The sequence below is a fragment of the Notothenia rossii genome, assembly GCF_949606895.1.
Source record: "Notothenia rossii genome assembly, chromosome: 6".
Taxonomy (NCBI): domain Eukaryota; kingdom Metazoa; phylum Chordata; class Actinopteri; order Perciformes; family Nototheniidae; genus Notothenia; species Notothenia rossii.
In genome coordinates, this window is record NC_136909.1 from 49085050 (window position 1) to 49157138 (window position 72089).

Consider the following 72089-nt stretch of genomic DNA (forward strand, 5'->3'; position numbering starts at 1 on the left):
TACTCTAAATTTACGCAGGGGTGCATGTCTATCAATGATCTCCATAAAACCAAGATAAAAATAAGACCTTACAAATTATTAAAAAAATTCTGGGGGGTGACTTCAACTGCACAGAGAACCCTGTGCTGGATAGGAACCACCAGGAACCGCATGCTGCCTCGAAGAGTGCCTTCATAAGACTAACAGAAAGCTTTGAGCTGTGTGATGTTTGGGTGCACTCTAGGAATAACCTGTTCTCTCTAGCTAGGCTGGATCATGTTTTTATCATATTAATGTGAGCAGAAGCTGCTCCATCAGTCCAGTGGGAATCTCTGACCATTCCCTCGTACAAGTCTCAGTTTTTATTAATCATGTTAAATGTAATAGTGCGTATTGGCACTTTAATGCTTCTCTGTTGGCTGACAACCATTTAAAAAAAAAAAATGATGTAGGTAAAGTGAAAATCAAGCAGCTTTGCCTACGTTACACTCTGAATGTCACAAAGGACATGGCTAGATCTCTGAGAGCTCTGGAGAGAGAAGTGGTGGAGCTGCAGGGATTTCTCCACAGGAGAGCGAGAACATGTTGAAGTTTTCAAAAGTAAAAACTCAGCTGTCTGACCTGCTGGGGTTTTCATCTCAGGGTGCTCTGGTCAGATCCCGGTTTCAGAACATCGTGAAAATGGATGCTTCCTCTTAATTTGTCTTTGGTCTGGAGCGTAAGAATGGTCAGAGGAGGCTGATGCACTCGATCCAATGCTGGGCAGCTGCTTCGTGAGTCCGCCAACATTCGTCAGTGTGCTGTGGAGTTCTACAAAGAGCTCTACAGAACAGAGTTCCAGGCAGAGCCAGAGGTGGCGCAGTCGTTCTATGAGGGCCTTCCTAACGTCCCTGAGGAGGACCATTCAGAGCTGGAGGAGGAACTCTCTGCCCAGGAGCTGCAGGAGGCCCTGCAGAGCATGCCGAGTGGAAAGGCTCCTGGCATAGACGGCCTGCCTGCAGACTTCTATAAGGCTCTCTGGTCGGTTATAGGTGACGACCTGCTGAGTGTGCTCAGAGACAGTCTAAGTAACGGGAGGTTGCCTCTGAGTTGCAGTAGAGCTGTGCTCACTCTGCTCGCTAAGAAAAGGGAACTGCAGGAGATTAAGAACTGGCGTCCTGTGTCTCTACTCTGTACCGACTACAAGCTGCTTTCCAAAGTGTTAGCGACAAGGCTGAGGAAAGTGATGGAGCATGTCATTCACGTAGACCAGACATACTGTGTACCCAGCAGGTTGATAACTGACAATGTGACTCTGATTCCAGATGTTTTGGAACTCTCCGGTTCATTGGGCTGTGAGCTTGGTCTGTTTTCTCTAGACCAAAAAAAGGCTTTTGACCGAGTTGAACACCAGTACTTGTGGCAGACGCTGGAAGCTTTTGGGTTCAGCTCTGGTCTCATAGCCAAGATCCAGGTCTTGTACAGGGACATTGAGAGTGTACTGAAGATAAACGGTAGTTTGTGTGCTCCTTTTGAAGCTTAGAGAGGAGTCGACAGGGCTGCTCTTTGTCCGGGATGCTCTACTCCCTGGCCATAGAGCCCTTTTTACACCGGTTAAGGTCAAAGTTACAGGGTTTCTCTTTTCCTGGCTGTAGGGATGTTTTTAAATTGTCTGCGTGTGCGGATGACATAATGGTCTTTGTGAAAAAACAAGATGACATAAATGTTTTAACTGAAACTGTAACACAATTTTTGCAAAATCTCATCTGCTAGAGTCAACTGGGGGGAAAGTGAGGCCTTAGCAGTAGGAGAGGTTAGTATTGACAGCTTGTTGTTACCTGGGGGCCTTGGTTGGAAAAGGGCAGGGTTAAAGTACCTGGCAGTGGCTTAATTATCGACGGTGCAGCCGGTGCATTGCACCGGGGCCCACAGCCGTCCAGGGGCCCATGCAAAAAAAAAATATATATTTATATATATTATTATTTATTTATTTTTTTCATTTTTTTTATATATATTTATTTCTTTGGGGCCCCAATGATATTTTTTGGGGCTCCAATGGCATTGACTGGTTCACGCAGTCTTCAATGTAACCTAGCAACCTAAATTAATTTGTAATTTGTCTGTCCAATGACCTTGCTCCCTTTCATGTCATCTGATACCTTGCGTGACGAGCGAACCGTTAAATCAACATCAAAAGTTATATGTACTATATAGCTATAGCAGCAGCAAGATCGGCAGAATTATGACAAATTGAATAGCTAGCATTTATAATGTACAGCAAACCAAAACACAAGAGCGGCGCTCAAAAGAGAAAAGACAAGAGAGAACAAGGTAACAAAGTAAAGGCTAAACTGACAAAATTAGACCGCTTTTTTTGTCATACATCGTCCTCGAAATCGAAAGCTAACATTGGTAATGTTGACGTGCAGCGGCAGCCGGAGCCGGAGGCTAACGATAGCTCACCTGCCTCACCATCATATAGCTCCACAAGTGAAGCTGTATCCGTGGCTGTGCGGCCTTCTTCTCCATGAGCCAGGAGGAGAGGATGGATTTGGCTGTGCCCGGCGGTAGTCCTACAGTTCCCGCAAGGGCCCCTTCCCCAACCGATAGGGGACTCTATGGCGCTATTGAGACCCCCGAGCCAAGATCAAAGGCTATATTATAGCAACCATGTAGGCCTACCGGCCCATTCCCCAGACACACACATCAAGGAAACAGGTGTTTCTCTGAGATCTATCAGAGCAGGTATCAAACTGCCACGGACATGGCTGTGTTACTCCCCCACCCTGGACTGTGCCTATTGTGAGCCGTGCTGGCTGTTCGCAGACCGAGGTGCACCGTTTTAGTGATGCATGGGTCAAAGAAGTTTGTGACTGGCAAAATTTGTCTGCGAGGATTGACTCACATGCAGAATCTCAGGTCCAAGTCGGAGCGTGTGTCAACTGTGTCATATATGAACAGTGGAAGAGCAAGTGCAAGTGTCGGGGCCAGGGATACGATGGCGCGGCGAACATGAGTGGGGTCTATTCAGGTGTGCAGGCCAGGATCATGGAGATGGAATCGCTTGCCAAATATGTACACTGTGCTGCACACAATTTAAATCTGACACTGAATGACTCCGTAAAGAATATAGCGGAGCTGCGCAATTTTTATGATATTGTTGAGACTCTTTATACTTTTTTCAGCCAGAGTATTAAGGTCATTCCTTTCCGGTATCACGTCATCAGAACTCTCAGAGCATGGTAAAGTTACCATGAAGCGCCTCTGCCCAACCAGGTGGTGTTCAAGACATGATGCAATTGCTGCCCTTAAATACCGGTATGTAGATATCATGAAAGCTCTAACTAAAATCGCTCTGGTCAGCGAAAAGAGGGAGGAACGGGACGAGGCTACAGCCCTAAAAAATCATATGGAAAAATTCTGCTTTATTTTTCTTGTAGTACAACAGACAAAAATACTGGAAAACATGAATGCAGTGTCAAAGATGTTGCAGGCAAAGGATGTAGACATCCACAAAGCAGTTGGTCTCCTCAAAAATACAATTCAGGCCCTATCTGCATACCGAGATGACTTTGACCAGGTCAAACGCACCGCTCAAAATCTTGCTGAGAGATGGGGAGCGCAGAGCGAGTTCACGGAACTTCGCAAAAGAAGGATGAAACGCCACTTCGATGAACTCAGTCAAGACGATAGGCTTAGTGATGGCGAGAGCCGTCTCAGAATGAATGTGTTTAACGCCAGCCTGGACATCATTAACAGCCAGTTGTCACAGAGGTTCACTTCTACGAACTGTTCCAGGCTATCCACCCCGGGACATTGAACCGTGCGCAGGATAATGCCCTTTACCAGCACGTGCAGCGCCTCGCGGACCACTACAGCAGGGATTTATCCCAGAGTTTCCCCGTCCAACTCCTTGCATTCAGAGCCTGCTTTAAGACTGAAATAGCTAAAGAACGATCTGTGAAGGATATGACCAAGATGCTTATTGTGGACCACAGCTCAATGGCAGCCACATTTAGCGAAGTGTGCACTGCATTGCTGTTATATCTCACCATACCTGTCACTGTTGCGACCGCAGAACGCTCATTCTAAAAGCTCAAATTGATTAAGACGTATTTAAGAAGCAGCATGGGACAAGAACGACTAAGTGGATTGGCAACACTCTCGATAGAGAACAGCAGGGCCCGGAAGTTAGACTTGAGCAGCGTTGTTGACGACTTTGCTGAGCGCAAGGACCGCAAGATTAACTTCTAATGGTGATGAATAGCTTTTCTCTTGTTATGGAGAGGGATCGGATATTTAAATCTGTAGCAATGTAATTGTGACCTCTCTTATATTGGAAAATGTGCATGGTGCGTACCTAACCTGTGTCTGTGATAACGTTGGCCGCTGTGCCATGACGAAGAATGATTCATTCTGTGATTAGTTTGCTGTGCCGTTGTTTTTTGAAGCATGATTTTTTTTGAATAGTCTAATGCAGGGGTTCCCAAACTTTTTCAGCATGAGACCCAAAACAGAAATGTTGTGGTCCTAAGGGACCCAAGCTAAAAAAATGTCAAGATTTTCCATAATATCTACATTTATAAACAAAGAATGCAACACACCATGAATTTAAAATGTAAATGAAAATGTTTATTTAATTATAAAAGTGCTTCGCAGCAATTAGGTTTCTCACCATAAAAACCTTCCCTTTGAGCTTGCCCAGAAAAGATAAGGATCAAAGCAAAAAGACGAAACATGGGAAGTGGAGTCAAGTATATACAGTACAAATCAAATGTAAATGATACAATTAACAAAAGTGGAATATTAAGTTTGTCACTAGCTCAAAAACTATGTACACACCATTTTAAAGTATTTTAAATGAACAAAGAACAAACATGTTGTAAACAGAAAGGGACAAAACACTAACTATAGGAAGTGCAGTATACAGTACATCACAGGTGAAACCACATTTAAATGATCAAAAGTGCAACATTAAGTTTGTCACTAGATCAAAAACTATGTACACACACTTTTAAATGAACAAAGGTGTTGTAAAACACTCTGAGAGACAAAGAAACTCCAACACTTGGCAACTGATTAACTTTACTGACTTATTTACAATATGTTCTCATCTGACATGCTAGAAGGGGTATTATATCATATATTGATACATGATATAATATAATAACAATTACATCTAATGAGAGGTATGTGGCTGGTTGAAGTTTTCAACCAGCAGATCTATTCTGGGCTGGGTTTTTGACAGTGCCAATCTGAGATCATGCTCAGGATTTAGCCTGTTTCTGTATTTGTTTTTCAGGTATGCTAAAGTAGAAAACCCAAGTTCACACAATTATGAGGTGCCAAACTGTATCAATACTTCTACAGCTATCTTAGCCAAGCAGGAGAACTCAGCCTGCTGGAAATGAGCAACCCAAAACTGTGCCAAAGTGGTTGTTTCAAACAGCATCTTACTGCCCCTGTTGACCTGCAGTGTGACCAGTGCCTCTAACTCTGCCTGACTGAGACCCAGGTCTTGTGATGGCACAACTTGGAAGGGAAACTTCACCCACTGAAGGTTTTGAGCTCTCTGTGAGTCAGGGAAGTACAGCTTGAAGTTCTCCTGTAGTTGAGACAAGTGCTCAACTATATTCAGAGAGACACACATCTTTAAGACAAGGCTTGATCAGCTGCTCCCCAATGGAATGGGGCTTCTTTGCTTTGGCAATGTGGAGGCTGATTTGATAGGATGCCCTCAGTGCCCCTCTGTTCCCTTTGAATGCCTGAAAATAACAGAGAAGATATGATCATTAACATTGCTGGGTTATTGGGTGATTTTTAACACCAGCCGGCGTACGCTGTATACCTAATGTGGACCTGGCAACCGCATTTATAGCGCATTACATTACATGTTACTTGTTAGACGCTTTTATCCAAAGCGACTTACATACTCAATACTGTGAATTAGGACCCGCTAGCCGGTACTAGGCCAAGTGGAAACGAAACCAAAAACGGGCCCCGCACGGCTCGGCACGCTTAAAGCGAGCTACCCGCTGCAGTGGAAACGCGCCATAAGTGCAAGCAGGCATTATTTGAGTGTGAGGACAGGGTTTGAGGGAAAGCAATACATATTCTGAACCTGAAATCAATAAAGTATGCTCTCAAATTTAAAGACCACGCTCTTGAATAAAGATAGGGAATAACCCCCATATGTATTGTGCATCACACTGCAGCAGTCACGTCCGTGCGGCTGCAGTGAAAAAAAGCTTTCTCTCGCTTTCCTTCTCATACTACCTGTCAATTTCCCTCTAATCTTCCTGTGGTTATTGTTTCTCTGTTTTTCTCCCGGCCGTTATAAAAACATTTTAGGCTAGTAAAAGTTGAAACATCGTTCTGTGCCGCTGCAGAATGTAGTGGACTCGCGGGAGCGGGTAGAGGACACGCGAGAGCGCGCAGCTGGCGGTCCGCTCCGGGGCTCAGTCTGCATTTCATCCAACTTTGCATTAACGAAACAATTTCACAACAGACCCTCACAAACTCACAAACACACAAATCAAATGATTAAAATGAGTGACTTACTTTTCCGCCGTCAAAACACTGCTTCTTGAACGACTGTTCTTTGCAGAGGAAAAAATCCTTTGATTTGTCCTGATGCAGAGAATGTTTTGTTTGGAGATGCCGGTCCAATTTGTTCATTTTCAAGCTTTCGTTACTGAGCACCTCTCCACATAAAACACACTGAGGCCGCTCCTCTCCATTTCTAACAGCTTTTGTGAAGCCAACGTTTAAAAACTCCTCTTTATATTACCTTTTTGCCATCATATACGATCGGGATTAATCAACAGACAATAAACAATAAACAGACGGCGCAAAAACTTTCGCGGGTGACGCGTCAGAGCTGATACAAATACAATCTTTTATTTTTAGTTTATTTGTATTTAGAAAATTAAATAATTAAATATACAATGCTATATTACATAATTTCATTTTCAAAATAAAAAATAAAATACAAAAATTATAAAAAAATTGTATTTGCAACGCAGCCATCAGCTCTGACGCTCTGTGTGTGTAGCAATGCATTTAGCATGGCGACCCAATCAAAACGGGTCCGCGACCCATTTTGGGTCGCGACCCTGAGTTTGGGAAAGGCTGGTCTAATGAATATAAAATAACTGCCAGTGTTATCAGTTGCAAGTGTGTATTTGTTGTAATAATGACGACTTGATTTGAAGCCTGTGTTTTTGAGTGAGAGAGTGAGAGAAAGAGAGATAGAGCGCGCGCTCCAGGAATAATGCCGCATAGGCCTAATCAGAATCATTTCAAGTCCAGATTCAATGTTGTTTGCAGTGGCGGCCGGCCCATAGGGGCGCCGCCCCCCCCCTCTTCCCACATGTTTGATTGTCAATAAAAATAAAAAATAAATAAATAAAAAAATATATTTAAAAAAAATATTTTATTTTTAATGAACAAGGTAAATATTATATAGTTGGTATCAGTAAAATGTATAATCTACAATAAAATCTCTTTTAAAATTATTTTACGACGTCTAAAGTTACTGATAAGTCACATGTTTCCTGCCTGGCCGCAGCGTGTATCATTACCCTCTCTTGTCCGGGCGGTTAGAAAGAGCCCTCAGCCAGAGCAGCAGCAGCCAATAAGCTGACTGTTGCTATCTGTAAACTATGCCGCCGAAACATTATTTCAGCCAATCAGCGTCGTCAGATCTGATGCTCAAAGGGCGCCCTGTCAGCGCCCTGGCCTGTGTGTCTGGGAGTTGTTTAGACTCGTATCCAGGGTGACGCTACAGTAGTTGTCGAGGATGGCTGTGTCTGCAGGTGGAGACTCCGGTGCTAGTGGACCGCCGGAGCTGTTGATTATCATTTACATGCTTATTGTAGTTGTAAGGGCAATGCCTGTGGCACCATGGAGCATATGTGTGGGCTGGACCTGTATTTTACAGGAAAGGAGTGAGCAGAGGGTCGAGTTGTCGATTCTTGTTCAGTTTTCATCTTCCTCACCTTCTCAGACTTTGAGTTGCGCGCACTGCTAAAGAGACGCGCTACAATGGAAACCAAACAATGGTGTAGCTGTAATAAAGTCTGAGTGGAAACAGTCGTGAGTAAATCTGATTTTGTCAGAAATCGGGAGAAATATGACCCCGGGATGAAACCGGGAGAGGGCAATGAAATCGGGAGTTTCCCGCGAAAATCAGGAGGGTTGGCAAGTAACACACACACACACGCACGCACGCACGCACACACTCGGTTCCTGACTGGACCTGCTGACCTGGTCTGGAGACCCGTAGCTCGGGCCTTATTGGAGCGCTGTGGTGGGCTAGGTCTGGCTGAGTCGCTGTTCCTAATGGACCTGAAACGATTAAGCCTAGGGGTGTAACGGTATACGTACCCGTACTGAAATTATTCGGTACGGGCACTTCGGTTCGGTACACATGTGTACCGAACGAATATAACGTTAAACGTACAAAATTGAGAACGTGAACAACTTTTTGGAAGTAATCTCAGGTGCTGCGTCGCAGCATTCAGAGTAATTTGCTCACATTGGGTTCAACGCGTCAAAGAGCGACCAAGTCATTTAATTGGACGAGAGGCATACTATGAGAGCTGGTTAGAGGGATGCATTTAAATTTAGTCAGTAATTTGAGGAACTGTCGAAATGGCGAACGCAGATATAGTTGAGCTCGAAAATCCTCCAGCATCATTGAAGTCTCCGGTGTGGGCACACCTTGGTTTCGCAGTTACGTACAAGGATGACGGACAAAGACAGGTGGAATGAACCAAAGCTGTTTGTCGGCATTATTCAACACAAATTGGTTACGCGGCTAGCAATACTTGTCGGCATTATTCAACACAAATTGGTTACGCGGCTAGCAATACATCAAACTTGCACACTCATTTGAAAAGGCATCACCCGAACGTGAATATCACCGGTACCAAAAGAAAAAAGACTGAAGTGCAAACCCAACTCCCACTAGCATTTAAGCCTCCACCACTTGCAAAAAGTTCAGACCGAGCCAAAGCTATTACAAACGCCAAATATCCTTATGTTGCCATGTTAGCAAAGCGCTACCTGGCTGTATCTGCTACCTCTGTCCCTAGAGAGGGTTTTCTCCACAGCAGGAGACATTGTTAGTGCCAGCAGATCTGCCCTTTCGGCAAGCAATGTGGACAAGTTCATTTTTCTTTCAAAAAACATGAAAATACAATGACAAGCAAGTCATAGTGTCAAACTGGCTGCTTAGGTACTAGTACAGTACAGTTCAAATACAGATTATTTCAGTTCATCGAAATGCTGCACCTTAATGTTTATTTTATTATATTTGGTATTTATTTGAGTGAATACATTATTCACAGTTTAATAATAATAAAAAACATATATATATATTTTATGTTTTGTGATAATGTTTTCTGCTGTACCGAAAAAACGTACCGAACCGTGACCTAAAAACCAAGGTACGTACCAAACCGAAATGTTTGTGAACCGTTACACCCCTAATTACGCCTGAACAATCTCTCGGGTTTCTATGGAGATCTCTTCAAGGTGTGTGGGGACTACTCAGAAAAGAGAGACCAGAGTGCTGTGGCTCACTGTTCTGGCTCCTCAGAGAGCCGGTGATCTGTGGATCTCGGTTTGTGTGTGGAGTAAGGCCTTCTCTACAACAGAGACTCTGTGAGGAAAGGATCCTCACGCTGGGCCAGGTGGTGGAGGTGTGTGGTCCCCGCCTGGACAACCCTGCAGGCCTGGCCTCACGTCTGAGCCTCAGGTCAGTCGGGGTGGTCAGCCTCCTGCTGCAGAGCTGGAAACAGCAGCTCAGCCAGTCAGAGCTGGCGCTGCTCACTGTAACGGACTGAAGTTCACAAATGACAATGACTCTTTTCCAGAGATGCAATGTTTTCCTGATCTCAGTTGTGAGGTTTTTTTGTTAAAGTTGAACAATGTTACTGATTTTAAGTTTAGCACCATGTCCAACAAAACCTTTTATTATTTGGTGAAAAGGTGGTGAATCAGAGCAGACTCCAGGAGCGAGTGGACACCCGGTGGAGAGACCACCTGGGCCTGACGGAGGCTCAGGGGCCTGAGTGGAGAACGCTCTACAAGCCTCCGCTGACTAAGAGGGGTGGGGACCTCCAGTAGAGGGTTCTCCACGCTGCGTTAGCTGTTGATGCGTTCGTTGTGTGTGTCTGACGCCTGTCCTTTTTGTGAACAGAGGGAAACCATTTTTCATTGTTTTACAGAATGTGGTCAACTCCTTTGTCTTTTTCAGTTACTGACTCAGATGTTGATTTTGTTTAATGTGGTTTTTTCTAAGTCAATGTTCATTTTGGGTTGTAGGTACAGCCAGAAGCAGAAGTGCAAAAGTCAGCTTTTGAATGTTTTGTTGGGGCAGGCTAAAATGGCCATCTACCTCAGCAGGGGGAATAAAGTTGCGGACTCATTGGACACCGATGCAGTTTTGATTTTCAAGCGGATGGTAAAAGCAAGACTGAAAACGGACTAAATTTACTTTTGCTTAACCAAAAATGTGGGAGAATGCGAGGCCATGTGGTGCCTTAAAAATGCTTTGTGTTCTGTGGAAAATTAGGATCTTATTTTCAGTCGTTTTCTGAAATGACAATGTGTTTGTGTTGTTTTTTGCTTTGTGAATAAAAGTGGTTTGAAAAATCTAAACACTTGTGTGTACAGGTTTGTTTAACTACTGACAGAAATCAGAGTTCCTGTTAGAATATTTATTCGCAACATGTCCGTTAAAGTTTCAATCTTCCGGACAAAATTAGAAAAGTGCCGGTCAAAGGCCTTCTTTGTTATTTATTGTGCTTTAAAAAATGTTGATATGTTTCGATATTAAACAAACTAATTATAGTAGATTAACTATTCAAAAGTGTACAGTAATTTATAATAACACGGGAATAATAAACGGAGCGCTCTCTCCCTCTGACAGCCCGTCAGTATCATGCAGCTCGCGGATCAGTAATGACTGACCCGACCGGAAAACTAAACATATCTATAACTAGTTACGGTAGTTTGAGAGGTAATTAAAATAACTAATTGTGATATTCCAACCTGAAGTGTGTGTTTTGTTCCGCTCACCGCTGCAGGTGATTATGCAGAGCTGCGTGTCGACTCGTCAGCAGCAGCTGATCTCTCTCTCCCGTCAGATCATAGCCGCGGGAAGTAGGGGTGCTGCAGCACGCCCTGTTGGCGAGTAGTGTACATTTTAAAAACTGAGTGACCACCTAAATAAAAATGATTAAACTACATAAAATAGTTATGATTTTACTTAAAATAAAATTAGTTGTATACAGTAGCATATAATAGTCATAGTATATATTTGTATCAGTCAGGTGGCTTGAATTTCTTTTCCAAATAAATAAAATCCGAGTCATCTAGGTCGTAGGTCGTGGGATAGTGACGTAATTGACGCGAAACACACACTGCAGAGTGACAACTTTTTAGAATTGCGCAAAAAAGGATTTTGGATTTTTTTCCCCAATAAAAAGAGTGGACCACCAGCTACTCCAACTAGAGCAGAGGTGCCCAGTACGTCGACCGCGGTCGACCGGTCGACCGCGGGGGCAATGCTGGTAGATCGCGAGTCATTCATAAAAAAAAAAAATCCAGCTCCGTTAAAATAGACAAAACAGCTTTTGATTCCTCCTCCCTTGGCCTCCCTGCCACTTAATTCAGGAGTTTACTTGATTGACAGAAAAAGCGACCTATTGCTTTCCAGTCTGTTAACCCAGAATGCAAAGTGATACAAAATCAGTCAAGTGCCGGGAGAGACAAACAACAAAATGAGTGCGGGAACGAGCAAAAAGCTAAAGACATACCACTTCCACACAGAATAGGAGGGAGAATCTTTTTTTGTGATGTCACATTCAAAGGTTATTTGCCTTATTTGTAAAGCAAGCGTCGCTCTGCCAAAGAAAGGTAACGTGGAGAGGCATTATCGGAGTGTTCACAAGGCATATGACAGCGACTTCCCTCCGAGTAGCGAGTTGAGAAAGAGAAAGGTCATGTATTATTGCTAAACAAACATTATCTCTTAGTCTTAGTGTCGCCAACTCGTTTCTAACATGCAAAAAGACAAACAAATGCGTCTATGGTCGGTGTATTTTCTATCTTTCCAATCCAGAAGAGATCTCTCTCTCCCCCGTCTGTTTGCAAGGGGGCGGGGCAGTTTACACACACGCAGCTGCTACATGCAGCAACACACGGAGGAGATGGTGGAGAGAAGCGCTCCAAGGTGTGGTTACATGTTACCCGTCTTGAGGTGGACAATGCTCGTCACCAAAAGTGTTTAGCATGTAAGGGCGGTAACACGAGCAATTTGTCTAAACATTTAGCAAAAGTGCACCACATTCAGACGGAGGAATGCACCGGGTTCGACTGACTTTCTCGTAGCTCTGTAGCCCCATCCACGAGTAACGTTTCCACGTCAGGTGTTATGTATGCTAGCAGCAACACACGGGGTTAACTACATTATACAAACATGGGTTAATGATTAGAGGTAACTGAGTTATTTATTTTGTTAAAGTTTCAGCTATTCTGTTTCCAGTTCTGTCATCAGATTATTTAATAAGATTTGTTAAAACATTGTTGTTTCTTTTGATGTGAAATATTATTTATTTAATTCCAATAAAAAGCAATGTTAATTTTGTTCACAATTTGTTAAGTTAATTTAATAATATATGTATTTTTGAATCAAGTATTCATCTTTATTGTCTTCATTGTTAGTTTCCACATGCCTAAAACAACCTCAAACTAAATCTAAAAGTTGACGGCTAAATAAGAGCGTTTGAGAAATTGTGCAAGGCACACAGTAGTAGTCCGAATATTCGATTAATCGTTTCATTAATCTATAGATTAATCGATAATCAAATTAGTCGTTTGTTGCAGCCCTATTGTAGTTATCCCATGTAAAAATAAAACGTGTTATTCAGCAACCCTTGCAATTTGGGATTTTATTTTTGGTTGGTAGACCTCGGTTAGCTGGTCATTTCAAAAGTAGCTCACCAGCCAAAAAAGTGTGGGCACCCCTGAACTAGAGTAATATGACACAGAAGAGACTGACACATCTGACTTTGATGCATGTCCATAGTAACATTTTGATCAATGTGGATGTATCTGCTCTAATGAGGGTCTTCATTAGTGCCACCCCAGAGAGGAAGGCTACATTTGGGGTTTTGTGAAGCCCCAACACATACGCAAGGTAAGACGATATTTTCCTTTAATGCTGCTGCCGCTGTGCAGTGTTTTGCCTTGTCAATCAGTTAAAATAAATTCGTAGTTTTATTAATATTGTAAATAATATTTTCTGACTATTTGTAATGTTATGTAGGTTTGTAAGACCCATAGTTAGCGTGTGGGCATGTGCAGCTGTTGCTTAGTGATGTAGGTCTATAATGGTTTATTAAGCATAACAGTTAAGGCGAGACACCCCAGGTGAATAGGGTAAAAGATATCAGCTAGACATTTCTCCAGTTAATTACCTACAATAAGGCAATTGTTTCTTGTATTACAAGTTTTCTGAATATGCAAATGATCCATTATCTCATTAAAAATGGGCATATTTTTAACACATTTCAGGAACCGAAGTCTGAACTTTGGATAAAGCCAGGTTCAAAATTATTGTTTCATTTTGTATTCATATTAGCATCCAAGGCTTTTACAGAAGGGATTTTGGATATCTTGTGTAGATTATAGATTGTGCAGGAGAGACGGAGCTTTCCAACGATATCTCTGATGACATGGTGCAAACAGCGGTTGCGGTACTTTATGTTACGTTAGAATGCTAACTTTTGGTGAATTTAGGAGAAATATACAGACGCAAATTGACAAACTATAGTAAAATAAACACTTAAGTGTGTATTTTGTACGTTTTCTTTCCAAAAGCCTGAAAGAAAACATGTTATGGAATCAAAATAGCACAACATCTCAAAATGTACCAGTGCATGAAAAACTATGTTTTTGCCTGCCGTGTCTCGCCTTTAACAAACAATTTATGCTGCTCGTATCGCTGACAGCCGGGCCGGCCCGGCCCCGCCTTTTTTCTTCTTGTTTTTAAGCGACCTCCCTCCTCACTTTAGGCAGCACCCCCTGAGCAAAATGACTTCCCGCAGCTATGCGTCAGATTAGATTTTACTCGCGTTTATGTCCATATTGATCAGATCTAGCTAGTTCTAGCTAATGATAGGACTACCAGCTTATTAAAAGACACCTAAACAATAAGCGTCGCTATGCAACCGGTTGAGGGCGCAAAGTATAGCGCAGCGTTATGCATTTGTTTACATGCCCACCGGAACCCCGAGGCATTACCAACAGATCAACGCACAATCAACCCATACAGATCTCTTTCTCCACATTAAGTGTTAGACATTAGAATTGACTATTCTTGTCTGTCACATAAGTGGTGCAAGTTGTGCAACTGATGCGGTATTGCGCTAAACGGAAATTATTTTGAACGGACACTTTGACCGGAGAGATTTAGATTTGCCGGTCTTCAGCATATTTTACCGGTCGTAGTCCGGTAATTACCGGCTAACGGGAACTCTGACACAAATCCAATACAAAACAGTTATGATATTACACAATTCCATTTTACTTATCATAATATTGGAGGTGGGGGGGGGAAATCTGGTGATCTGGGGGAAAGATCTGGGCCCAGGAGTTCAAAACTTTGAATCCCTATCTGATCAGATCAGATTTGGATTTTGGGGAGTTCAAAACCAAAAAAACAGGATTAGGATCACTTTGATATCCGACCAGATCAGGAAATCCAATCCAAGCTTTAATCTGGATCAAATCTTCAAAACGGGTAGTTCAAAACGACAACACAGGATTGGAATCAGTTTGATCCCAAAAAACTGGATTATCCTGATCCCACCAGAGGGGTGGATTTCCAGTGGATTACCAGAGCAAAATGTACTGTACCATTTATTTAAAAATATGTTTCAATATAAATAAGATGGCAAAGTTTGTTAAAGTTCAACTTCCAGGTTAAAGACACCTGTGAATAAATGAGTAGGAAAATGATGAATACACTAGATTTTCAAAAACATATACAGAAATATACACTACAGTGACATCTGGCGTTTTTGTAAGAAATGTTCACTTCCGCATAAAAAAGCCTCGGCACGTGACCTCCCGCGTGTGACGTAACACAGGGGACACAAGGGGGAGAGCGGCCGGTGTAACGTATTAATAAACATGGATCCCAATGCTAGTTTCGACACAGAAGACACAGAAGAAGTTGAACATGAATATTCGAATGCATATGATGGACCACAACCTTATAATTATGAGCCTGCTAGGCGTCCAAGAGACCAGGAGCAGGGGGGGGGGGGGGAGAGAGAAGTAATACGGTTTCCTGATAAAGCTGTGGAGAGTATGTGCTGCAGGGAGGTGGATGCACAACGCACCCAGGATCGAACGCTAGCTCCGGTCCTTTTTACTGTGGACTCGATGTCCTGACAGGCTGGTATTTGTGCAACCTGCACAAACACAATACTGCACCATGATTACAAATGGTGAAATACAATGTAAGACTACCGAAAAATACCAGCCCCTTAAAACACAACCGCTCTACTCAACGCAACTCCACCATACCCGCGGTCAGAGAGCGGAGATGTGTCCCGTGTGATGTAATATGAGTCGTTTGACATATGACTTTAAAAAAAAGCTGTTTTTAAGAGCAGAGCTCAACATTGCTCCTTTCCCTCTGAATTCCTGCCCTTATGTCTCGTAAAACATATCAAATCCTGCATTCACTTTTTTAATTGTAATTTTCAAGCAAGTTTAAGCATAAATGTAGAAAAAATAAAAACCTGCAAGACGCTCTTTAACTGAAATGATACACAATTTTTAGCCTTCATGGCAAATCAATTTTATTTTTCATTTTTTGGTCACGTTTGTGGTGGCCTATTTTGTTTTCAACCAAATGTTGATGACATAATTGTTTATGCTCATGAAAGTATCACAAAAAAGATTGTCAATCACAAATGTAATTTAGATTAAAGAAAAAATACCTTCAACAAAATAAAAAGTCCATCTGTCATCACCTTTCAAAAGTAATTGCGGACAATAGATGTCTGCAATGTGGTCTCTTGTCTTCCTTGTATTATTTTTCATGTCCACTAGATGGCGATCGGTAGGATTAAAGCACTGATACTCAGGATCGAGTCATCTTGAAAAATCGTAATCTGGATTAGGCTGATCCTATCCTGAATTGCTTTGAACTCCAGGGACAAAATCTACAACACAGACATAACAGTGATGTACAAATGTACCTTATGTTCAGGGAGCATGAAGGAAACAAATGCGTTCAGTCCTAACCAGAACCTGGAGGAGAGGGCCACTTCAGCCTCTGTGCGGGACATTAGCGTTACACCAACATTTCCAGAAAAAAATATTTTACACCCATTTCATAGATAAAAATAAAACATTTAGAAATGTAGAAAATGTTTTTCTTCTTATGTATCAAACACAGGAGCGCAAAACAACTTTGATCACCCTATTTATTTTTGCCACTTGGTTTCCTTGAAGAGTACAACATTTTGAACAGCTTTGAAGAAATACACAGGGCTGCTTCCCTACACTGTCAACATCTAAAGAAAATCCACAGCACAAACCAAAACGTATCATCCAGTCTTTTGAATATTTGTGAGCCAACTGGTGGCTGTAGTTCCAGTCCGTGACTCTGCGGGGGCTCAGAGGGGCATGATGGGGGTGGAGGCCGTGGTGGGGACCGTCACCGGGTGGAGTCCCAGGTCCAGGGACGGAGCTTCATCTGCAGGCGGGGGGCTCTTCTTCTGGGCGTCCAGCTTTTCCGTCAGCTGGGTGTAGAGCTCCTTCACTGGCTCGCTGCACTGTGGTTAACAAGGCAGGGCGTCACACACACAGTCAGTGTATGTATGTATGTATGTATGTATGTATGTATGTATGTATGTATGTATGTATGTATGTATGTATGTATGTATGTATGTATGTATGTATGTATGTATGTATGTATGTATGTATGTATGTATGTATGTATGTATGTATGTATGTATGTATGTATGTATGTATCTCTCTCTCTCTCTCTCTCTCTCTCTCTCTCTCTCTCTCTCTCTCTCTCTCTCTCTCTCTCTCTCTCTCTCTCTCTCTCTCTCTCTCTCTCTCTCTCTCTCTCTCTCTCTCTCTCTCTCTCTCTCTCTCTCTCTCTCTCTCTCTCTCTCTCTCTCTCTCTCTCTCTCTCTCTCTCTCTCTCTCTCTCTCTCTCTCTCGAAAAAAAAAAACCTTGGAGCTGGGCGTGTCTGAGAGCGTGGGGATTTTTTTTATATACATATACACACACACACAGTATGTAAACTCCCCAAACAGGCGAAAACCTACCAGTTTCACCCACTGTCTCTGCCACCTCCCTCCATGCCTGGTTCCTCCGGTTTGTATCCCGGTAAATAGTTCTGGTCGTAAAGAACCGGGTGATTTGCTACCGTAATTTCTCGTTTGGAATACGAAGAAACGAACTGCAGTCTGGCTCTTCCAGCTTGCACGCGGTTTGATTGGCTAGCGCTTGTACTGTCAGATTTGCATAAACGGGATTTGATTGGCTGACGCTTCCAGCTCAGCTTCAAAAGTTGAACATTGCTCAACTTTTGAATCCTGAAAATCTTCGCTTTGCTTCCCCACAATGCAGTTTGGCAAAAAGCGAGGCAAAGTGACGTCATCCCCATTCAAAGTCAATGGGCAGAGAAGCGTTGGAAGATTTTTTTAAAGCTGCTGTGTGGACGTACCGTAAGACTTGGGTAGAATCAGGAAGAGGTAGATCCACCAATCAGTACAACTCCAGTCCATGTCAAAGCACAAGCTGAATGTAGAAATGAAGCCAACCTGTTTTGGAGGTTCGAGGGTTTTCATCAAGGTTTCCACGTGTGATGGCAGCACTTTGTGGTGAAGATGCAGCAACATCCGGAGGGTGTGTCTGTGCACGTTCTCTTTACTGAAAAACATCCAGACAAAACAAAGATCCTTTAGAAACATGGCGGAGAAGTTTCAGCCAAACTGAAAAATTGTTATGTTGAAGGTCAGGCAGTTATATTAGAGGCTATGCTATCCGCCCACCTGGAGAAAGTAGTAAGAAGGAAGCCGTCGTAAACAACCGAGCAAAAGTCTTCTGATCCAAACTCATCGGAGAGCAGGGTGAGGTGTCCCGTCAGCAGGTGGAGGAAGATGTCTCCAAAGGCCATGTCATTGTACGTCTCCACTGTGGGAAGATCCAGCTTTTATTAAGTCATATGGTTCCTGCTGTCAATCCTTTTTACAACTGAACCTACTGAGTAATTACTGCCTGCTCAAAGATTAATACCGACTCCCCATGCAGTGACAGTGCCTCTATACACATTGAATAAAATGTAAATCAAAACAAAAACATTTAAAATCGGAACCTAGATACATACTATACTATATATAAAATAAGGAAGAACAGTGTGTTGAGATGCTGCATGTTGGATAAGTTCTAGTCTGTTTAAGAGCTGTGGTTTCAGATATTATGATATTGTAGGGCTTCTCAGATGTTTTACTGGACAGAGGCACAGAGGGACAGAGAGGCAGACTGAGGGACAGACGGACTGAGGGACAGATGGACAGACAGAGGGGGGACAGAGGGACAGAGAGGCTCACCCAGGGCGGGCAGCAGCCTCTGCAGGGCATTCTTATTCCTCAGTTTGGCGATGTGGAGGACGTAGTACAGACCCATCTCACAGGCCACTCTGTTCTCCTGCAGGTACCTGAGGGCCAAACACATCACCATCACAGTACCTCTCACCACAGCCTTCTTCACAAGTCACATTTTCTGAGACGAAACAACAGCCTTATTAAAAAGGAGCATCACAAAGTATGCCTTGGAAGATGGTTTGAGGTATTTCTCATTACATTGGGTTAGTCTCTATGTCTGCCAGAGGGTAGGTCTCTCTGTGTCTGCCTGAGGGTAGGTCTCTGTGTCTGCCAGAGGGTAGGTCTCTGTGTCTGCCAGAGGGTGGGTCTCTGTGTCTGCCAGAGGGTGGGTCTCTGTGTCTGCCAGAGGGTGGGTTACTGTGTCTGCCAGAGGGTGGCACCTTTAGTTTGATATGGCCTGGAATTTAATAAAGCTGCTGATGCTTGTGTGTTGGTTACATTGTTTAGTGTATAAACTAGGAAAATTCAGAGTACAAATTCCCAGAGCTCAAGATTTTTGATTTACACAGATTTAAAAAGGCAGCCAGTTCACAGCAAGTGATGACCGTCTGTCCTTAATAAATCATAAATGTGAATGATATCAGATACAAGCATCACTGTTTCTACTGCAAACTGTAGTGAGGATAACTGCAGAGAGCAAAGGAAGATAAAAGGTCACATCATGTGCATCAGGACACTGTCTCAGTGATGTTCTATAATGCGGCCGTCTCCTCCTGCAGTGCCTCACCTGGTAAAGGTGTCCGGAAGGGTGGTGGGGTATGGTGGGGAACTCTTCTCCTCACCGGGAAGTTTCTGATCCACTGTGAAGGTGTGATCGTCGACAACCACTGACATCATAGCAGGCAGGAAGCGGGTCACCACCTCCACATCCTGAGAGGAGGCGCACAGGAAGGCCAGTTAGTAAAATATATATTACTAAGGCAGAGCAGACTGCAGCGTGGGCAGCAGGACGCCATTCTCTATCTGCAGTCATGTGACAATATAAATATATTAGTAATAGATCTATTACTAATTACAGTCTAACTATTTCAACAGGTTTAAGTGCAACCAACGACCTTCGAAATACAGTGAGAACAAACGAGCAATGTCAGTGAGCTGAGAGTATGCCTGAGGTGTAAACTGTACGTACCAAACGAGGCTCTTTAAAGACCTGGCTGTCAATCATGTCCCAGGCCCCCTGACCCAGGGACAACATCCTCAGCAGCAGCATCAGGTCGGGACTGTCCTGTTCACAAACACAGACGCAGCTTGATGACTACACTTTGGCTGTTTAAATTGATATATACATAGTTGACAATATTGTAACTGTGTTGAGGGTAGATTGGTGGTCAAATACGTCACTATACCCAAGAAGTAAAAAATGGAAAAAGATAAAATCTCCAACGAGGCACTCTGGGGCAGCATAGACAGGTATTTTCTGTGTTAAGAGTTTTACTCGCTACAGGGTGTACTTTGAGGGTTTGTGACTCTGCAGACCGTTTACATGCAGAAAAACCTACATAACACACAAGGGGACGGGTAATAACCAGAAAAGCATGTCATGGGACCTTTAATTTGTTTTGTGGTACAAACACGGTAGGTAGCTAATGTAGCCCCAACATAAATTATTTGCTCTACTAGTGTTGTTTTGTGCGGTCACCCATCCAAAACTAAACTTCAGTGTTGACGACAGTGCTTCCACTAGATTGTTTCATTCGTGGTTGGACTAGATTTAGAGATTCACCACTGGCATGCTGCACCCCCTGCTCACCCTGGGTAGAGAGTCCTGACTCAGCAGCTCCTGCAGGTTCCTCATGATGCTCAGCACCAGGGTGTTACAGGCGAACGGGTCACACAGAATCATGGACAGGTCCCTGAGAAGCACAGAGACTCAGAAGATTAATCATCTGAGAGGAACAGCTCGGCTCCTAAACTTAAACCATCCTCCCGTCTTTTACCCGAGGACTTGCTCCTGTCCTTTCTTCACTCCATCCAGGAAACCCTGCAGCTCTCTGGCTCTCTTCCCGTCCACAAACTTCTCCCGGATGCAGGCGTCTAAACACCAGGTGAACTGTGGCGGGCCATAACAGAAACACAGGTCACACAGAGCTTCAGAGAGGATACAGGGTCTGGGGCTCTGTAGTGATACGATGGTGTCATAAAAGGGTTTCGTACCTTGTGGCAGGGGTCCACAGAGCAGATCTCACTGATGTCCAAGTCATGAAGAGACATGAGCAGCTCTGCTCTCAGGGTGCAGTAGTGGACATTTCGTGTTCTCAGGAAGAGCGTCCGTAAAAACTGCAGCACCATGTCATACAGCTTCACATTTTTCCCAATCATCTGTGTCAGCTTTAGCACCACCTACATCAACAGACGGCTCCATCATCTCACACAGGGGCCCATGTCTCACACACTTTGGTAAAGACTTTATCACAATATCTAATCTGACGAGCGGGACTCACCTCCCCTTGGCGCCGTGTTTTGGGAGACGGGCTGAAGAAGTTGTGCAGGATGGAGAGGTCGCTGCTGAACAGAGCGGCTTCCTTCTCCACAATGTACTGCTTCAGGAGGGGGGACACTTCGTCCCCAAACAGAGCCTGGTTGTCCTGCCAGATCTGCCTCTTCACCTCCACGGCACACACCTTGTACAGCCCCTTGTCAGCCATCACCATCTTCAGTTTCTTCTCTGGTACCTTCAAGGAAAGCAGATAATAAAATATAAACGGTGCTCTTCATGCTGAGGCAATGTAAACATTTTGATGTGATCATGACTTAATCTGATCATTTCCTCATGAAAGCTCATCCTGGATTTATAATGTTTGTCATAGGGATCGTATATTTTGTAATTTTACTCTATACATACAACATCCATGGCATGTCTCTCTGTGATGGTAGAAGTTGTATTGCCTTTGTTGCTTATCCATTACACCAGTATTAACGGGGCAGTGTAGCAGCAAGCTAACATAAAGTATGAGTTATATTGACAGAGGAAATGTGATGTAATAAACAAAAGACCAACTCCTTTCATCCGATGAATCACAATACTCAAATTGAAGATTTTAATATCTTGATGGACATGATAAAAGACGACAGAAATTCAAAGTGTGACACACTGTCTGCTGATTAAATGTAAATATTGGGTATACCTCATTTAGTCTACTGTTTTCATTCTTTAACATTACAGCTTCTGATGATACTTGCCTTGGGAAGATGCTTCAGCACCTGCATGACCACTGGCTGAATGGATGGCATCTTGACGAGGGGAAAGCTCTTCTCTAGCAGCTCCTCAAGCTTCCCATATCTGGAAGAAGATTGTAAGAAAACAGAGCACAATAGCAGCCAAGCCGGTTCCTGCAGAACTTTGTTTTGTAAAAAACAACACCTTACCTGTCCTCCTCCTTGCCCTCTGCAATGGTGGCAACTCGCTCCATCAGCTTGTCTCGGAGCTCGTCAAACACAGACTGGTGGAACTCCAGCCGAGGAGTTCCATGGAGGTCGAGGAAGGGCAGAGCGGACTGCAGCGTGGGCAGCAGGATGCCATTCTCTATCTGCAGTCATGTGACACAGCACAGACTCATCATTAGCTCTAGCTGTAGCTGGTCAACTCAGAGACAGCTGCTTATTTGTAATGTCTGATAGCAGGTCAAACACAATAAAAAACACGTGACACACAGCAAGGGTATCTTTGAGAAACTCCTGGCACATAAATGGACCACATATAACAGTGATGGTATGAATCTGTTTTAGCTGAAGAAATGATGATACATATATCATAAATTGTATTTCTTAAATTTGACTGTGGTCAGGGCATTATTTATAAGCTTTTGCTTGTATCTTTTATACATTTCTTACAAGTCACCTAACAGATTAATATTGATAACAAAAGCACAATTACACAATATAAACATATGGTAATAGATCTATTTCTAATTACACTTGAGAAATACTCACTTATTACACAATTAATATATACCAATTAGGAGTTGTGATATATTCAGGCGCTATCGTGTTAGCATATTACTAATGACCAAATGGAAGGCAAAAATGATGACAGAAGGTCAAACCTAAATGTGTGTAGCTGCTGTAAGAGAAGGTGATCATGATATATAACTACTATATTGAAACCGTTATATCAAAACTTCTAACACTTGAACAATACTTCAAGCTATGTGTGTGATTTGCATCTGTTTTCATTGTATTGTGTTGTTACTTTAGTCGAATCTTAGAGCAGACTGTTGGTTTACTGACAGAGCCATAAGTTACATTAAAGTGTGTCACAGTCCTCAGGGTCCGCGGTTGTGTGTGTGTGTATGTGCGTATGCGTGTGTTCCATGTTTTACCTGTCTCTTTCTAATATGTTCACATTATTGTTTGTCATACTTTCGTTGTTGTTGATGAAACATCTACTGCAGAGGAAACATTTAAGAGGTGCACTATTTCCTGTTTATGTCCAGCTGTTCGGGGTTTTGTATTTATAAGTTAATTTCTTAACAATAACAAAACAAGTTAAACATACACAGAATGGTTAAGAGAATAAATAACACTTTTTATAAGCAGCTACCAGAGGTGCGAAAAGTGCTCAGATCTTGAGTAAAAGTAGAAGTACCAGAGTGTAGGAATACTCTGTTACAAGTAAAATTCCAGCATTCAAAATGTTACTCAAGTAAAAGTAGAAAAGTATTATCATCAAATATATAGTTAAAGTAGCGACAGTAAAAGTAGTCATTGTGCAGATTTGTCCATATCAGAATGATATGTTTTATAATGATTGATCATGAAAGTGTTCTCAAAGCTGGTAAAGGTGCAGCTAGTTTGAATGACTTTCTATACTGCAGGGTAGCTTGTGAATTTACTCCAGGTGGAACTAAAGTCTGATTTAAGAGTTCTTTGTATTTCAGTCCACGATTATCCTCTGAACTGTAGTAGAAGTCATTGAAATACTCAAGTAAAGTACAAGTACCTCAAAGTTGTACTTCAGTACAGTACTTGAGTAGGTGTACTTAGTTACTTTACACTACTGGCAGCTACATTGTAGATCATTATTTGTCCCGCGGTTACCTGGAACTGGTCGATGGCTTTCAGAGGCTCAGTGCAGTTGGTGAGGGTCTCCTTCAGATCCTCCCCGTTAGAGATCCCGAGCTCCGGCAGCCCCGCGAACATCCTTTCGCTGTTTTATCATCAAAGTGAAGGATTCTACCATGTGAAACTGCAGCCACAAAATCAGCTGTCTTCACAACACAGCCTCACATTCATGCACACATTACGCTCTTCGCATTCAAAGCAAACTTCCTCTTTTGCAGCTTTGTAAACAGTCCGTCAGAAACACCGGCGAGCTGAGAGTTCCAGGCTTCTTCGTGTTCTGGCGGGTGGCATTCATTCATCGGGAAGTGCGCCGGACTCGGCCGTGTCTCAATTCAGGGGTTGCATCCTTCGAAGGGTGCGACTTTGAATCGATGATTGGAACAATTAAAATAAAATGGTTGAAAGCTTTTTTGTCCCAGCCAGAATCCATGTGGTTCCATATTCCAAAGGCCATATTTAAACGTCTAGTCCGGGTTTGATTTTCTTTTAAAATGTGATTTTGAGGTTAATAAGATTCCGACCAAATTGTCAAATTGTCATAAGCAGATACTTCATTATTGGAAAATGATATTTACCCACCATTTTTCTCCTCTACTTTATGGAACAATAGAGTGATTATTATAAACAGAAAATCCTTTTTTAGGAGTGATTGGCATGAGAGGGGTATTTTGTTTGTTAGTGATTTCCTAGATTGCAATGGTAAACTGCTAGATGTTTTGGCTTTTTCAACGAAATACAATATATTGTGTACTGCTAAAGATTATAACAAAATCTGTAAAGCAATTCCTGTACCACTTATTGAAATGATTCATAATACTTTACTGTACTCAAATGTTGTATCAGTTTTACCTAATTTGGAATTTATTGGCGATACTCTTAAGAATAACAAATCTATTAATGCTTCTCCAAAATCCCACATTTTTCCCAATTTGAACAGAGGCTTATTTCCACAAGGGACCGATTTAGACACTTTATCTGTAATGGAAAAAGCTCTATCTTATTTTATAAAATGGCCTATTTCTCCTAAAGCAAAAGAAACTCATTTGAAAATTGTTCATAAAATATACCCGGTTTCTACTTTTTTAAATTCAAGATTTAAATTTGAAGTGGAACCATGTTCCTTTTGTAATTTATCTGATGAATCGTCGGAACATTTATTTTTCTCATGCCCTTTTTCTGAATTGTTTTGGTCGAATGTGAGAGATTGGTTGTTACTTAAATTAACAAATATTCCGGCCTTCAAAATATATCACATTTTATATTATATTGATAATTTGGACTCTCCCATATCTGATTTGGTAAATATAATTATTATTTTGGGTAAATACCATTTACATTGTAGTAAATGGAGAGGAGGCAAGCCCTCCTTTCCCTGTTTCATAAATGAGTTCAACTCCTTTTTTCTGTCCCTTAGAAAAATACAATCTTGTAACATGTCTATAAAGATTTGCAATGACATTTCCAAATGGTTATTATTTTCAGTAAGCTTAATGCCTCTCAAATGTTTTTCTGCCTTTATGCTTTTTCTCTCCCCCTGGCTCTTATTGGATGTATTATTTATGGTTTTTTTGTCTTCTTGTGAATGAATGTCTTGCACTTAAGTTGATAAGTTGATGATATCCTCACCGAGCTTTTGTATGTTTTAAAAATGTTCAATAAAACATTTATAAAAAAATAAATTAAAAATAAATTAAAAAAATCCTTCGAAGGGTGCATTCGTAGACCGCATGCGTCACTTCCGCCGAAAGAAGGCTGTCCCAGCGCCAGACTGAGAGTTACGTCATCTCCGTTCACACCAATGGATCACTTTTTTACAGCAATGGCGGATCGTGGAGCCTCTCAATCGTTCCCCGGAAGTTAGCGCCAAGGCTAGCAGAGCTGTAGAGTTGCAGCATAATAGACCGTTCGTGACGGACTTTTAAAGGTAAGAAGAAGTTTAAAGATTTATATTGCGGATATTATCAGTACATCTGATTCAAATTAACATGTGTATTAAAGAATGTCAGTGGATTATCCCTAAATTAGTAGATTTAGGGAACGTTTACAGATAACAGATTAAGCTAGGATACCATACCATAGTACCATACACTATACCATAGTGGTTGAATACACAGTATTAGGAAACACTTTATACTTACTGGACATGTTATACTCATCACATACTGTTTATAAAATATGACCAAGAATGTGAGACAACCTTATAGAGATTCATATCACATCTGTTACTTATGCCATTTGTCATACTTTGTTAAACTCACAAATAATAAAGTTCCATAACTTCAGTTGGGAACAAAGACCTTATCTCCCCAAGGCAATAGAGAACCGCAGTGACGCGTCTTAAAACCCGGAAGTAAGTTAGCATTTTTAGCACTTCCGGTTCCTTCCTCAAAAAGCAATGCATTTTTTCCATAGGGTTTTGGAAAATAGCTCGAAATAAGGTCTGTGGTTGACACAAATTTAAGAGGTAATTGACGTTTTGTTCTACGACATTAAATACATCAACAGTGACCCCACTGGGGATTTTTGAAGAGTTTACGTGTCTGAAAAACGATGGTTGTTACCGAATGGCTGAATAGGACTACAGAAATTGTCGAGGCCGTTGTACGTCATTACGCCGAACACGTAAACACTCCCGATAAGTTTGTTTTCCCCTTTGTTGTGCTTGAAAGCAAGTACCTGCCTATCTTTAGTATCTGTATATCTATATCTGACCATTAGAATCTGTATTTTTGAAATTGTCGTTTTTAACACCGTAGTTTTACAAATTATAGAATAATTAATTACCAGTGTTTTCCAATTTTACTTGGCAGTTCGTTTCGTTGGCTAACGTTAGCTAAAGCTAGCGCTACTAGTTAGCTACGCAATGGTTTGTTGCTTTGCTCCGGGTTGCAGCCACAGGTCTTCGCATGAAACGTGCTTGTTCTATCGTTTCCCGGCCAATGTTTTCCAAAGGAGAGTCTGGATTCGTGCCATGAGGTAAGCTGACGTTACATTTTTGTCCATGTCACGGTGAAATGTAAATAATGGGTAGTGACTGTATCGCCGTTATAGAGATGGCACTGCTGAAAAGACCGCAACATAAGTAAAGATAATGAATACATCCTATTAAAACCTGTGTGGCTTATATGATAAGTCTTATTAGTACAAGCAGCATAACGTTTCACCATGTAACTAAAGATTGTAGTCAGGGAAATCAGTTTGACATATTGAACTAATAACAAATCACCTCTGGCTGGCAGAGAACTCTCTGCTCCATAGCTTCTCTTGGACGTAAAATCACATGTACATTTTACATTTATATTCAATTTAATATTCCATCCCTCACATACTTTTGTATATATAATAACTTATATTTTGTTTTTCTTGTTATGCTGCTGCAACACAAACATTTCCCAAATTGGGATCAATACAGTAATATCTTATCTTAATTAATTAAGAAATATAACTATTATAATTAGTGTAGCAGCTGACACCTATTTTCAATATGGATTAATCTACCATTTATTTCTTTAGTTCAATTGTCATCTATAAAAATGTCAAAATAGTGAAAATGTTCACGAGACTTATCGAAGTGCAAGGTTATATCTTTAGATGTTTTGTTTTAGCCTATGTACTGTATGTCTTAATGCTCTTACAGTATATGTGACGGTGTGACTTCCATGAAACTATATTTTATATCTTCCCAACAGATGAGCTGACAGGAAACCTAACACTCTAACAACCACAACATTGCAAAGGCGAGTAAATGTAAATTAAAAACAATTCACAATTTTTTAATTTCTTCTTCCTTGCAGTGAGGTGAAGCTGACCTTGCACTTGGTGCCAGTAAGAATGTTCCTCACGCAGGCTGAATGTTTCTCCTTCCTTACTGACACAGAATCCCTTGATTTGCAATGCTTCACTAATTGTCATTTCCCTGGCTCCGTAGGGACACTTTACCTCAAGCACAGCGGAAGACCCTACCAGACCATCTGGAGATGCCCCCAACAATCCTGATAGGGAGAGCCACAAATCTGACTCATGGACCTGCATCTGAGTTGCAGTGGTGAATGCCCTGACGCCCTCACATTCGTTCATAGTCCCCCACTGTACAGACAAAACACCATCAAGGGCCTGTTGTTGCCTTAGCACCCTGGCAATAAAGGAAGCAATCACACGCTTTGACCTCAGGACAGCTCCAAAGTTGCTGGCAGTCAACCTTCCTTTCCTGAACAAATCCCAGTTTGGGTTGGTTCGCTGACCAGTGGTAGCCACCTGAATTGCCCTCTGTTGCTCTTCAGACAATGCCATGCTTGCCACAATTGCCTCAGGTCCCTGATGCCCAACAGATTTGATAATTTCAGGAACAGTAAGTGTTTCCAAGCTGTAGTGTTCCTCTTCTGGCTCGGGGGAGAGAAGCCAAGAAATTCCTGAGAACCTGCCCCCGAGTCTGTCCCTCAGCCAGTCACGATCTTCGGAGGTGGGCTCTCTTGTCAGCGGGTTAAATTTGTTATTGGTTTCAACAGTCACATTAAAACAGTTACTAAATCAGCCTATTATCACCTAAAGAACATATCTAGGATTAAAAGACTAATGTCACAGCAGGATTTGGAAAAATGTGTCCATGCTTTTATCTTCAGTAGACTGGCCTACTGCAATGGTGTCTTCACAGGTCTCACTAAAAAATATATTAGAAAGCTGCAGCTGATTCAGAACAACGCTGCTCGAGTCCTCACTAACACTAAGAAAGAGGATCACATCACTCCTGTTCTGAAGTCTTTACACTGGTTCCTCACTGACACTAAGAAAGTGGATCAGATCGCTCCAGTTCTGAAGTCTTTACACTGGCTTCCTGTGTGTCAAAGAATAGATTTCAAAATACTGCTGCTGTTTATAAAGCACTGAATGGTTTAGGACCAAAATGCATTTCTGACCTCCTGCTAAATTATGAACCATCCAGATCTCTCAGGTCTTCAGGGACGGGTCAGCTTTCTGTCCCCAGAGTCAGAACTAAACATGGTAAAGCAGCGTACAGTTATTATGCTCCAAATATCTGGAGTAAACTCCCAGAAACCTGCAGGTCCGCTGCAACTTACTACTTTTAAATCCAGGCTGAGGACTTTTCTTTTTGTCGCTGCTTTTAATTGAACTATTCATATCTTAGACTGGACTGTAACTTTTATCCATGTATTTTTTCTTTTAATGTTTATTTTATTAGCTTTTCTTTTTAATGACTGATTTTAAATGCCATTTTCTTAATGTCTTTCATTTTTTGTAAAGCACTTTGAATTGCCTTGTGTTGAAAAGTGCTATATAAATAAACTTGCCTTGCCTAATAAAGATTTCATGTGACACATACAATTGATTTGTTGATGGGAATTAATGTGAATAAATTAACTCGGTCTTAAAAGGTTAACGGTACTCTTGCTATCACTACTCACCGACACTATAAACCTTGTCCCTCATGCTAGTCCTGACAACACCGGTAAGCACACCTTCATCTAGGCTGCACTGTTACGTGTCCTGACTTGTAGTGGTTCTCTCCTCTATCTACACTCTTCTTGTCATCTTTGTAAAACGATATCAGACTGGTAATTGACACAGCCATGACTTCTAGTTAAATTCAGTGTGGCTAAAATGAAAAGCTCTGTTAAAATATGCAAGCACGCGAAAGTCAAATTCAGCTTTATTGTCAAAAATTCTACATGTGTTATACATCCAGAAATATCGAAATATCGTTTCCCACAGTGTGACATGTATACATAAAACAAAAAGGGCCTAGATAAACGTGGTATACATTAAACAAAACGGGCCTAGATAACCGGGGTATACAGTTTAAAATGTTAATATATTTATAGTGTTCAAGTGCAGTTTCAGTGCAAGTCAGTTGAAACGATCTTAAGTTGGCGTGACGTTGAAGTCGTGCGACCCTGCTGCTGTACTGGCTTGTAGTTCGTTTATAGCATAACGTTAGCATTTCGCTTTTGGCGACTAGATTTATGATTCAAAAATTATAAAAGTAGGGTTGACATGTGGAGATTATCCGGCTGAACAAAACGTGATCCCTCTCTTAAATGTGTGTCAACCACAGACCTTATTTCGAGCTATTTTCCAAAATCCTATGGAGAATTTGCATTGGTTTTTCGCGAAGGAACCGGAAGAAGTTTACTTCCGGGTTTTACGACGCGTCACTGCGGTTCTCTATTTCCCATCCAATAGGTGTGCTATATAGGTGTGTATAACCCTTTCTCCTCTCTGTTACTCCCTCTTTCAGCACAAGAACCAGAGGGGGATTCAATGGAGCCTGAATACCTGCACTGAGACCCTCACCCTGCACCCTGAGTCTCAACTCTCAGTGTTTTTCAAGCCTTTCCCTGTTTTTTTGTATTAAACAAAACATCAAGCTTTCCCAATGGTGTAGTTTTCGTTTTGTGAAAAAGTGCAAATGCAGTGTTTGTATATAATAACCTCACATATGTTTTTGCTGTTGGTCGTGAAATTGCTCCTGCTGACTTGAGCCAGCCATTTTTTCCTCCGCTCTGTGTCAGTGGGGAAGCCGTACATTCGTACTCCTTTTTCGGAGCGATTTGAGCATCCCCAGGCAGAACAGCAAACCATGGTGGCGACTAGGAGGCAGCACAGCAAACCAGGACAACACGGAGGAAAAGGCACAGACAAACGGCATGATATGCTATTCAATGTTTATTGAATTCCATGTATTTGCAATGGATGTTCCTAAAACAACACATTTAACATCATCATCATCATCATGCTGCTGCTGCTGCTGCTGCTAGTCCTTTGATAGTCAACTGTCGGTCTCCTGTCTTTTCTGAAAGCCATAAAGATGACATTAGTCATTTAGATAACTTGTGTCCTCAATTACCGTGGGATTACTGAAACTACCATGAATTTAAGAAAATGGTAGAAATTAATCTAATCTGAATTTTGAAGCATTCCTTTAGATCCCCTCCCTCTAAATATATCAATAAACATTAGAAAGTGATGCTCCTGACTACCATACAAGTTTAAGAAGATAATATTGGTTCTATTTCGTATATGGCTTCGCCCTCTAAGGCTATCGCTATTGGGTAATCCCCCTGCGCCCCCGCGCAGCACTTAAACACTTGTAGTCCACGCCCACCCGCAAGGTGGGCCCCACCCTCGGGCCTCCTTCCGGTATAAATAGGAAGGTGGCCCGTCAATCTGCTCCCTCCCTCTTTTTTTCAGCAAACCAGCACAGTTACTGAAGCACAGCAATTGAGAATCATCATGAGCAACAACTGCGTCCGTGGTTGTCCCTCATGTGGCTCTGGGTTCATAATGAGTTATGACCTGCAGAGATAAAAGCAGTATGCGAATCCTGCCGGGGGTCAGAGCACGCGTACGCGGCTCTAAACCAGCAGGTAGCATGCACTGCGCTCGTCTCCCCTCGGGCGACAGGAAGCGGAGAGCGGACACTCTTGCTGCTGTGGCCGAGGAGGACAATTGGCCCGTCCAGGACGATTGGCCCGTCCAGGCTTACGAGCCCGCGGACGGGGCCTCGTGTCCCTGGGGCAGAGTGCCGGGCAGGAGTCCGAAGCAACTCCTGGCCCGCCTCCCTCCACGGTTCACCGTTCGGTTCTCCCCTCCCTCCTCTCCCCCGGACGGGGGAGACAGAGTCGGAGCAGGGTGCCAGCTTGGCGGCCGAACATGCTTTCCCTCTCTCCGTCACCACAGCGCGGCGGCGTCTGTTACGGAGACGGCCAGAAAAGTGCTACTGGACACTCCAATCAGCCCGGACGGGCTGTTCGGACCCCAGTTCCACGGCATGGTGGAGTGCATGAAGACGGCCGCGGAACAGGTGGACGGCATTCGCCAGCATGTACAGCTGGCTCCAGTCGGCTGATCTGCCACAGCGGCACCAACGCCCACAGCAGCCGCGGCGTCCACGCCGGCCACAGGAGGCCGCAAGCGGAGAGACAACCACAGCAACCACTCTGGCGGCTGCAGGGGCTCCGTCCCACGTCTCCGCTCCCCCGCCAGCCCAGAGACAGGGTCTCCCGGCGGCGATTCAAAGGGGAGTGAAGCTCCCCCGCTCCTGGTCTGCTCCGCGAGAAACCTCCGAGGAAGCGGAGCCGGTAATTAAGCCGGCTGCCACTAATCTGTTGATTAAGTAGACAGCAGGGCTCCCTGCAGAAGCCTGCTGGTTTTAACCTATCGGTTAATAAACCTGCAGAGCTCGCGGCATTCCCCTGTCCGAGATACGCCTCCTACACACGGTCATAATAACCCATGAGCGCCGGTATAACGCCTCATGGGGACAGCACTGCACACACCTCCACTAATCCCCTGAGCGTGTACACGCCTCATGATGACAGCTGGAGTGAAACGCAGCGTGTGGAGGTTTCCTCGCAGCCCTTTCGCCTCACGGGCAGCGGCGGCGAGGGCAATGGCGTGGCTCGTCACCATGACGACCATTACAGCACATCACAGAGAAGCCAGAACGGGGGAATGAGCAGTATTCCAGGCTGAGTGCCCCCAGCGGAAGCGCCACGGCGCCAGGGCTCGCTGCAGAAGCCTGCTGGTTTTAACCTATCGGTTAATTAACTGCAGATCTCGCTAATTAAGCCGGCTGCCACTAATCTGTTGATTTCCAGCAGGGCTCGCTGCAGAAGCCGGACCGTTTTAACCTCGGTTAATAACCTGCAGAGCTCGCGGCATTCCTCTGTCCGAAATACGCCTCGTACACACGGCCTTAATAAACCCATGAGCGCCGTTATAACGCGTCATGTGGGCAGCACTGCACACACCTCCATCCATCCCCTGAGCGTGTACGCGCCTCATGATGAGAGTCGGAGTGAAACGCAGCGTGTGGAGGCTTCCTCGCAGCCCTTTCGCCTCACAGTGGCGGCGAGGGCAATGGCATCACAGAGAAGCCAGAACGGGGGAATGAGCAGTATTCCAGGCTGAGTGCCCCCGCAGCGCCACGGCGCCAGGTCTCGCTGCAAGAAGCCTGCTGGTTTTAACCTATCGGTTAATAACCTGCAGAGCTCGCTAATTAAGCCGGCTGCAACTAATCTGTTGATTAAGTAGACAGCAGGCTCGCTGCAGAAGCCTGCCGGTTTTAACCTTGGTTAATAACCTGCAGAGCTTGCGGCATTCCTCTGTCCGAGATACGCCTCCTACACACGTTCATAATAAACCCATGAGCGCTGTTATAACGCCTCGTGTGGACAGCACTGCACACACCTCCATTCATCCCCTGAGCGTGGACACGCCTCATGATGAGAGCCGGAGTGAAACGCAGCGTGTGGAGACTCCTTGGCGTGGCTCGTTGCCATGACGACCACAGAACATCTCGAGCATGTGCGCCCGCTCTTAGAGTGTTTCTCAGAGTGGCAGCGCGTGTGTCTGATGGACAGATGGATGAGCAGGCTGATCAGCAGAGGATAAGTCCTGCAGTTCGCCTCTCACCCACCCCCACAGTTCAATGGGATACAGGAAACACTCCTGTCCTCCCAGAAGCTATGTCTTGCGCTCCAATCCGAGCTGCTGGAACTCCTGTTGAAAGAGGATATTTCCAGGGTTCCTCAAAGGGAGGAAAATCAGGGGTTTTCACTCCCGTTATTTTTCTAATCCCGAAAAAGACTGGGGGAATGAGACATCCTCGATCTGTCAGTATTCCACATGCTGACGATCAAACAGGTGCTGGAATGTTTTCACCAGGACGACTGGTTCACTTCCACCTGAAGGATGCATAGTTCCACGTACCCATCATCCCGAAACACAGGAAATTCCTGCGTTTTCCATTCAGGAAATATCAGACCAGAAAATCCTCTGCCGTTCGGATATTTCCTGGCTCCTTGCATTTGTGTAGAGAAGGCTGGAGCCACTACACAGAGGAGGGATGAGAGTGTGGTTTTTCTCTGGATGAACTGCTATTTGCTGGCTCGCTCCAGGGAGGAAGTCGCTTTACAGACGGTACATCTCGTATCGCATCTGTCAAAGCCTGGGTTTCATAATAAATTGGAAGAAGAGCTGTCCTCTTCCCTCTCAGACAATCGTTTATCTGGGAGTGGAGTTAAACTCAGCCAGCATGAGAGCGCGACTCTCGCGGCAGCGAGGGGAGGAACTGACAGCTCTCTTCCGGCGTGTCACAACCCACACAGCCCTCTCCGTGACGCAGCTGCTCGGCGTTGGCGTCAGCTGGTCACGTGATGATCCCCTTGGATCTCTTCCAACAGGGGGACACTCCAGAGGTGGTTGATTCGCTGCAGAAGCCTGCTGTTTTAACCTATTGGTTTATAAACTGGAGAACTCGCGGCATTCCTCTGTCCCAGATATGCCTCCTACACACGGTCATAATAACCCACGAGCACCGTTATAACGCCTCGTGTGGACAGCATGCACACACCTCTCATCCCCTGGGCGTGTACGCGCCTCATGAGGAGAGACGGAGTGAAAGGCAGCGTGTGGAAACTCCCTCGCAGCACTTTTGCCTCACGGGCAGCGGCGGCGATGGCGTGGCTCATCACCATGAAGACCATCACGGCACTTCGCAGAGAAGCCTCTCCCCCCAGCAGTTCCATGGGATACAAGAAACACTCCTGTCATCCCAGGAACCGTGTCTTGCGCGGTTTTTATCCCCGCTATTTTTCTAAATCTCCTCTGTCCGGTGCGCGCGCTGTCCTGCTATGTGGCGCGCACGGCAGCCTGGCGCCGTTCTCAGCGCCTGTTCTTGCTCTATAGAGAGAGCTTGATCGGGCAACCTCTGTCTGCACAACGGTTGTCACACTGGCTGTGTGAGGCTGTGTCACAGGCATATGTCTCCTCTGGGGTGGAGCCCCCGGAGAACATCAAGGCGTACTCCACCAGAGGAATTTCCTCCTCCACGGCTTTGCACGGAGGAATGTCAGTGGAAGATATTTGCACGGCTGCATCTTGGTCTTCCCCCTGTTCATTTATTCATTTTTATTTGAGGGATGTCTCCCATTCCTCTCTGACACACCCTGTACTGGGTGTCCTGTCGGGTTGAGTGACGTCAGGGAGCCAGCTGTGCGCCTCTCTCCTGCCTTTTGGCACGCGGAGAGCGGCCCATTTCCCCTCTTATAGGAGGGATGTTCCTTTTTCCTCTAACACACTTTGTACGGAGTGCCTGGTCAGAGTGAGTGACGTCAGGGATCCAGCTGTACGCTCTCCTGCCTGTCTGCACGCAGAGAGCTGCTGTTCCCCCACTACGATCGCAGGACGAGGTGGGACTTTCGTCTCTACTTTCTCACAGCGGTATGTATGTATTGTTCCCAGCCTTCACCCCGTCGGGAAGATAGGCATGTTTTGCTATGTTCCAGGTACAGTGATGAGCCATTACGCATGGCACATCAGGCAGGGGGGTGTTATTGAGCAGGTATGTCTGTGCTTCTAGTGCCGGGCGGACCCAGTGGAGCGCAGACTACATCATGCTTCGCCCTTAACCCAATAGCGATAGCGTTAGAGGGCGAAGCCATATACGAAATAGAACTGAGGTTACCTACTGTAACCCCAGTTTCTATGAGTAAATGGCACAGCCCTCTAAGTGCGGGGCCCCACTGGCTCTACGAATAGCTGAAGAAAAGTTATGTTGTATGGGAGCAGATTGCCGGGCCACCTTCCTATTTATACCTGAAGGAGGCCCGAGGGTGGGGCCCACCTTGCGGGTGGGCGTGGACTACAAGTGTTTCAGTGCTGCGCAGGGGGATTACCCAATAGCGATAGCCTTAGATGGCTGTGCCATTTACTCATAGAAGCTGGGGTTACAGTAGGTAACCTCAGTTTTAAAGAATTCAAAGCTATAAACAGCAACAGGCTCTTTAACCAAGGCACTGTTAGCCTAACATGTAAACTAGTTGTTCACACTAATCCTAATATTATCACTTAATATTAGCAAATTCTATTTTATTTTTTAAAACATATTGATGTAAATACATACACATATCGATTTGTTGTATAAATATTGCAAATCAAAACCTTTATTCACTAATAGTTACCAAAAATCGTAGTTCTATCTCCTGTTATCAATGCATTCACATTGCCCGCCATGAACTTCCGGGGAACAATCCTCGTCTGCATGAACCACGTGACGATAACCGTTTTTGGACTTCCGCTGTCGTAACTCTTCAATCTATATGGCGCTGACATGGGTTAACAATACCGTGTAACTGTCACGTTTTGAAGGGACAAAACCGTGACATATTCACGTCTCCCAGCATGGTAAAACGTCACATGTTCACGTCTTGCCGTGATACCGGGTTGGTTTAACCAACATGACTTTTTAATGTTCATTTTAGGCTTTTAATAAACTCAGTATATTTCATTTGTACCTGTTGAAGCCACATTAATGTTTTGTTTAAACTACATGCTATAGTTTTCTGTTTAATCTACCTAGTGCTCAAGGGGTACATAAGATTATTTATTTGATGTAAATAGAGGCATGTCGTACATTCTTCTACAGGATCCATCCTAATGCAGAGGTCGGTCGACCGCGGGGGCAATGCTGGTAGATCGCGAGTCATTCATAAAAATAAAAAATCCAGCTCCGTTAAAATAGACAAAACAGCTTTTGATTCCTCCTCCCTTGGCCTCCCTGCCACTTAATTCAGGAGTTTACTTGATTGACAGAAAAAGCGACCTATTGCTTTCCAGTCTGTTAACCCAGAATGCAAAGCGATACAAAATCAGTCAAGTGCCGGGAGAGACAAACAACAAAATGAGTGCGGGAACGAGCAAAAAGCTAAAGACATACCACTTCCACACAGAATAGGAGGGAGAATCTTTTTTTGTGATGTCACATTCAAAGGTTATTTGCCTTATTTGTAAAGCAAGCGTCGCTCTGCCAAAGAAAGGTAACGTGGAGAGGCATTATCGGAGTGTTCACAAGGCATATGACAGCGACTTCCCTCCGAGTAGCGAGTTGAGAAAGAGAAAGGTCATGTATTATTGCTACACAAACAATATCTCTTAGTCTTAGTGTCGCCAACTCGTTTCTAACATGCAAAAAGACAAACAAATGCGTCTATGGTCGGTGTATTTTCTATCTTTCCAATCCAGAAGAGATCTCTCTCTCCCCCGTCTGTTTGCAAGGGGCGGGGCAGTTTACACACACGCATCTGCTACATGCAGCAACACACGGAGGAGATGGTGGAGAGAAGCGCTCCAAGGTGTGGTTACATGTTACCCGTCTTGAGGTGGACAATGCTCGTCACCAAAAGTGTTTAGCATGTAAGGGCGGTAACACGAGCAATTTGTCTAAACATTTAGCAAAAGTGCACCACATTCAGACGGGGGAATGCACCGGGTTCGACTGTCTTTCTCGTAGCTCTGTAGCCCCATCCACGAGTAACGTTTCCACGTCAGGTGTTATGTATGCTAGCAGCAACACACGGAGTTAACTAGATTATACAAACATGGGTTAATGATTAGACTTAGTAACTGAGTTATTTATTTTGTTAAAGTTTCAGCTATTCTGTTTACAGTTCTGTCATCACATTATTTAATACGATTTGTTAAAACATTGTTGTTTCTTTTGATGTGAAATATTATTTATTTAATTCAAATAAAAAGCAATGTTAATTTTGTTCACAATTTGTTCAGTTAATTTAATAATATATGTATTTTTGAATCAAGTATTCATCTTTATTGTCTTCATTGTTAGTTTCCACATGCCTAAAACAACCTCAAACTAAATCTAAAAGTTGATGGCTAAATAAGAGCGTTTGAGAAATTGTGCAAGGCACACAGCAGTAGTCCGAATAGTCGATTAATCGTTTCATTAATCTATAGATTAATCGATAATCAAATTAGTCGTTTGTTGCAGCCTTATTGTAGTTATCCCATGTAAAAATAAAACGTGTTATTCAGCAACCCTTGCAATTTGGGATTTTATTTTTGGTTGGTAGACCTCGGTTAGCTGGTCATTTCAAAAGTAGCTCACCAGCCAAAAAAGTGTGGGCACCCCTGATCTACAGCATTTATCATAACATTTTAAAACAAATAGTCAATAAAGACAAACACATTTCTTTGAACAACATTCATGTATTTTTCTCAAAAAATAAAAAAATATTAACAGCCATCATGCACTGAAAAAAAGGGGAAAGTGGGGTTGTTCAATTTGCAAATATGCAGTTAATATATGAGACATAATTTATTCATGTTTCTCGTCGAAACATGAATCAATCATGTAGAACTATTTTAATCTTGAGGGCTGTACATTCTATAAGTCTCACTCATGTTAAGAAATAAGAAAAAAGTTATGTTTATCTCTGTAACTCCGCCCACTGAGCACATATGTCAGCAGCTTGCTCTGCAGCCGATTACTCAGCTTCTAATTATTATTTACAAATATTTTATTCACAAATTAATATGGTCGGACTCAAACCCATACTTTAATAGTTTCATAATTGAACCTGAACAATATGGCACTTTAATGCACAAGATGTAAAGCAGAAAAAAATTGCAAAAAATATTTATTTAAAAAATGTGAATCTTTTTCTTTTTTAAACAAAGGAGGAGGGGAGGGGTTCTACCATATTTTCTTCCCGCATCGGAGGAGTAAGCTGGTTCTGTCCCGAGAACATCGCTACAAGGTAAAAGTTATTTAAAGTTATTTAATGTCATCAAATGTTCGTCATAGTTACAGGTTATCACAAGACGCATTGTTTGCAAAAAGCAGAGTTCACATTTGCCCTTACAACGAGCAACGTAAATTTAGCTGTCAATTTGTAAACATTGTCATTCACTGGTGTTAGCTAGGATAAAGCCATGAAAATCATAAGGTGAGTTTATATTGATTGACCTGTTTTTAGCGTGTTTTTTTATACTGTGAGTATTTGTAGAGCGTAAGTCCGGCAGTTGCTTGATTTACATAAAACTATGAACCTTGCCCAAAGTTATGCACATTAAACCGAGCTCAGTGGGGAGGGGGGAATCATATCTGATGGATGAGCTTGCGGCATGTTTGCATGTCTATAGGCTACGTCTTGTTTTAAATTATTGTTTTATGTCTGCTGTCAGGCGGTGTAGAACTTTACTGCGTCGGTCCGGCTCTGCATGTCTACTCTTGTGCCGACTTTTAAGGGCGCTGATGCAGGTTGTAGGCCTACCTTACGTTAAGCGACCATATTTACCCATTTAAGGTGTTGATTGTTAAAGATACAATATTGTCTGTGGGACCGCAGTGTTTTCCCTAAAAAACTGTGTTTATGTCTCTGCTTTGATCCGCTCTGTGTTCATGTAAATACCGTAAATACACACAGATCAAAACAGAGACACAATATTGTGTGTGGGGGTGTGTCCCGGAAAGCGACACTTGATACTGGAAAGTGGAGGATATTAATGATTGTGTTTTTAGCAGCGGTGCACATACCATGAATATGGGGGACATCCCGGACAGATTAAGTAAGGGTTACGATCCACCCGCTGTGAAATTAACTTATCTTCCATATTTGCCGTACGTGTTGTGTTTACGGAAGTTGAGATGTTTCTCGGTTGTGATTGGTTGTTCCTCGTCACATGACGAGCGGTGCACGCTGCTGCAGTGCACGTCTCCATTGAAACCAATGGAAATGAGCTCGCAACGCTGATGTGTATGGCTCTGTACAAAGTTGTACTCATTGCATTAGTATAGGCTACTCTAGCTTTTTACACTGGAGGCGCCCATCTCGGCCGAAGTCGGTTCATACTAACCTAAAGGTACATAATTAAATGGTAAATGTCGCCTTTAAGGAGCAGAACATTTTTGTTTTATTTGTGCGTGAATAATGAAATAATTTCAAATATGTTTTTCTGCGATAGGTAATTGGTGTGGAGAAGATTGACCTCAGCCTTGCTTTGAACATTGTTCCAAAGGCTCTGTAGTAAATGGTGAGTAGTCAAATGTTTTGTGTGATTTACTTGACTAACTTAAACTTGATCTTTTCCTAATTGAAAAATGGTATATAAACATTTTCTGATTTATTAGGCAAAAGTTATTCAGAAAGTGAGACAAACATTCTGTGATAAAGCCTCCTTCACAAAAGTGATAATGTTTTGTTTGTTGAAATGGCTATAAGGGTGTTTCTTATATGTAGTCTTATATTACAGTAATACTTATTTTAAGTCGCTTTGGAAAAAAACGTAAACTAAATGAAATGTAATGTAGTCCAACCTGGTTGTTCGTACTTGATATAAAAAGTTATCCTCACTATAGAGCCAAAACAGGAGTAATGTGGTCCGTTTTCCGTGCTCTGGTCAATACATTTTGAATCAGCTGAAGCAACTTAACTGAGTTTTTGGTACACCCTGATAATAAAGAGTTACAATAAGCTAGCCTTGAAGTAACAAATGCATGGACTAGTTTCTCTGCATCGTTTTGAGGCACGCACACAACTACAATCATAACATCATTAGAAAATGAAATGATTTCATGATTTTTATGACTGATATTTTGTTTTCTTTGATAAATGGGAGTTTAAGCGTATAACAACCCTGCCCCTCCAATCAAGATTTCTCTCTCAGCTGGATGTGTTTTCTGACAAACTTCGGAAGGTTTTTGAGAATAGAGGAGGACAGATAGGCCAGCGTCTGAACTGTATTATGTCAAACATGACTCAAGTAAGAATTCATTTTAAGGAAATTATACATCGAGTCAATAGTGTACACATTTCATTGAGCAAAATAGATTCTTTCTTTTCTTATTCCCCTTCACTTAGGTTGATGATGTCGATTTAGGCCGGGATTGTCTTCTCAAGGGGCTGTGTGTGTAACTCAATGAGAGAGTTTGTGGTCAGTAGAAGTAATATTGACCTTTTGATTTTTTTGTTGGGCGTTAAAATATGTATTTATTGAAACACCACATAGTATATAGCCTAAAGTATAAACATCCCTGTTTTTTTTTAATAGCCAGACTACACTGAAAAGCTTGAGGGCTTTTAATTTAAAACGGATACAGGAAATGAAACATTTTTTATCAGGTCAGACAGGAGTATATCAGATAACAAGGAGGCTTAAAAGTACTGAAATCTGACCAAATGTACTTGTTAAACACAGGGATTTAGTAATGGGTATGTATTGATTTGTTAGATCTCACTCTGTTCCTTTTGTGACTTTGCACTCTGCAGGCAGAAGATGAAGACGTCATTCTGCGGTCCATTGAGGGGATTACAGTGGGAATTTATGTTGTCAAACACAATTCCACCATGAGACCAGAGGACAGATGAGACCAGAGGACAGATTGTCCTGGAAGGCCTACAGGTAGCCTACTAACTGATGTGGACAACATTGCATTAGCTGCTACCATGTTGTTTGGACTAATGTATGCAATAAACCTGAACTACCCCCCTAAACTGAAGTGCACGTTCGAAGTGCTCCAGCAAATGTTAATGGAGCTAGACGGCAAAATGCTCCCCAAGAAAGCCCAAGAGTTTATAAACAAACTGTTTGAGTGAGCTGTTGCCATGGACCATTGTGCACTTTTACAGCATTCATACTGGACTTTCATCGATACAATTGTCTTGCACTTCTTTTGCTCATGCTTTTTGCTGTATTGATTTGCATTTTTCAGAAATGTGTGTTTTTCCTGGGGTCATGTATTTTCAGAATGTACCACTTGTCATGTGTTTCAGAATGTACTAATTGCGCTACTTCAAAATGTCAGTTCTTGTTTTTATTTGTAATACTTTCATTAGTGCATATGTTGTACATTTTTATACTTCCATGTATTTTTCCAAAGCAATGCCATTGCTTTTTTGCATTAAAGTGCCCTTTCATATTAGCAGGTTACTATTTAAATAATGGATTTGCAAGAACATTTCCTTTTTTCGGCTAGGCGTTGACATTTTCTGTTAATTGTTTACTATGAATGAGTTACAAAAATAAGCCTTTCTTTGCCATTTGGCACAATAAACCTTTATTTTGGTCGGGAGAATAGTTTCCTTTAAGCTTCCTTGCTGTGTTCTAACACAATAATGTATATTTACTTACATCACAAACTTTTTCTATTTCTTTATTTTCAATGTATTTGTTAATTCTCCTGGGGCTGCATGATGGAAAAACCAAAAGCTCATCTGGATGTGTGGTGGTTGTTAATATTGTTTTATTTTTTGAGAAAAATACATGAATGTTGTTCAAAGAAATGTGTTTGTCTTTATTGACTATTTGTTTTAAAATGTTGTGATAAATACTGTAGATATAAGAGATTAGGATGGATCCTGTAGAACAGGGCTATTCAATTGGCGGCCCGCGGGCCAACTCCGGCCCCAGAGTGATATTTACTGGCCCTTTGAGTATAATGTTAAAAAGTAATCCCATTTTTTTTTTTTTAAAGAGTGGCTTTATTCCAGAGAGGGTGTTAAATTGAGAGATAGGGGGGAAGACATTGCCTGAAAACTTTGGCGGGCTCGGGTTTCGAACCCACATACTACTGTAGCTACTGTAGTGACAACTCCTGTCATTGATTGTATCTCTGCGAGAATGATTAGATCATTTCACCTAAATTAAATCTAATGAAATGATGTTGATGGTTAAATTAGCTTCACATGGAGGCCTACTGAGTTCTGAACTTGCCATTTAGACCTATAAAGGCCTTGGGGCTATGTTGTTTGATTGAATTAAACACAATATATGCACTCCACTATGCTGTTGTAGTATTTACTGTATCTGAAGCTCATATTTCAAGCCATCTTTTTCCCGGCCCCTTGCTTTGGATCATTTTCATCAACCGGCCCCCATTCCAAACTAATTGAATAGCCCTGCTGTAGAAGAATGTACGATATGCCTCTATTCACATGAAATAAATAATCTTATGTACCCCTTAAGCACTAGGTAGATTAAACAGAAAACTATAGCATGTAGTTTAAACAAAACATTAATGTGGCTCTGTACAGAAATATACTGAGTATATTAAAAGCCTAAAATGAACATAAAAATTAATGTTGGTTAAACATAGGGTAAATGAATATAACTAATATTAAAGGAAATATTCACATTAACCTAACAATTTCATGTTTCTTTGACATAACATAGTTGTGTGTCTTTAACATAATGGAATAGTTTTGAGTACACATGATTTTAATATATGCCACCGATTTCCATGTTTTATATTACTTAAGTCCAACAGACTTTTTACAGTGAAGCTTAAATAAAGAAATCATGTTGCTTTAACAGGCACAAGTTAAATATACTGAGCATATTAAAAGCCTAAAATGAACATAAAAAAGTCATGTTGGTTAAACAGAGGGTAAATGAATATACCTATATTAAAGGAAATATTCAAATGAACATAACAATTTCATGTTTCTTTGACATAACATAGTTGTGTGTCTTTAACATAATAGAATAGTTTTAAGTACACATATTTGTAATATGTGCAACCGGTTTCCATATTAAAATCATGTGAATCCAACAGCCTTTTTTTCAGTTTGCAGCCCCAGGATAATTAACAACACAACATTGAACATAAAACATTAACATTACATAACATAATTACATAACATGGAAAATAAAGAAATAGAAGAAATAGAAAATGTTTGTGATGCATGTACATATACATTATTGTGTTAGAACATAGCAAGCAAGCTTAAAGGAAACTATTCTCCCGACCAAAATAAAGGTTTATTGTGCCAAATGGCAAAGAAAGGCTGATTTTTGTAACTCATTCATAGTAAACAATTAACAGAAAATGTCAACGCCTAGCCGAAAAAAGGAAATGTTCTTGCAAATCCATTATTTAAATAGTAACCTGCTAATATGAAAGGGCACTTTGATACAAAAAAGCAATGGCATTGCTTTGGAAAAATACATGGAAGTATAATAATAGCCTCACCACATATGCACTAAAGAAAGTATTAGTACATTAGTACAATTAGTGCAATTAGTACATTCTGAAACACATGACAAGTGGTACATTCTGAAAACACATGACCCCAGGAAAAACACACATCTCTGAAACATACAAATCAATACATCAAAAATCATGAACAAAGGAAGTGCAAGACAGTTGTATCGATGAAAGTCCAGTATAAATGCTGTAAAAGTGCACAATGGTCCATGGCAACAGCTCACTCAAATAGTTTGTTTTTAAACGCTTGGCCTTTCTTGGAGAGCATGTTGCCGCCTAGCTCCATTAACATTTGCTGGAGCACTTTGAACGTGCACTTCAGTTTAGTGGGGTAGTTCAGGTTCATTGCAGACATTAGTCCAAATAACATGGTAGGAGCTAATGCAATGTTGTCCACATCAGTTAGTAGGCTACCTGTTGGCCTTCCAGGACAATCTGTCCTCTGGTCTCATCTGTCCTCTGACAACATAAAGTCCCACTGTAATCCCCTCAATGGACCGCAGAATGACGTCTTCATCTTCTGCCTGCAGAGTGCACAGTCACAAAAGGAACAGAGTGAGAACTAACAAATCAATACATATATATACCCATTACTAAATCCCTGTGTTTAACAAGTACATTTGGTCAGATTTCAGTACTTTTAAGCCTCCTTGTTATCTGATATACTCAAGTCTGACCTGATAAAAAATCAGGTCAGACATTCAGGTTCATTTCCTGTATCCGTTTTAAATTAAAAGCCCTCTAGCTTTTCAGTGTAGTCTGGCTATTAAACAAAAAACAGGGATGTTCACATACTTTAGGCTATATAGTATGTGGTGTTTCAATAAATACATATTTTAAAGCCCAAAAAAAAAAATATCAAAAGGTCAAATATGACTTCTACTGACCACAAACTCTCTCAGCAGATCTTCTGGGTCCTCATTGAGGTACAAACACAGAGGTACACACACAGCCCATTGAGAAGACATTCCCGCCCTAAATCGACATCATCAACCTACTGTAAATGAAGGGGAATAAGAAAATAAAGAATCTGTTTCGCTCAATGAAATGTGTACACTATTGACTCGATGTATAATTTCCTTAAAATGTATTCTTACTTGAGTCATGTTTGACATAATATAGTTCAGATGCTGGCCTCTCTCTCCTCCTCTCATCTCAAAAATCTTCAGAAGTTTGTCAGATAGCACATCCAGCTGAGAGAGAAGTCTTGATTGGAGGGGCAGGGTTGTTATACGCTTAAACTCCGCATTTATCAAATAAAATAAAATATCACAGTCATAAAAATCAGGAAATCATTTCATTTTCTAATGATGTTATGATTGTAGTTGTGTGCTAAATGAATTTACAAAATCACATACCAGGCATATCTTGCCTCAAAACGCTGCAGAGAAACTAATCCATGCAATTGTTACTTCAAGGCTAGCTTATTGTAACTCTTTATTATCAGGGTGTACCAAAAACTCAGTTAAGTTTTCACAAAACGAAGACCACACCATTGGGAAGCTTAACGTCTGTTTAATAAAAATAAGGAACAGGGAGTGGCTTGCAAAACTCTGGGAGTTGAGACTCAGGTGCAGGGTGAGGGTCTCATTGCAGGTCTTCAGGCTCCATTGAATCCCCCTGGGGATCTTGTGCTGAAAGAGGGAGACAAAGACAGGAGAAAGGGTTAGATACATCTAGCAACCTATAGGATGGGAAATTGCTGACCTATTTTAAACTTACCTTGTGTTTTCACTCTCACTTAAGTCCCTCTCCCTTTGCCATCAATCCAAAATCAGCTGAGCTGCAGCATAATACAGACAGTTAATAATCAACAGAATCACAAGGACATAATATGGCTCTGCTAAAAACACTCCTTTTGTTTACTGTTTGGAAGTCTCAAATATCCACTCTAAATCCATATCAATGATCAGTGATTTTGCTGCTCTTCTTCTCCCACATTCCACATCGCAGAAACTCAGTTCGAACATCAAAACGTTCAGTTCGGTCGGGAATCGATTGCTATAACTTTTCTAATTCATAACTTTCATAATTCCAGAGGTATTCCTTTAAGCTGATGCACAGCTCTTTCTGGGATTGGTGCAGGGAGAGGACGCTGGCGCTTGTATGTTCGCCGCTTCTCCTACGCCTCAGAGTTTTTATCTGCTTTTAAGCTATTCATCTGCTTTTAAGCTATTTTATCTGTTTTTAAGCTTTAGTTACATGGCTAAACTTTTAGTCTGTTTTACAAGTGCTTTTATATCTTAAACCTCGTGATCATTGACGGTTTTGGACCGGACGGCTGTCGGGACGCACCTGTTGTACCGCCCAAACTCACCTGCTGTATCGCCCAAACTCGCTGACTATCTCCGGCTGACTTCTTGCCTCTCTCCCGCTACTACTGTGATAGCAGGCGGACTCCCAGGCCTCTGTTTCTTTCCCGGACATGAGGTATACCAACGGGATAGCCTTCTAGCTGTCTCGTTGCTGTTAGCCCTCGCTGCTAAACACCGCTACCAAACTTCTTCGGCGCCCGACCTGTTGCTATGTTGAAGTTTTCCATTCCCCAACTCCTGAGTCTCAACCACTCCAACGCTCCAACCTGCACCTCAGTCATTAAACAACTTGGACTTCTTCGTCGGCACCACTATATCCACCGAAGCCAAAGAAGAAGACAAATTGTATATTCCCAGCACGGAGATGCAGAAATTCCATCCATCCACTCTGTCTGCCGTCGTGTCGCACATCTGATGCGTCATCAGAGCCCGGTTACAGCGGGGTCAAATCGTGCCAGAAACATCGCGAGACCGCTGCATGATTACACGGATAGCATCGCGAGACCACGACACACGAAGGAGTCTGGAAAACGTGGAGTGGATTACAGCCTACTCCAGCCCCTACAGAGATTCACCACATCTTCTAAAGCCAAAATAGAACTTTTGAATACACATTCTCTCAGCAATAAAGCATCCTTCATTCAAGACCACATCACTGATGAGAAATTGGACTTCATGTGCCTCACGGAAACCTGGCATCAGCCAGAGGTTTACTCCACACTCAATGAAGCCTGCCCTCCTGGCTACAGCTACTTGGAGAAAGCCCGCAACACTGGTCGTGGTGGAGGCCTAGCTGTTATCTACCGAAAGGAATTGGAACTGTCACTCCTGCCCCTGCCTGTATTGTCCTCTTTTGAATGCCTTGCATTTAAATGTAAACCCCCCTTCGCTCTGACAATACTTCTGATCTACCGGCCACCCAAACCCAATTCTGCTTTCATTCCAGAGATACAAGACCTTCTCACTACGCTATGCACATCCTCTGCCAATATTATCATACTTGGAGATTTGAATATTCACGTCGACTCCCCCTCCTGCCATTTTGCCACGGAGTTTCTGCTGCTCCTGGACTGTCTCAATCTCACACAGCATGTTGATGTCCCCACACACGCCAAGGGCCATACGCTGGACCTGGTCATCACAAACTCCGCCCCCATCAGCAATCTGCTAGTGTATGACCTGGGGGTGTCTGACCACAAGACCATCTCTTTGGAGCTGTTTTTCCAGTCTCCACTCAGCAAGCCCAAACGCCAAATCCGCTTCAGGAACCTGAGGATCATCAACCCGGACATCATGACCCTGGACCTCCAGCATATTTCCTCCGCCAACTTCTCATCAGTAAATGAGTCAGTGGCATATTACAACCAGTCCCTTAACAGTCTCCTTGATCTACACGCCCCCCTCAAAACCAGGATGGTCACCTTCTCGCGCTCAGCCCCATGGTACACCGGCGAGCTGCGGAGAATGAAGACAGCTGGGCGTGTCCTTGAGCGGCGGCTCAAGGCCTCAGGACTCACTGTTCACCTGTTAGCCTATCGTGAACACCAGAAGGCCTACGCACAGTCCCTCAGAGATGCACGATCCCAGTACTACTCCATCATCATCAACAACAGTACTGGAAACTCCAAGCAACTCTTCTCCACAATAAACCACCTCCTCAAACCCCAAAGTCCTCTACACTCCGACTCCACTGAGAAGCAGTGTAGAAACTTTGCCGGCATCTTCAAAAATAAAGTTGACACCATCCGCTCCATCCTCTCTAGCCCCTCTGCACCTCCAGTTCCAACTGCTGACCCACAGCCTGGGACAACCCAGCCTCTTCGCTGTTTCACGGTCATCTCTCAGCAAGAGGTTGAGGGCATCGTTAGGAGGATGAAGCCCTCCACCTGTGTCCTGGATCCCCTTCCGTCAGCTCTGGTGAAATCGTACATCTGCACCCTGAGCCCCATGATCACTAAGATCGCAAACCTCTCTCTCCAGTCTGGCCATGTCCCCTCTTCCCTAAAAACCGCTGTCATCAAACCTAGTCTTAAAAAACCCTCCCTTGACCCGGGAGTCCTGGCCAACTATAGACCCATTTCCAACCTTCCATTTCTGTCAAAGGTGCTGGAAAAAATAGTTGCTGCTCAGCTCCAGGACCACCTAAACTCCAACAACCTATTTGAGAAGTTCCAGTCTGGTTTCCGCTCAGGCCACAGCACAGAAACTGCCCTGGTCAGGGTCACCAACGACCTGCTGATGACGGCTGATGCTGGCTCTCCCTCTCTCCTCATCCTCCTTGATCTCACTGCAGCTTTCGACACCGTCGATCACGGCATCCTCCTCCATCGTCTGCACTCCACCATCGGACTCTCTGACTCTCCCCTTGACTGGTTCACATCATACCTCACCGGGAGAACAGAGTACGTCTCCTTGGGTGAGGCAGAGTCGGGTACCCACAACGTCACCTGTGGTGTCCCTCAAGGATCAGTTCTCGGCCCCACCCTTTTCACACTCTATATGCTCCCCCTTGGCTCTATCATCAGCCGACATGGAGTATCATTCCATTGTTACGCTGATGACACCCAATTGTACCTCAGGATCAACCCTACCTCCTATGCAGCCCTGCCTTCACCCACACTCACTACCTGCCTGGAGGAGATACAGGCGTGGATGAAGCTAAACTTCCTGAAACTCAACAGCTCCAAGACCGAAGCCATTATAGTTGGCACCCCACATCAGGTTCGGTCATCCACCATCACGACCATCACCTTCTCCGGCCAGGACATTACCCTCTCCTCAACAGTCACCAACTTGGGTGTGAAAATGGACGCCCATCTGACCTTTGAGGCCCACATTAAACAGCTGTGCAAAAACTCCTTCTATCACCTCAGGAACATCGCCAAACTCCGCCCCTCACTCACTCTGTTTGACGCGGAAAAGCTAGTCCACGCCTTTGTCTCCTCAAGGCTGGACTACTGCAATGCACTCCTCATCGGGATCCCTAAGAAAAGCATCCAGAGGCTCCAGAACATCCAGAACAGCGCTGCTAGGATCCTGATGAGGGTGTGCAAATATGATCATATCACCCCCATCCTGAAGTCACTACACTGGCTCCCCGTGGAATTGAGGATCGAATTCAAGGTCTCCGTCCTCACACACCAGTGTATCTATGGAACAGCTCCTCCATACCTCAAGGAACTCCTCACCCCCCTTACCTCCGTGTGGACCACCCGCTCCAGCAACTCAAACCTCCTCAAACCCCCGAGGACTAAGCTCCGTACCATGGGAGACCGGGCCTTCTGCTCGGCTGCCCCCAGTCTGTGGAACGCTCTCCCCGACCACATGAGAGCATCACAGACCGTGGAGGTTTTTAAAAAAGGCCTCAAAACCCACCTCTTCAATAGAGCCTTTCCCTAGACCTTTTATTTATTTATTATCACCCTTTTATCTTATTTTATTCTTTTTACTTATTTATTTTTATTTATTGCTTTTTATTCTTTTTACGATGTTAGCACTTCGGGATTTGAATGCAAATATGAAGTGCTTTATAAATTAAAGCCATTATTATTATTATTATTAGATACATCCCATAATTAATCACATTTTTTACAAGGGAGTCAATGGAGAAACTCTTCAGACTTGAACAATCTTTATGCGACTTCAACTGCTAACTGTTCCTTCATACTTTCACTCAGAAACCTCATTCCAACTTGAAAGTTTTACACATCTTTCTGACATTATTCATGTTAAACAACTTTTAAATCTGATTCCTACTTTTAGAGATATTAAACCTTGTTCAGACCTTGGTAAAGAGACCTTTTTCAGATTTAGAGTGCGTGATGTCACAGCTAGAGTGGAGGACAGATTATAATTCGCCTTCATATATATTTTTAAACCTGCCATAATTCCCAAACCCTACATTCCTAAAACATAATTTTTCATGAGAAACGTAGGAAAACATCTCGTAGCTTGAAAAATAAAAATAAATTAAGCAAAAATAATTAAACAAAATGCCTCTTGAGGGCATGACATGACAAAAACTTTCAACAGGTCTCCATTAAACCCCATTGTAAATTCAGCCTCATCTTCCCCATCACAGCAGCCGCACATCTTTAGTTAATCTGCCAAAAATGCCACATTATTAACCCAAAGTACACAAAAATTACACTTCAGATGCTCAAGTTCCTTGACATGCTTCACGCTTTGAAATCTCACCGATATCTGTTACGGTTCTTCGACAAAACGTTGACATGTAAGAGGTTTATCTCTCATTCAGAACAATGAAAATGCTCTCCTCTGACGTGATTACTGCACATCACCGTGCTAACCGATGATCTCTGGACATGTCGTTAGCTCAAATATAAACACCTGTGTCATGGAACACGATGATGTCATAACTCCGACTGACATGCTCAGAGCAGCAGACTTCAGATAATGGTTAATGGTCTTGCCCTCAACAGCGCTACGTCAATTATGGGGTGTCATCATATGCCGTTTCCATGGCGAGGGATGCGTATCCCTCGCCATAAAACACGATGTCGCTGTAACTCCAATGGACACGGTCCGATCGTCCCCCAAACTTCGCTTGTATATCACCGGTCTATGCCTCAACAGCTTTATGCCAAATCTGAGATCTCACCATAGGCTGTTGCCATAGAAATGCATCACTTGCCATAAAACACGATGTCGCTGTAGCTCCAATGGACACGGTCCGGTCGTCCCACAATCTTTACCTGTATATCAGCTCTCCATGCCTCAACAGCTCTACGTCAAATCTGACATCTCACCATATGCCGTTTCCATGGATGCGTATCCCTCGCCATAAAACACGATGTTGTCGTAACGCCTATGGAAAGGGTCAAAACAGCACCACACTTCAGATAATGGTTAACAGTCCAGCCCTCAACAGCTCTACGTCAATTATGGGGTTTCATCATATGCCGTTTCCATGGAAACGCATCCCTCGCCATAAAAGACGATGTCGCTATAACTCCTATGAAAATGTTCAAAAACTGCTCAAACTTCACATGTGTGCTAACAGTCCAGCCGTGAAGACATCTACGGGACCGTTTTGAGATTTCTTCAAATGCCGTTGCCATGGCAACACAATGCTCGCCATGAAACGCGGTTTTCTCATAACTTCAGTGAAAATGCTCCAAAAGGCCCAAAACTTCACAGGTTTGGTAACGATGCAGCCATCAACGCATCTAAGCGTATTATGGGATGTCATCCAATGCCGTTGGCATGGCGACAGATCATTCGGCATCAAGTTAGTTCAAAGGTTTGCAGTTCAAATATTCTGCTGCTTTTCCAAGCCTTTTTACTTTCTTTTCTTCTCTCATCACACATTCAATTCATAACTAATATTTAACTCCCTCCACCCCGGATAAAAGCACGTTAAGACACCCTTTTTCTCTAATTCCACAACGTTGGATGAAATAACTAGACCCTCCAGAAAAACGCGGGCAAAAATCCTTGATTATGCGGGCTAAATTCCTTGATTATGCGGGCTAAAATCCTTGATTATGCGATTAAACATGCGGGGGTTTTATGTGATTTTATGCGGTGAAATTGCGGGAAGTTGCGAAATATGCGGAAAGTTGCTAAATATGCGGGGAAAAAGAATAATAATTTTTTTAAATATTGGGCTGTCTTATTTATTCTCTCACACACAACCTGCCACTAACGTTAAACCCCTTTACTATTCCATTAAACACATTCAATGTTTATTTATTGTAAAAGCAATTGGGCTATTTTAATCTCACACACACACACACACACACCCCCCCCCCACACAAACACACACACACTTCTCCGCCTCATTCTGTTTTCATTTACTCGTTCGTTATCTGACCAGCTTCAATCTTGTAGGCTACTCACTTCGTTTCTTGTAGCCCTCGAAAGGGTTTTGGAGGTTGATGCCTTGGTGAACGTGAGTTGTTTGGCTTTCTTGTCCGCAGCAGCAGAAAGCATTTTCGAATGTTTGAATGAATCAAAGTGGGTCGTCACCGTCGATTTTCTCTTATGCTCCAACACACAGTTGCACTGGGTGCAGAATAGTTTCCCCCCACTTTTTGCCCGTTCTTTAGTAGAAATGTTCGTCGGTAAATGAGATGGATTAGATTTTTTCATCTTGGTGTTTTCTCTATCGTGTGAGCTCCACACGTTCACTCTATACAGTGTTGTTTACATTCTGTGATGCGCGAGCTGATGACGTCACGTCAAGACGAGTTAACTTTTTTTTTCTCAACTTTGTGTGGAAAAATGCGGGGATTATGCGGCCTTTTGAGAAATATGCGGCCTTTTACAAATCTGCGCCATTTTGCTGATTATGCGGTAAATTCTGCGATCGCAGAATTGCGTCTTTCTGGAGGGTCTAAATAACATAAGGAGAACAGATTAATAGGCTGTTCCTGGTTAACGTGTGTTGCTAACTTTATCTGGTATCCTAGCCTAATCTGTTATCTGTAAACTAACATCCTTTAATACATATGTTAATTTGACTCAGATGTGCTGATAATATCCGCAATATAAATCTTTAAACTAGGGCTGTTAAACGATTACTTTTTTTTTATCAGATTAATCAAAGTTTAAAAATGAATTAATCATGATTAATCACCATTCGAACTATGTTCAAAATATGCCATTTCTTTATGTATATCAGGGATGGGCAAATGGCGGGCCGCGGGTCGCATGCGGCCCCCACCTCCTCTTTTTGCGGCCCTCAGATTCATTTATAAACCACGTAATTAATAATTGTAGTACTGATACCGTCCACTAGACTCCTAGTTACGTCGCGAGCTGCGTACATGATTTCAAATACCGCGAAATCATCTCTGACGCATTTGTGTGTATTGTGTGTGTTTCCCGGGGGAAAACCCTCACAAGAAACACCGGCTGTTGTTATGCCTGCTGTGACGTTAAGTTGCCTCTTGTAATTATGCCTTTACAAGCTTCAAAGTTGTTTTTATCATCTGAATTTGGCGAAACAAGTTTAGTATTCTTAAAACCAAGACTTTGTTTATTTGAAATCAGATGAAAACAAACTGTCACGGACCCTGCCGTGTTATCTATGATTACTACGCTTTTCATTCATAATTTCAGCGGGAGGGAGGGGGAGTGGTGCTGAGGAACAGCAGAGTGCGGGCTGACAGGTGTCTGTGTTGATATTCCCCTTATTGTGGAATAAGGGGAATGCAGAGACTGGCTACAAGTGTTTTAGGTTCAAGTTAGACAACTAATGTCTGGGTTAGTGTTTATGAATTCATGTGTATGTCATCTTAATGGTTAATCTCAATACACACACATTTTCCGTGCTTTCCAATAGTTTAAAAATAGTTTTATTCCACTGTTTAATAAGTTCAATACAAACATGCCACTTGTAAAAATGAAATAACATTTCTGTGAACTGATATTTGTTTAGTGAGCTTATTAGAGGATGTTCCCATTTTTTGGGGATGTTCCCTTTGATTGTAAAATGTCAATGAAGATGTCAGACTTAGTATATTTATTAATAATTACATACAACACATGGAATTTGTGTGTGTGTGTGTTCCAAGTGAATCTGCGGACCCCTGGTGGCCAGTACATCAATGATGTGGCCCCCACCACCATCAAAGTTGCCCATCCCTGATGTATATTGTTGTGGGAATGGAAAGATAAATGAAAGAAGACGGGTATATCCATTTAACATACAGTATGTATGTTTATTATAACTAGGGCTTGTTAGAAATTAAAATCAATGTTTTGATGGTATAATGTAGCTTAAACATACCGTCAGTTTAAACGCTGTTTTATACTGAAAAAAACTGAAATTCTCGTGCACAACCAGTTAAGCTTTTATTCTGAAAATCCTTCATCTCCGGTTAGCATTTAGCATGTGGCTAATATACGATTTCCTAAAGTGGTGAATTTAGTAGCGAAATTACATGGAGTGGTGCAAACCGAAACCTACTGATTTAACAATACAACTATAGATGTCGAGATACTACCATGCTGAATATTAAATGAAGGTACAGTTTATTTGAATACATTATTGTTTACAGACGAGAGTAGCATGTGACAACATCCGGAATGACCGGAAACCAAACCAGCCGTGAAGTATTTTCTGTATTTTTTAGAGTATTGATTACAGCATTTAGAATGTGTTACATTAAAAGTGATGAAAGAGAAGATGAGGAGAAAAGGCGTGTTAAGCTTATATTGAATGTGAAAAGTACCAATCCTCTGTTTAAATGCAACAACGGACATTAGAGACGAGGCGAGCCGGCTGGCGGGGAGGAGCCAGCAGAGGATATATATATATAACAGCACCAGACGAGGGATTCGCTCTCTTCTCTTGCTCATGAGAGCCGGTGTCGGTACCAGATGTGTTCGGGGTACCATATGTGTTCGGGGGCCGTCTCTTACCAATGACGTCACGCATTGTACGCATTGTAATTGGCTGTACGGTAATTTACCCAGGGGTGCTCGGGGGCAAATCACATCTACAGATCATGACGAACCGAATTGAATTATTCCTATGCTCCTAGCGTGTGAAAATGTTTGTGAAAAACATGTTAAAAAAACATGAAAACGGAGCAATGGCTGTACGCCATTGGCTGTACGGCAACTCAAGAGGACCATCATACACGGTCAAATTCCGAACATTTAAACTGTTAAATTTATTTTGATGGGCTGTCTTCTGAGTGGTTAAACATCACTAAAGATTTTCTGACTTCTGACTGCTTTGGATATATAATTACACCACAATAAGGTTTTACTATCACAGTGCACTGAGATTTGTGACAAACTGTAAAGCACTTACGCATCACTGTACACTGTAAACCAAGGCGGTTTTGCCATCACTTACTGTACTGAGGCTCAGTCACTGGTACATTTTCATTTAGAAAAGCCATGTTGGATAAAGTACCATCTTATATCTGCTCCCTGATCTCTCGGCAAATTGAAAGTACTTATTGCCTGAGATCTCATGCTGTGGTTTTATTAAATGTGCCAAGTGCTAGGACTGTCTTAGGGAAGAAAGCTTTTAGATGTGCAGCTCCACTAACTTGGAACAGTCTGCAAAAAGAATGTAAAATTACCAAGCTGGTACCACTACATGTTTTTAAAGCTTGGTTGGATGCTCCACAGTCAGATGCTGTTGGTACCTGTACATGTGGATATATATGTAAATTGTAATCCCTGTATTTTTTGCTGTATGATGTCCTTTTGTTGTTCTGTTGTTTATGTTTTTATGTCTTCATGTGGAACCTACTGCTGCAGGTCTCCCTTGAAAAATAGATCATTGATCTCAATGGGATTTTACCTGGATAAATAAAGGTTTTGAATTGAATGTCGAGCATTAACTGCAAGTCACTCAAATGCATAAACTGGAGAATAATTATGTTACAAGTGTTACAGAAAACATATCCAAGTGTAACAAACATCCAGTATTAACCTTACTGTTTTTTTACTAACAGTAACCAACTAATAATTTTCATGAAGTGCATATTTATTCCAAACTCACAATATATATATATATATGTAATAAAACATAATGCACAATGGTACACAGTATCCAAACTCTTTAGGCACTGGTCAGAGGCATTCATGTAAAGCAGATCACCAGAATCCAATACTGGTAAAAACGTTGCAGAGATCAAATGTTTCCTTGTCTGAAAGGAGAAACCTAATTTTAAAACAACATTTTCACTGTGTGACTTGAAAGATAAGTTCTGATCAATAATAAAACCTAGATATGTGTATGTAGTGACCCTTTCAATGTCAATGTCAGTCCCTTGAACAGTACAAATGTTGGGGAGAAAATAAGTTAACTTTTTGCGATTTGAGAATATCATGAGTTTGGAGTTGTCTGCATTTAATACTAACTTGAATTGAGATAAATGGGATGGAATAAAATCAAAGGCAGACTGGAGGAAATCAAGACTTGCTCTATAGAAGAGGATGAACAATAAATAACAGTATCATCTGCATAAAAATGGAAAGCAGCATTTGAAAGATTATTCGAGATTATTTACATATATGGTGAAATTATTGGTCCTAATATGGAACCTTGGCGCACACCCTTTCAAATCAAATCAATCAAATCAAGTTTTATTTATATAGCACATTTATAAACGATTTTTGGTCGAGCCAAAGTGCTGTACAAATAATAAAAAATACCCTACAGTAAAGACATTTTACAGCTAATACAACAGCAGTTTGTTCAGAATATCAGTATGAGAAGAAAACGACACCCTTTGTCCTTAGACCCTCACATCGTACAAGGAAAAACTTCAAGAGAAAACCCACAGTTTAAAGGGAAAAATGGGAGAAACCTCGGGGAGAGCAACAAAAGAGGGATCCCTCTCCCAGGACGGACAGACGTGCAATAGATGCCGTGTGTAAATCGAGGAGATAATACATTTGCAACATAGGTAGACCAAATGTTAGGAAATGCATGCGTCTATAATAATAGGATGAATCCACGAAGATGTCAACAATCCTGTGGGAGCCTTCAGGGAGGCAGCACGACAAGACCCAGGCAGGACCGCAGAGACAGGTTCAGCCACGACCCGAAGTCCAAGACTTAATCCAGAACTCAGGATAGAGGATCCAGGATGCGGGACCACAGCAAGAGGATCAGCCTCGACTCAAGATCACATCAAGACACAAAAGAAGAAAAATTTGGCTTGGTTAATCGGAACATGAGAATACACAGATTCAGACAGACAGAAGGAAGAACAAGCACTCCCTTTGGAGTGATTTTTTTTAAATATTGAAGTTAAATGCATCAATCTGGTGCACTTTGAGAGCAAAATGAAGAGATATATGGATACCTCTCAACATACATATGAAACAACTGTAAACAGATTTACTTTGTCTTTATGGATTCGATTTTGGACTTGATTGTGATTGCTGCACATTATCCCTTACATAATAAATACTTTTTTTGATAATCTATTATATAGAAAAGTATATCATATTGATATATAATATATAATTTATTGATAATATATAATATAATCAAATATAACAATCAAAACGAAATAAGTAGTATTAAGTATTAGGGCTAAGAAAATATTGTACATGTGAAATAGTTGTATGTATTGATTTAAATTGACATGCATACGCTAAGAAAAATAGTCCGTTGTTACTGTTTGAACTAACGTACCAACGGCACTGAACATATTACATATTACCTACCATATTACGTTTTATACTTCTTACCTTCGATTTCTCTTGTTCTTCTCCTCATTCGTCTTTGTTTTTCTTCAAGTTTTATTGTATTTCTTCAAGTTTTTATCTTGTTGGTCGAATGCACTTAAGCGTCAGCTAAATACAATGTAATGTAATGATCAAAAAAACCCTCTATACTCTAGACAGCGTGGGTAAATTACCGTAGAGCCAATCACAATGCGTGACGTCATTACGTCGTGACGTCGTGATCACAGCTGTTTTCTGCCTGAAAAATATTCTGTCTGTAACACTACCGTGCCTTTTTTAATTAAAGTATCCCATTTGAATCTTCTCAGAGACTGCATAGAGAACCGCAGTGACGCGTCGTAAAACCAGGAAGTAAGTTAGCATTTTTAGCACTTCCGGTTCCTTCCTCAAAAAGTGCATTTTTTCCATAGGGTTTTGGAAAATAGCTCGAAATAAGGTCTGTGGTTGACACAAATTTAAGAGATGAGTCACGTTTTTTTCTACAACATTAAATACGTCAGCAGTGACCCCACTGGGGATTTTTGAAGAGTTTACGTGTCTGAAAAACGATGGTTGTTACCGAGTGGCTGAATAGGACTACAGAAATTGTCGAGGCCTTTGTACGTCATTACGCAGAACACGTAAACACTCCCGCTAAGTTTGTTTTCCCCTGTGTTCTGCTTGAAAGTAAGTACCTGCCTATCTTTAGTATCTGTACATCTATATCTGACCATTAGAATCTGTATTTTTGAAATTGTCGTTTTTAACACCGTAGTTTTACAAATTATAGAATAATTAATTACCAGTGTTTTCCAATTTTACTCGGCAGTTTGTTTCGTTAGCTAAAGCTAGCGCTACTAGTTAGCTACGCAATGGTTTGTTGCTTTGCTCCGGGTTGCAGCCACAGGTCTTCGCATGAAACGTGCTTGTTCTATCGTTTCCCGGCCAATGTTTTCCAAAGGAGTCTGGATTCGTGCCATGAGGTAAGCTGACGTTACATTTTTGTCCATGTCACGGTGAAATGTAAATGATGGGTAGTGACTGTATCGCCGTTTTAGAGATGGCGCTGCTGAAAAGACCGCAACATAAGTAAAGATAATGAATACATTGTGGTGATTGACATTATTCACCCACGGAACTATGGGTTGGGGTATTGTTCCGCACGGACATTAGTGAGTTGACCGGACTTCCTGTTTCCCCCGGTCTTATCTTCCCGGGCTGAAAGCTGTTTACATGTTGTTCTGATGTTAAATAAAAGTCTAGCTTGTACCTTCGATACCCCGCCTCCGACTCCCGTCTCTAGGCACTACAACATCCTATTAAAACCTGTGTGGCTTATATGATAAGTCTAATTAGTACAATTAGCATAACGTTTCACCATGTAACTAAAGATTGTAGTCAGGGAAATCAGTTTGACATATTGAACTAATAACAAATCACCTCTGGCTGGCAGAGAACTCTGCTCCATAGCTTCTCTTGGACGTAAAATCACATGTACATCTTACATTTATATAGTAGTAGTAGATTTAATTTGTTGGCGCTTTTACAGGTGCTCAAAGACGCTTTACAGATAATAGTGAAGAAAAAAAGAAAAGAGAAGAAAGGAACAACAAATAAATATATAGTTAAAGTTAAAGTCAAATAATACAAAAACAATCACACATGAAAAGCCAGATTGAAGAGGTGAGTTTTTGTGAGTTTTTTGAAGGTGGTGAGGTCGGTGCAGTCTCTGATGGGTTGTGGGAGTGAGTTCCAGAGGGAGGGGGCAGCAAAGGAGAAGGCTCTGTCCCCCCAGGTCCGGTGATTGGTGCGGGTGGGGATGTATAGGAAGTTGGCTTCTGATGAGCGGAGGCAGCGGGAAGGGGTGTGGTGGTGCAGCAGGTCTGTGAGGTAGGGGGGGGGGGGGGCCTGGTTGGTTTAACCTCATCTAGGGGGGTTTGGGGGCATGCACCACCAGGAAGACTTTTTTTAAATGTTGAAGTTAAAAGCATCAATCTGGTGCACTTTGAGAGCATCATGAAGAGATCTATGGATACATCTCTCAACACCCATATGAAACAGAACTGTAAGCAGATTTTTTTCTTTATGGATATTTTACAAATCCCTTCCCTTTTAAACTGTATTCTAAACAACTTTTTTTTACTGTCATATTAGTATTGTATACCTGTTTACTTTATTCTCTTATTTTTTCTATAATGATCATATAAAGATGTGCCTTTACCTCACTGGTTGGAGAAAAAGCTTCTTATATATCGTTAGCATAGCTAGCTAACCAGATGCTAATTACAGCAACGTTATTGACTGTATGATCAGTATGACAGATGAACAGATCGCCACTGGGCTTTCAACTAAAGACACAGCCACGCAAAAACTGCGGCATGTGTACAACACCTTATGGGTATTGCAATTTGTGAAGTCCCGGCCCGGAGCCGCGTTCTGGTGCTCTCCGTTAGAACTACACTCCTGTCAGACGAGACATATACCACGTGATGACACGTTAGGCTCGTGTTGTGTTCAAGGACCCTGACCTTGGCCAGGAAAAACAAGCTTGTTTAATTATTTTGCGGTCTAGATTTCTTGATTTTTTTTCTTTTTTGCGTGTGTTTATAAATTACCTCGAGGGCCGTACCAAATGGTCTCGCGGTCCGTATACGGCCCGGAGGCCGGAGGTTCCCCACCCCTGCCATAGAGGATGCTATTGCAGTAGTCGAGTCGTGAAGTGATGGATGCATGAATCAGGATTTCAGCAGTAGAGGAGGAGAGTGATGGGCGGAGACGGGCAATGTTTTTGAGGTGGAAAAAGGCGGTCCTGGTGATGTGATTTATGTGGTGGTTGAATTTGATTTGACTGTCGAAAATGACTCCGAGGTTGCGGATGTGAGGGGGGGGAGATAGAGTGTGGCTGTCAATGGTGAAGTTGAAATTCTTGATGTCTTTGATACGGGATGGGGGGCCGATGATGATGATGTCTGATTTGGCACTGTTCAGTTGGAGATAGTTTGTTTGCATCCATGCTTTTATTTCTGAGAGACAGTTGGTGAGAGTGGAGTGTGTTGTGGGGGTGATGTTTTTTGTTGAGATATAAAGTTGGATGTCATCGGCGTAGCAGTGAAATTGAAGGTTGCGGCGACTAATTATTTTGCCAAGGGGGAGCATGTAAAGGATGAAGAGGAGGGGGCCAAGCACCGAACCCTGGGGGACGCCTTGGGACAGAGGAGCAGTGGAGGAGGTGCAGTTGTTGATGTTGATAAACTGATGTCTGTCGGTGAGGTAGGATTTCAGCCAGGAGAGTGCAGTGTCAGTGATGTTGAGTGATGATTCGAGGAGGGACAGCAGGATGGTGTGGTTGATGGTGGTGAATGCTGCGGTGAGGTCGAGGAGGATGAGGATGTTCAGGTTGCCGGAGTTAGAGGAGAGGAGGAGGTCGTTTGTGATTTTCAGAAGAGCTGTTTCTGTGCTGTGTTTTGATTGGAAACCGGATTGAAATGGCTCAAAGAGGTCAATGGAGCTGAGGTGGGATTTTAGTTGTGAGGCAATGACACGTTCAAGTATTTTTGACAGAAAGGGGAGATTTGAGATGGGCCGGAAGTTGGACATGATGTCAGGTGTGAGTCCAGGTCTTTTGAGAATGGGTGTGACAGCAGCCAGTTTGAGAGAGGGGGGAACTGATCCAGATCTGAGGGAGGAGTTAATGATGGTGGCGATGAGCTGGGACATGGCAGGGAGGCTCTCTTTAACAAATTTGGAGGGCATTGGGTCAAGTGTGCAGGTGGAGTTAATTCCAGTCATGAAGTGGGACAGTTGCATGGGGGTCACAGGGGAGAAGTGGGACAGGTTGCTGTGAGGTGAAGGGGGGGGGAGCCAGGAGAGGAGGTGGGGGGTGCTGATGAGGGTGTCAGATTGCTGTAAATGTTGCTGATTTTGGTTTGGAAAAACGAAAGGAAGGAGTTGCACTGTTCGGTGGTGAAGGACGAGGTTGCGTTGTCACAGGGTTTGAGAAGTTTGCTGATGGTGGAGAACAGACGCTTGGGGTTGCTGGAGCCAGACTGAATGAGTTGTGAGTAGTAATTAGACCGGGCTGCTTTGAGTGCATTACTGTACTGCTGGAGATAGTCTTTGTAGATTTGAAGATGGACTGTTAGTGTGGTTTTCTTGTGTTGGCGTTCAAGTTGACGTTTCCTTGATTTCATTTGGCGGAGTTCGGGGGTATACCAGGGGGCGGAGTGTATGAAAGAGACATTTTTTGTTTTTGTGGGGGCCAGTTCATTGAGACAGAAGGAGAGGGTGCTGTTATAAAAGTCCACAAGTTCAGATGGGTTTTCAGAAAGTGGGGGGGGGGAGGCAGACATCTTGCAGGTAATGGAGGCAGTGATTGCTGAAGGTGAGATGGATTTGAGGTTTCTGTAGGTTATTGTGCGTTTTTGCTTTTGGGCGGGGATGGGGATGTTGATATCCATGATGATGGCCAGGTGATCAGAGATGTGGAGATTGAGGCTGGACAGATGATGGATGGTTTGACCAGTGGAGCAGACCAAGTCCAGGATGTGACCACGGCTGTGTGTTGGGAAGTTGATGTGTTGAGAGAAGTTGCAGCAATGAAGGGTTTCCTTAAATTCAGAGGCATATTTGCAGGTCGGGTCATCAATATGAATGTTAAAAAAAGAGGAGAACAGATGGGGATATGGCAGAAAGCTGAGTGAGAATGTCAGAGAGGTCAGAGAGAAAGGAGGGGTTTGGCTTCGTGGGACGGTAGATGATGGCTGTGACCAGGGGAGTGGGACCAGAGAGTTTAAAGATCAGGTGTTCAAATGAAGAAGCATCAGAGATGGGGATTATGGTAGCTTTTATTTCCTTTCTGATAATAGCAGCTATACCACCACCCCGCCCTTGTGGGCGAGGTTTGTCAATGTATGTGAATCCTGCTGGGGTGATTTGATTTAAAGAAAAATAGTCCAGGGGCTTTTGCCATGTTTCGGTCAGATACAGAAAGTCCAGGTTATTGTCTTTAATGAATTCATTCAGAATGAGGCTTTTATTGTGGATGGAGCGTGTGTTGAGCAGGGCTGCTCTGAGGTGACGTTGCATTGGGGGGGGTTGTGTGGACCGGAGAAGTGGAAGGAGATTGGTCAGATTCACGTGTTTTTTGTTGTGATGGCGTAGTGTGGGCGCGTGACAGGACCGAATGGACGGGATGGAGTGTGGAGACGTGGAATGAAATAAAAACTTACGGCCAGAGCCTCTGTGTGGAGGACGGCGTTTGCGGAGTATTTCGTTATCTGCGAGGATGTCCATGCAGTCCGGAGGCAGGCGGTTATTAAAGGAGTGGAGATCTGACAGGGAGTAGAGCGGCGGCATGATCCTGTGAAGTGGCGTTAGCACGGAGCTAGCTAATGCTGGGGACCCGGGCAGCAGAGACCAGGAGCCGGATGACCGTAGAAGAAGGAGCGGTGTGAGTCCAGATAAAATGAGAGTGATAATCCACAGCATATCAGGAGAATGATTCCAGTGGTTTCCGGAGGAGAATCGTAGGAGGGGCTGACAGCCTGGTGCAGAGTGGGAGCCGGGTGACCAGCCTACTAGCTTGTTAGCTAGCTTGTTAGCCACCGGCTGTAGGCGGCAGGGAGAGACGATGTCAGCGGGGAAGCCGGCTGATCGCAGCGGGATGGGAAGACCCACACGAGCCGCGGAGTTAGGGTGGAGTTAGGCTGGAGTTAGGGTGGAGTTGGGGTGGAGACAGAATTGTTAGCTCGGCAGACTTCAGGGAGCCGAGGAGCATCTAGGTAGCAGCCTGCTAGGTCCGATAATGCTAGCTAGCTAGCGGGCTAGGGACCGATGAGCAGGAAAGAGCCAGCAGGTTGGAGATGACAACACATCTGCTATTTTTGCTGATGACTGACGTTTCAAAAGTAGAGAGCCAGACAGGAGAGGTTCTAATCTGGACTAAAGAACAATATTTGGGGCGGAGGAGCGGCGAACAAACAACGCCAGCATCCTCGGCGACCCGGGAAAGATTATTATTATTATAAAGATATTCAATTTAATATTCCATCCCTCACATACTTTTGTATATATAATAACTTATATTTTGTTTTTCTTGTTATGCTGCTGCAACACAAACATTTCTGAAATTGGGATCAATACAGTAATATCTTATCTTAATTAATTAAGAAATATAACTATTATAATTAGTGTAGCAGCTGACACCTATTTTCAATATGGATTAATCTCCCATTTATTTATTTCGTTCAATTTTCATCTATAAAAATGTCAAAATAGTGAAAATGTTCACGAGACTTATCAAAGTGCAAGGTTATATCTTTAGATGTTTTGTTTTAGCCTATGTACTGTATGTCTTAATGCTCTTACAGTATATGTGATGGTGTGACTTCCATGAAACTAATATTTTATATCTTCCCAACAGACGAGCTGACAGGAAACCTAACACTCTAACAACAACAACATTGCAAAGGCGAGTAAATGTAAATTAAAAACAATTCACAATTTTTTTATTTCTTCTTCCTTGCAGTGAGGTGAAGCTGACCTTGCACTTGGTGCCAGTAAGGATGTTCCTCACGCAGGCTGAATGTTTCTCCTTCCTTACTGACACAGAAGCCCTTGATTTGCAATGCTTCACTAATTGTCATTTCCCTGGCTCCGTAGGGACACTTTACCTCCAGCACAGCGGCAGACCCTACCAGACCATCTGGAGATGCCCCCAACATTCCTGATAGGGAGAGCCACAAATCTGACTCATGGACCTGCATCTGGGTTGCAGTGGTGAATGCCCTGACGCCCTCACATTCATTCATAGTCCCCCACTGTACAGACAAAACACCATCAAGGGCCTGTTGTTGCCCTAGCACCCTGGCAATAAGGGAAGCTGTCACACGCTTTGACCTCAGGACAGCTCCAAAGTTGCTGGCAGTCAACCTTCCTTTCCTGAACAAATGCCAGTTTGGGTTGGTTCGCTGACCAGTGGTAGCCACCTGAATTGCCCTCTGTTGCTCTTCAGACAATGCCATGCTTGCCACAATTTCCTCAGGTCCCTGATGCCCAACAGATTTGATAATTTCAGGAACAGTAAGTGTTTCCAAGCTGTAGTGTTCCTCTTCTGGCTCGGGGGAGAGAAGCCAAGAAATTCCTGAAAACCTGCCCCCGAGTCTGTCGCTCAGCCAGTCACAATCTTCGGAGGTGGGCTCTTGTCAGCGGGTTAAATTAGTTATTGGTTTCAACAGTCACATTAAAACAGTTACTAAATCAGCTTACTATCACCTAAAGAACATATCTAGGATTAAAAGACTAATGTCACAGCAGGATTTGGAAAAATATGTCCATGCTTTTATCTAAAGTAGACTGGACTACTGCAATGGTGTCTTCACAGGTCTCACTAAAAAAATCTATTAGAAAGCTGCAGCTGATTCAGAACACCGCTGCTCGAGTCCTCACTAACACTAAGAAAGTGGATCACATCGCTCCAGTTCTGAAGTCTTTACACTGGCTTCCTGTGTGTCAAAGAATAGATTTAAAAATACTGCTGCTGTTTATAAAGCACTGAATGGTTTAGTACCAAAATACATTTCTGACCTCCTGCTAAATGATGAACCATCCAGATCTCTCAGGTCTTCAGGGACTGGTCAGCTTTCTGTCCCCAGAGTCAGAACTAAACATGGTAAAGCAGCATTTAGTTATTATGCTCCAAATATCTGGAACAAACTCCCAGAAACCTGCAGGTCCGCTGCAACTCTGACTACTTTTAAATCCAGGCTGAAGACTTTTCTTTTTGTCGCTGCTTTTAATTGAACTATTCATATCTTAGACTGCACTGTAACTTTTATCCATGTATTTTTTCTTTTAATGTTTATTTTATTAGCTTTTCTTTTTAATGACTGATTTTAAATGCCATTTTCTTAATGTCTTTCATTTTTTGTAAAGCACTTTGAATTGCCTTGTGTTGAAAAGTGCTATATAAACTTGCCTTGCCTTGCCTAATAAAGATTTCATGTGACACTTACAATTGATTTGTTGATGGGAATTAATGTGAATAAATTAACTCTAGGTTAACGGTACTCTTGCTATCACTACTCACCGACACTATAAACCTTGTCCCTCATGCTAGCCCTGACAACACCGGTAAGCACACCTTCATCTAGGCTGCACTGTTACGTGTCCTGACTTGTAGTGGTTCTCTCCTCTGTCTATACTCTTCTTGTCATCTTTGTAAAATGATATCAGACTGGTAATTGACACAGCCATGACTTCTAGTTAAATTCAGTGTGGCTAAAATGAAAAGCTTTGTTAAAATATGCAAGCACGCGAAAGTCAAATTCAGCTTTATTGTCAAAAATTCTACATGTGTTTATACATCCAGAAATATCGAAATATCGTTTCCCACAGTGTGACCTGTAGACTGTAAACTGTGTTCGTTATTCTCCCGCCCAGGAGAGAAGCTTTAAATGGAGTCTCTGTGAAAGTTCAATTGGGTACTTTAATTAAAAAAGGCGTGGGTTGGTCACAAGCATGATATTGTTCAGTCAGACAAACAGCTGTGATCCGCTCCTCGTTAGGGAAGAGAAGAGTTGGATCTCTCCTCCGGTGCTGTTATATATCCTCTGCTGGCTCCTCCCGGCCTGCCGGCTCGCCTCGTCTCCAATGTCCGTTGTTGCATTTAAACAGAGGATTGGTTCTTTTCACATTCAATATATGCTTAACACGCCTTTTCTCCTCATATTCTGATTCATCACTTTTCATTTAACACATTCTAAAAGCTGTAATCAATACTCTAAAAAATACTTCTCGGCTCGTTTGGTTTCCGGTAATTCCGGATGTTGTCAAATGCTACTCTCGTCTGTAAACAATAATGTATTCAAATAAACTGTACCTTCATTTAATATTCAGCATGGTAGTATCTCGACATCTATAGTTGTAGTGTTAAATCAGTAGGCTTCGGTTTGCACCACTCCATATAATTTCGCTACTAAATTCACCTCTTTAGGAAATCGTATATTAGCCACATGCTAAATGCTAACCGTAGATGAAGGATTTTCAGAATAAAAGCTTAACTGCTTGTGCACAAGAATATCTGGTTTTTCAGTATAAAAGAGCATTAAAACTGACGGCATGTTTAAACTACATTTCCCCATTAAAACATTGATTTTAATTTCTAACAATACACAAAACAAAAAGGGCCAAGATAAACATGGTATACATTAAACAAAACAAAAAGGGCCTAGATAACCGGGGTATACAGTTTAAAATGTTAATATATTTAATTTAAAGTGTTCAAAGTGCAGTTTCAGTGCAAGTCAGTTGAAACGATCTTAAGTTGGCGTGACGTTGAAGTCGTTGCTGCTGCTTTACTGGCTTGTAGTTCGTTCATAGCATAACGTTAGCATTTCGCTTTTGGCGACTAGATTTATGATTCAGAAATTATAAAAGTAGGGTTGACATGTGGAGATTATCCGGCTGAACTAAACGTGATCCCTCTCTTAAATGTGTGTCAACCACAGACCTTATTTCGAGCTATTTTCCAAAATCCTATGGAGAATTTGCATTGGTTTTTCAAGAAGGAACCGGAAGAAGTTTACTTCCGGGTTTTACGACGCGTCACTGCGGTTCTCTATTTAGTCTCATTTTAAAGCTTCTCTCCTGGATGCGAGAATAACGAACATATTTAACAGGCTGTCAGTCGATTAAAATAGTTAATCGCGATTAATCGCAAATTAATAGCACATTTTGTATATGTTCTAAATGTTCCTTAGAGGCATATTTTTCAAGTTTTTAATACTCTTATCAACATATGAGTGGACAAATATGCGTTATGCAAATGTTTTTGTTACTATCATTTGATCAATGACAAATATTCTCATGAATATTAAACATAACAACCTCTGGACATTACAAATATCCGCCTCAATTCAACCTGGAACCTCTCTCATACAATACAATAATACAATACTGTGTGTGTGTGTGTGTGTGTGTGTGTGTGTGTGTGTGTGTGTGTGTAACCGGCTTTGTCTGACTCTGCGTTGTGTTGTGTAGAAAGACGACGACCCAGACGTGTAGCTTCATTCAGGATGTACATTTATTTTCACTCCTGACGAAACAGCGACAGAAAGAAAACATTTCTCCAGTCAGTACTCTCTTTAACGTGCCCCTCTCCCACAGAGATCAGTATCAAAAGGGCATAACGTAAAAAGTAACACAACATACCTGACGAAACAGCGACAGAAAGAAAACATTTCTCCAGTCAGTACTCTCTTTAACGTGCCCCTATACAAATTAAACAACACAGAAATACATTGTGAACACCCGTGAGACACTACAACAAAAATAAGTAATAAAAAGTAACTTAAAGTGCATAAAGTCGACACTAAAACACGGAAATTGCTTCTGGCTGAAGAGCCGCCTACCTCTCCCACAGAGATCAGTATCAAAAGGGGAGAACGATGCATGAACCCCGCGAAAAAAAGGGGAACAGTGTCACATACATAAGGAACGTAGGGGTACACGCTAAAATTATAGTTCCACATACTGATGTGAGTCCTACTGCGTCAGGTATTAACACAAGATGAAACAAGAATAAACACAGATTTTGTGTAATTATATAGACATATTTACATAATATATTATATACAAATGAGACATAACTGTCCCTGTTACACTCACCCCGCTAGAATTATGCAAAATTCTGGGTCGCAAAACAATCCACATATAAACACACTGGCCATTACAACAAGCAACAAAACCATATGAAACAGCAATAAGAGCTTCCTACCTAAAGGATAAGAGAATGAGGGACTCGCTTGGGCCCAGCAAGAACCCACAGTACTCTACAGACAAGGTGAGGTGCAGTTTACACCCCACACCCTGGCCAAACGATGTGGATGAGCGAAAAATAAAATAAAAAAAGGCTCAATACAGCAGTATATCACCAGAGCACAAATAATGGCTAACACGCCACATTTCACACATTAATAACAGCACGCGGCCTTATCTCAACCCTCAAGAAGGGACTCAAGTTGTGCCATGGACTCAATGAAGCGGCGCACAGGTCTAATGACTCTGCCGAATCGTGAGGTAACCTGGCCATCTACATGTGATGCTTGACGCTTATTGGCAGGGGGCCGTTGTGGCAGAGGAGTTGGGAAAGCCATTGGGGTCTCTACAGCAGTTGCAGGGTCACTAGAAACGGGGGTGACCAACACAGAAGGAGGTGGTGGGTGGTCTGGATGAACAGAGTCATCAAAAGGGGACTGCTCAAGGACCCATGAGGCGGTGCGGCCATCCTCCCCGTCAACATCCGAGAGGGAACCAGCTAGGGATGGCCCAGCTGTTGCAGCTGCTGTGTCTAACTCGGACACCTCTGTCCCATGCCAATCAGATGCCGGAGCGGTATCGGTCATGCTAGGGGTAGGTGCGGGCACAGGAGCATCATCTTCACCATCCGAGGCCTCCTCCAGCGGAAGGAAGTTGACTTGCAGCAGCAGGTTTCGGTGAACAACACGCTCATGTCCCTCTGGATCCCTGATCCGGTAGATATGGAGGGCTGGTTTTGAGGCCACCACAGTGTGCACAACAGGCATCCACTTGTCAGAAAGCTTGCATTTTCCCTTGGCGCCTTTGTTCGCCAGCAGCACCTGGTCACCGACAGACAGAGGTTGGCCCCTGACCCGTTTGTTATACTGGTCACTCTGATGTCTCTGCTCCGCTGTGCAGTTTTTCTGGGCCAGTGCCATGGCACAGTGCAGGTCTTCCAAGAGGGATTTCACGTAGGCATTGTAGTCACACACAGTCACATCATGAAGTACATTCCTGAACAGAAGGTCCACTGGCAGCCTTGGGATTCTCCCGAACATCAAATAGAAGGGCGCGAACCCAGTGGTCTCATGGACAGTGCAATTGTACACGAAAGTCATTGTCTGTATTATCTGCGGCCACTTCTGTTTGGAGCGAAGTGGTAGAGACCTCAACATGTTGCCCAGGGTGCGGTTGAACCTCTCTGTGCCGCCGTTCCCCATAGGGTGGTAAGGTGTGGTGTGGGACTTGTCAACCCCTGACAACTGCAAGAGCTCAGCAATCAGCTCACTTTCAAAGTTTGCTCCCTGGTCAGAATGAAGGCGCTGAGGGAAGCCATAAACACAGAAAAAGTTGTCCCACAGCTTCTTGGCTACTCTCTTAGCTGTCTGATCCTGGCAGGGGAAAGCATGTGCCAACTTTGTATAGTGATCGGTGATCACGAGAACATCCACAGACTTGTTGTGACGGTCTTCAGCTGACCAGAAGTCGATGCACACAAGCTCCAGAGGGGCAGAGGTCTTAATGCTCTCCAGTGGGGCTCTTGCGGAAGGTTCAGGAGTCTTGCTGAGAACACATCTGTGGCAGTGCTTCACATGATTGCGGACATCCTTCTCCATGTCGTACCAGAAGAAACGCTGGCGGGCCAGAGACAGTGTGCGGGGCTGACCTTGATGGCCAGCATGGTCGTGAACACCAGATAATGCATCTGCCTTTAGCGACTCCGGCACCACGAACTGGGACCTCTTCTGTCTAGTCAAGGGATCTTTCGTGACCCTGTAGAGGACGCCATTCAGAAGAGTCAGTTTATCCCACTGCTTCAAGACTCTCAGAGTCGGCTGACTCTCATTGTAGCGTTCCCGTCTGGAAGGCCTGCGCTTCCTGTCGACATAGAGAGCGACCCTGGAAATTACTGGGTCCTGTTGCTGGTGTGACTGCAGCTCAGAAAGAGATAGGGAATGCAACGTGTCCTGGCCAGGTGGTTCAAAGGTGGTGAGGTGATCAACCAGGGAGGCTGCACGCTCCCTAGGAGCAGAGTCCCACTCGTCCAAGGAGGAAAGAAGAGAAGAGACCTCATCCTCAGACATTGAACCTTCAATGGCGTCAGAGTGAGATGGACCCTCCAGTGACTGTGGTTGGCAGGTGAGGCGGAAGGCATCTTGCACAGACCCATCACTGACGTCACAGACCTGGTCCAGTAGCTCCAAGTAGGGTTCACGCAGCAACCGTTCCCTCAAAGGTTTCACGAAAGGGTCTCTGCTGAGGGCATCCGCCACCACGTTCAACCTGCCGGGAATATGTTTGATTTCGAAGGAATACGGAGCCAACTTAGCAACCCACCGCTGCTCACAGGCGTCAAGTTTCGGCTTGGTCATGATATATGTGAGAGGATTGTTATCTGACCAGACGGTGAATCTGTGACCCTTGAGCCAGTGGCTAAACTTCTCACAAACCGCCCACTTTAGAGCCAAGAACTCCAGTCTGTGTGCAGGATAATTGAGCTGGCTGCGACTGAGAGTTTTGCTTGCAAAGGCGATGGGTCTTGCCTTCTCCTCACCAGCAGAAATTTGGGACAGTACAGCACCCAGACCATCAAGGGAAGCATCGGTGGAGAGGATGAAAGGCCTATCAAAGTCTGGGTGTGCCAGCACCACGCTGTTGAGGAGTGCGTGTCTCAGATCATCAAATGCCTTCTCACAGGCAGGGGTCCAATCCTGAGGAGTCAGTTCTCGAAAGGTGCCAGCTCTTCTCCGACCGAAAGAGCCCTTGGCTTTCCTCTTCTGCCCTGCAGTTAAGGCGTAGAGTGGCTTTGCGATGGAAGAACAGCCAGGAATGAAGTGTTGATAATACAGCACCATCCCGAGGAAAGACCTGACCTTCCGCTGAGATGGGGTGCAACCGTCGTCGTTCATGAGATCCTCCTTCCCGAAAGCTGAGATGACCCTCACCTTCTCTTGGTCGACTGAGACGCCACTGCTGTCTATCACGTGACCCAGAAACCCCACAGTCCTGCGAAGGAAGTAGCACTTCTTCTGAGACAGCTTCAGGTTGTTGGCTCTGAGCCGCGAGAAGACAGTCTCCAGCCGTTTCAGGGCTTCCTCCTCGGATGGAGCAAAGACAAGCAGGTCGTCCAAATAACAGAGGAGGCTGGAGAAGTTCAAATCACCAAACACACTCATCATCATCCGCATAAAGGACGCGGGACTGTTGCAAAGACCTTGGGGAAGTCTGTTGTACTCATACAGGCCTAAGGGTGTTGTGAATGCCGAGTACTTCCTGTCAGACTCATGGAGGGGGATGTTGTAGAACCCCGATGTGAGATCCATGGTGCTGAAAAAGGCGTTTCCACCAAGGGCAGCAAGACAGTCGGCCTGGTGAGGCAGCGGGTGGGCGTCCTTGACGGTCTTGGCATTAAGCCAGCGAAAGTCAGTGCAGATCCTTAACTCTCCTGACTTCTTCCAGACAAGGACCAGCGGCGATGCATACTCACTGACTGATTTACTGATGATGCCTTTCAACTCCATCTCAGACAGCACCTCTCTCAGTTTGTGATAGTGTGCTGGAGGGACACGGCGATAGGGTAGCCTGAAGGGGTGATCATCAGTGAGATGAATCCGGTGGACGAACTCTTTCGCTTCCCCACAGTCCAGCTTGTCTTTGGAGAAGACATCCTGGTAAGTGAGCAACAGTTCAGAGAGTCTCTTTTTCCATTCATCTGACACCGCACAGCCTTCGAGGTCGATGTCTGCCAATCCACAGTCTTTAAGCTGCTGAGTGTGGGTAGAGCTGGCATCTGAGTTGGGAGGAGGGTCAGCTGCCTGACTGGTCTGTGGCCTATTCACACCCTGAGAGAGGGGAAGGTCTTCCATCGCGACACAAGTAAACACATCGGCCACTTTAGCATTGCGGCGTAGTGTCACGGGACTCTTGGTTGGGTTAAGGACCTTCATAGGGACCCAACGATCTCCCCACATGGGTGCCACAACCCGTCCCACAATAATGTCTTTGGGGGCTGAACGGGAGGAGGTGGGCTCCACAATGACAGTGCTCCCAGGGGACACAGGAACACTGCCAGGTAGCTTTCCCCACACCAGATACTCCTTCTGTGGTGCTAGAGTGATAGCTTGCCGTAGCTTGACCGTGCCAACCTTGTCAGGCAGTTCAGGACCAGACCAACGAGTGATGCAGCTGAGCAACTGAAGAAACTGCTCACAGTCGGGGTCTGAGGTGTTGGACTGGATGAGCTCCCAGTACTTCTCATCAGACTTCATCCTCTG

At 43.1% G+C, this 72089-nt stretch overlaps 2 protein-coding genes and 1 long non-coding RNA gene across 9 annotated transcripts; 2 read left to right on the plus strand and 1 right to left on the minus strand.

Moving 5' to 3' along the window:
* Positions 1-15825: 15825 nt before the first annotated feature.
* On the minus strand, positions 15826-23972 carry nelfb (negative elongation factor complex member B). 2 transcript variants are annotated; one of them, XM_079687649.1, is made up of 13 exons: positions 23707-23972; positions 22036-22196; positions 21850-21949; positions 21111-21341; positions 20824-21009; positions 20607-20719; positions 20420-20522; positions 19799-19894; positions 19397-19539; positions 18616-18722; positions 18058-18199; positions 17730-17935; positions 15826-16823 (listed from the first exon to the last, which is right to left on the minus strand). In XM_079687649.1, exons 1-13 carry the CDS (start codon positions 23806-23808, stop codon positions 16741-16743), a joined length of 1773 nt encoding a protein of 590 aa, XP_079543775.1. In that variant the 5' UTR covers positions 23809-23972; the 3' UTR covers positions 15826-16740. The 2 variants fall into 2 exon arrangements, with proteins under 2 accessions (XP_079543775.1, XP_079543776.1); XM_079687650.1 differs by having other exon boundaries at positions 17827-17935; positions 23707-23971.
* A 1551-nt stretch (positions 23973-25523) lies between these two features.
* On the plus strand, positions 25524-43020 carry LOC307044862 (uncharacterized protein). Of its 6 annotated transcripts, none has more exons than XR_013809706.1 (5): positions 25524-25654; positions 29984-30390; positions 38227-38306; positions 39514-39582; positions 40818-43007. XR_013809706.1 is itself a non-coding variant. In XM_079690286.1 (5 exons), the coding sequence occupies exon 1, from the start codon at positions 31037-31039 to the stop codon at positions 31592-31594; it is 558 nt and encodes a 185-aa protein (XP_079546412.1). In that variant the 5' UTR covers positions 30932-31036; the 3' UTR covers positions 31595-38306; positions 39514-39582; positions 40168-40311; positions 40410-40482; positions 40818-43008. The 6 variants fall into 6 exon arrangements, 3 of the variants coding, with proteins under 3 accessions (XP_079546412.1, XP_079546411.1, XP_079546410.1); XR_013809707.1 differs by lacking the exon at positions 25524-25654 and adding an exon at positions 25680-26706 and having other exon boundaries at positions 27420-30390; positions 40818-43020; XM_079690286.1 differs by lacking the exons at positions 25524-25654; positions 29984-30390 and adding exons at positions 40168-40311; positions 40410-40482 and having other exon boundaries at positions 30932-38306; positions 40818-43008.
* A 14664-nt stretch (positions 43021-57684) lies between these two features.
* LOC307042640 lies at positions 57685-65082 on the plus strand. The gene is made up of 3 exons (XR_013809204.1): positions 57685-58001; positions 63440-63487; positions 63679-65082. It is a non-coding gene; the product is annotated as an uncharacterized lncRNA (long non-coding RNA).
* Positions 65083-72089: the final 7007 nt, after the last annotated feature.

Coding starts and splice junctions, on each gene's coding strand:
- nelfb (XM_079687649.1), bottom strand. CDS start 23,808: ATGTTCGCGGGGCTGCCGGAGCTCGGGATCTCTAACGGGGAGGATCTG. Junction 18,723..19,396: donor CTTCCGGACACCTTTACCAG/GTGAGGCACTGC, acceptor TTTGGCCCTCAG/GTACCTGCAGGAGAACAGAG. Junction 18,200..18,615: donor GAGGCTGCTGCCCGCCCTGG/GTGAGCCTCTCT, acceptor ATCTTCCCACAG/TGGAGACGTACAATGACATG.
- LOC307044862 (XM_079690286.1), top strand. CDS start 31,037: ATGACCTGCAGAGATAAAAGCAGTATGCGAATCCTGCCGGGGGTCAGA.